The sequence below is a fragment of the Oncorhynchus mykiss genome, chromosome 11 (genome assembly GCF_013265735.2).
Source record: "Oncorhynchus mykiss isolate Arlee chromosome 11, USDA_OmykA_1.1, whole genome shotgun sequence".
Lineage (NCBI taxonomy): Eukaryota > Metazoa > Chordata > Actinopteri > Salmoniformes > Salmonidae > Oncorhynchus > Oncorhynchus mykiss.
Genome location: NC_048575.1, coordinates 57,276,823 through 57,348,911, shown reverse-complemented (window position 1 = coordinate 57,348,911; position 72,089 = coordinate 57,276,823). Strand labels below are relative to the sequence as shown.

General features: G+C 42.7%; 2 long non-coding RNA genes across 3 annotated transcripts; both read right to left on the bottom strand.

The window, feature by feature from the left end:
- Nucleotides 1-52,365: 52,365 nt before the first annotated feature.
- LOC110536635 lies at nt 52,366-54,591 on the bottom strand. Of its 2 annotated transcripts, XR_005034685.1 has the most exons (8): nt 54,509-54,591; nt 54,233-54,335; nt 54,021-54,125; nt 53,785-53,872; nt 53,506-53,582; nt 53,236-53,413; nt 52,880-53,091; nt 52,366-52,734 (listed from the first exon to the last, which is right to left on the bottom strand). It is a non-coding gene; the product is annotated as an uncharacterized LOC110536635 (long non-coding RNA). The 2 variants fall into 2 exon arrangements; XR_005034684.1 differs by having other exon boundaries at nt 52,880-53,413.
- Nucleotides 54,592-54,713: 122 nt separating this feature from the next.
- Nucleotides 54,714-61,188, bottom strand: LOC110536634. Its single transcript, XR_002475497.2, has 3 exons — nt 60,382-61,188; nt 56,895-56,969; nt 54,714-55,427 (listed from the first exon to the last, which is right to left on the bottom strand). It is a non-coding gene; the product is annotated as an uncharacterized LOC110536634 (long non-coding RNA).
- Nucleotides 61,189-72,089: the final 10,901 nt, after the last annotated feature.

The window sequence follows — 72,089 nt, the reverse complement described above, 5'->3', positions numbered from 1 at the left end:
GAGTAAATAATTTTTCATGGCACTGTAGTTCTTGATATAAAAGGTACACACTCATTAGAGTCTATTCTTTGTAAACAGATATAATGGCAGATACATTTGCATTGTGTTCAAGTGTCTTTTCATAGTGTGTGTGTGTGTGTGTGTGCGTGCGTGCGTGCGTGCGCGTGCGGTAAGTGTGTGTGTGTGTGTGTGTGTGTGTGTGTGTGTGTGTGTGTGTGTGTGTGTGTGTGTGTGTGTGTGTGTGAGTGAGTGCGTGTGTGCGTACGTGCGTGCGCGGTAAGTGTTTGTGTGTGTGACTAGTCGGTGGAGAAGGAGGAAGAGTGGGGGTTATAAAATATGCAGGATAATTACCAGGAAGAGGTTGGGACTCAGATGAAAGACCTCGTATTGATTCTTGAAAGGACCTGACAGCTCGCTTCAATGTTTTTTTTCTCCTCTCCATTGTTTGTTTTGCATATAAAGGATTCCATTTTCCTGTGAATTTTGATTGCGGCAGAGACGGCAAAACCTTTCTCCTCCAAGGAGGGGGAGAGGACAAGGGTACCTGGCAGAGGACAGACTGATGACTAGTGTACTGAACTGGGGAGGGAACCTGCTTCTTCCGCCAGGCTTTTACTTAACCCTTACCCACTGTAAAAAAAATACATAAAAACACACACGCACCGGATCCACACACACACGCACCGGATCCACACACACACGCACCGGATCCACACACACACACACCGGATCCAGATCTGGCGAGCCCACCGTGAGCGCTGGAATGCATCGGTGTGTGGCTTTCCAGACCAATGTAAATACACAGCACACGTGTGTTCATGTCTCCCTCCTCACAAGCTGCTTTCCATTACTTCTCATTGAGCTCTTTGTTCAACCAGCGTCCACTGATGCACCCTGACCACAGGATTCCATAAACAAACACAGCATCCGGATCCCTAGCCCTTGTTCCTCTCTGCTCCTAGTCCAGTTTTCTAGCACTGTTGATGGTACTGATGGGCAGCACAGACAGAGAGCCTTACCTCATTTAGAAAATCACATTAACCAAACCAGGAGCACACCAACCAATCAGGTTGTAGTCAGGCAAATTGCTAAGCAAAGTAACATGGGTGAAGGCATTGAATGTGTGTGTGTGTGTGTGTGTGTGTGCCTCAACGACTGAGACAATGTTTGGGGTACTCTGGACTGATAGTGTGTGTGTGTGTGTGTGTGTGTGTGTGTGTGTGTGTGTGTGTGTGTGTGTGTGTGTGTGTGTGTGTGTGTGTGTGTGTGTGTGTGTGTGTGTGTGTGTGTGTGTGTGTGTGCGTGCTTGCGTGCGTGTGTGTGTCTGTGTCTGTGTCTTCGTATACACTGAGTTAAGAACATTAAGAACACCTGTTCTTTCCATGACATATATTGACAATGTGAATAAAGGCAAAAGCTATGATCCCTTATTAATGTCACTTGTTAAATCCACTTCAATCAGTGTAGATGAAGAAGAGGAAACAGGTTAAAGAAGGATTTTTAAGCCTTGAGACAATTGAGACATGGATTGTGTATGTGTGCCATTCAGAGGGTGAATGAGCAAGACAAAATATGTACAGTGCCTTGCGAAAGTATTCGGCCCCCTTGAACTTTGCGACCTTTTGCCACATTTCAGGCTTCAAACATAAAGATATAAAACTGTATTTTTTTGTGAAGAATCAACAACAAGTGGGACACAATCATGAAGTGGAACGACATTAATTGGATATTTCAAACTTTTTTAACAAATCAAAAACTGAAAAATTGGGCGTGCAAAATTATTCAGCCCCCTTAAGTTAATACTTTGTAGCGCCACCTTTTGCTGCGATTACAGCTGTAAGTCGCTTGGGGTATGTCTCTATCAGTGTTGCACATCGAGAGACTGACATTTTTTCCCATTCCTCCTTGCAAAACTGCTCGAGCTCAGTGAGGTTGGATGGAGAACATTTGTGAACAGCAGTTTTCAGTTCTTTCCACAGATTCTCGATTGGATTCAGGTCTGGACTTTGACTTGGCCATTCTAACACCTGGATATGTTTATTTTTGAACCATTCCATTGTAGATTTTGCTTTATGTTTTGGATCATTGTCTTGTTGGAAGACAAATCTCCGTCCCAGTCTCAGGTCTTTTGCAGACTCCATCAGGTTTTCTTCCAGAATGATCCTGTATTTGGCTCCATCCATCTTCCCATCAATTTTAACCATCTTCCCTGTCCTTGCTGAAGAAAAGCAGGCCCAAACCATGATGCTGCCACCACCATGTTTGACAGTGGGGATGGTGTGTTCAGGGTGTTGCTTTTACGCCAAACATAACGTTTTGCATTGTTGCCAAAAAGTTCAATTTTGGTTTCATCTGACCAGAGCACCTTCTTCCACATGTTTGGTGTGTCTCCCAGGTGGCTTGTGGCAAACTTTAACCGACACTTTTTATGGATATCTTTAAGAAATGGCTTTCTTCTTGCCACTCTTCCATAAAGGCCAGATTTGTGCAATATACGACTGATTGTTGTCCTATGGACAGAGTCTCCCACCTCAGCTGTAGATCTCTGCAGTTAATCCAGAGTGATCATGGGCCTCTTGGCTGCATCTCTGATCAGTCTTCTCCTTGTATGAGCTGAAAGTTTAGAGGGACGGCCAGGTCTTGGTAGATTTGCAGTGGTCTGATACTCCTTCCATTTCAATAATATCGCTTGCACAGTGCTCCTTGGGATGTTTAAAGCTTGGGAAATCTTTTTGTATCCAAATCCGGCTTTAAACTTCTTCACAACAGTATCTCGGACCTGCCTGGTGTGTTCCTTGTTCTTCATGATGCTCTCTGCGCTTTTAACGGACCTCTGAGACTATCACAGTGCAGGTGCATTTATACGGAGACTTGATTACACACAGGTGGATTGTATTTATCATCATTAGTCATTTAGGTCAACATTGGATCATTCAGAGATCCTCACTGAACTTCTGGAGAGAGTTTGCTGCACTGAAAGTAAAGGGGCTGAATAATTTTGCACGCCCAATTTTTCAGTTTTTGAATTGTTAAAAAAGTTTGAAATATCCAATAAATGTCGTTCCACTTCATGATTGTGTCTCACTTGTTGTTGATTCTTCACAAAAAAATACAGTTTTATATCTTTATGTTTGAAGCCTGAAATGTGGCAAAAGGTTGCAAAGTTCAAGGGGGCCGAATACTTTCGCAAGGCACTGTAAGTGCCTTTGGAACGGGGTATGGTAGTAGGTGCCAGGCACACCAGTTTGTGTCAAAAACTGCAACACTGCTGGGTGTGTGCGTGTGCATGCATGCGTGCCAGCGTGTGTGCGTGTGTTTGAAGATTATTATTATCATTATTTGAGAGGACAACAGGTTACAGTATGAATCATTTGATCAGTCCACTCTAATGTTAGTCCTTTTGAAAAGGGCTGTGAAGTTCTTTGACTATCACTGACAGTGGGGAGAGAGACCAGGGTAATGAGGAGAGAGACCAGGGTTTTGTGGAGAGAGACCAGGGTAGTGAGGAGAGAGACCATGCTAGTGAGGAGAGAGACCAGGGTAATGAGGAGAGAGACCAGGGTTGTGTGGAGAGAGACCAGGGTAGTGAGGAGAGAGACCATGCTAGTAAGGAGAGAGACCAGGGTAATGAGGAGAGAGACCAGGGTGATGAGGAGAGAGACCAGGGTAATGAGGAGCGAGACCAGGGTAGTGGGGAGAGAGACCATGCTAGTGAGGAGAGAGACCAGGGTAGTGAGAAGAGAGACCAAGGTAGTAAGGAGAGAGACCAGGGTAGTAAGGAGAGAGACCAGGGTAGTGAGGAGAGAGACCAGGGTAATGAGGAGAGAGACCAGGGTAGTGGGGAGAGAGACCAGGGTAGTAAGGAGAGAGACCAGGGTAGTGAGGAGAGTGACCATGCTAGTAAGGAGGAGAGACCAGGGTAGTGAGGAGAGAGACCATGCTAGTGAGGAGAGAGACCAGGATAGTGAGGAGAGAGACCATGCTAGTGAGGCGAGAGACCAGGGTAGTAAGGAGAGAGACCAGGGTAATGAGGAGAGAGACCAGGGTAGTGGGGAGAGAGACCAGGGTAGTAAGGAGAGAGACCAGGGTAGTGAGGAGAGAGACCAGGGTAATGAGGAGAGAGACCAGGGTAGTGGGGAGAGAGACCAGGGTAGTAAGGAGAGAGACCAGGGTAGTGAGGAGAGAGACCAGTCCAAACTAAACGTTTATCTCCTGCCACACACACACATCCAAAGACACACTTTCTTTTACAGCATAGTCACTATTCTAAAATATCAGCTATGTAGCTTACATTCTACTTTCACCCCCATCTCAAACCTCTACCCCATTAATGTCATTTTGCTTCTGGGCTGAAAAGAAATTGAAACAAATTTCTTGCTGAGAATTATTGTCCTTAATTGCGATGAGGGGCACGTTTTCCCATCATTCCTTGGTGTTTTTTTCTCTCTGTGTGGAAATGTAGGCATTGCCACCGAGCGTGGGCTCTCTGTGAAAGAGCTCTTAATTATATCCTTCAGTATGCTCGCCGCTGGCAAGGATTTTACGCCTCATAATTATTAAATGGCAGATTGCGTGTGCTTGTGTTTGTTCTTGTGTTTGTGTTTGCGTGCGTCCGTGCGCATGTGAGTGCATGTGTGAATACTGTACATGTTTTTGTGTGTTTATGTGCAGGCTATGTATCTTTGAAGAGAGAAAGGGGAGGAGGGTAAAGACCCAGCAGGTGTAGGACAGGCTAGGATAAACTCTGTTCAAGAGCAACGCTCCTATTTGCAATTTGCGCTTTTAGTAGGGCCGGGACGATACCAGTATCGTGATACTAGTGATACTCCTTAGTACAGTGCCTTGCGAAAGTATTCGGCCCCCTTGAACTTTGCGACCTTTTGCCACATTTCAGGCTTCAAACATAAATATATAAAACTGTATTTTTTTGTGAAGAATCAACAACAAGTGGGACACAATCATGAAGTGGAACGACATTTATTGGATATTTCAAACTTTTTTAACAAATCAAAAACTGAAAAATTGGGCGTGCAAAATTATTCAGCCCCCTTAAGTTAATACTTTGTAGCGCCACCTTTTGCTGTGATTACAGCTGTAAGTCGCTTGGGGTATGTCTCTATCAGTTTTGCACATCGAGAGACTGACATTTTTTCCCATTCCTCCTTGCAAAACAGCTCGAGCTCAGTGAGGTTGGATGGAGAGCATTTGTGAACAGCAGTTTTCAGTTCTTTCCACAGATTCTCAATTGGATTCAGGTCTGGACTTTGACTTGGCCATTCTAACACCTGGATACGTTTATTTTTGAACCATTCCATTGTAGATTTTGCTTTATGTTTTGGATCATTGTCTTGTTGGAAGACAAATCTCCGTCCCAGTCTCAGGTCTTTTGCAGACTCAATCAGGTTTTCTTCCAGAATGGTCCTGTATTTGGCTCCATCCATCTTCCCATCAATTTTAACCATCTTCCCTGTCCTTGCTGAAGAAAAGCAGGCCCAAACCATGATGCTGCCACCACCATGTTTGACTGTGGGGATGGTGTGTTCAGCTGTGTTGCTTTTACGCCAAACATAACGTTTTGCATTGTTGCCAAAAAGTTCAATTTTGGTTTCATCTGACCAGAGCACCTTCTTCCACATGTTTGGTGTGTCTCCCAGGTGGCTTGTGGCAAACTTTAAACAACACTTTTTATGGATATCTTTAAGAAATGGCTTTCTTCTTGCCACTCTTCCATAAAGGCCAGATTTGTGCAATATATGACTGATTGTTGTCCTATGGACAGAGTCTCCCACCTCAGCTGTAGATCTCTGCAGTTCATCCAGAGTGATCATGGGCCTCTTGGCTGCATCTCTGATCAGTCTTCTCCTTGTATAAGCTGAAGGTTTAGAGGGACGGCCAGGTCTTGGTAGATTTGCAGTGGTCTGATACTCCTTCCATTTCAATATTATCGCTAGCACAGTACTCCTTGGGATGTTTAAAGCTTGGGAAATCTTTTTGTATCCAAATCCGGCTTTAAACTTCTTCACAATAGTATCTCGGTCCTGCCTGGTGTGTTCCTTGTTCTTCATGATGCTCTCTGCGCTTTTAACGGACCTCTGAGACTATCACAGTGCAGGTGCATTGATACGGAGACTTGATTACACACAGGTGGATTGTATTTATCATCATCAGTCATTTAGGTCAACATTGGATCATTCAGATATCCTCTCTGAACTTCTGGAGAGAGTTTGCTGCACTGAAAGTAAAGGGGCTGAATAATTTTGCACGCCCAATTTTTCAGTTTTTGATTTGTTAAAGAAGTTTGAAATATCCAATAAATGTCGTTCCACTTCATGATTGTGTCCCACTTGTTGTTGATTCTTCACAAAAAAAATACAGTTTTATATCTTTATGTTTCAAGCCTGAAATGTGGCAAAAGGTCGCAAAGTTCAAGGGGGCCGAATACTTTCGCAAGGCACTGTATCGTGGCAATGAAACAAAACACGAATCGGATTGAACTTCTTTAGGAAAACAGACCTAATGTTGGAAACAAACATTATGTTGTCATCCAGTGTCACATTTTTTTATTTCCAAGCTATAGCACACAATATTTTAAATACATAATTTACATATTATAATTATATCATCTCATTTACCGATGAACGCGCCCCTCGCTATCACTCTGCTTTTCTTTTATCTATCTACCCACTCTCCCCCCAGTGTCTTCGGCTGCTTTTACACGCTGCGTCTCAGGTTCAGGAGTCATTTGGAGTTGTATTATGTGTCAGACTCAATCATGTTAGCCCTCCCTTCTCTCCCCCTGTCCTTTGATGAAGGGGAGGCTGTAGACGGTAATTGATAGGCACTCATCACAGACCCCGCTCAGGCCTGCTCCCATCCCCTCCTTGCTCTGCTCTCCATCCACTCACTCATTATGCAAAGAGACCAGGGAACGTCCGTGAAATATTTCACACCAGATCCATATTAACAGAAAGCTAAACATTTATACCACAGTGTAACACAACCGTAATATGAAGCAAAAATGGGAATTATTTGTTAATAAATGTACGTGTGATGATACATTAACCAACAGTATGCAAGTGAAGAGTCCCTTGACCTGGTTGGAATCAGACTAGCAGACGAGCAGTGGTATTTGTAGATGTTTGGAAGAGCTGCTTGGTTCTCCCGAGACAGCTTTGTCTTCCTGATGGGGGATAATGAATGTAGGTTCTCAGTCTCTCTACACACAATACTGCTCTACTCTGCCTCCCTCAGCAGCCTCTCCTACTGCCCAGGAGCATCCACACGCAAGCACACACACGCACACACAACATTATGTAGTCCCTTTGCGGCATTTCTATGCCTGCAAGCAGGAGAACAATTTCAATCTCAAAAGAGTCGAATGAGAATAGTAAATGCAACTTTTAAACAGGTACGTCTCTGGGGATGAGCAAACATCTCCCCCGCAAACATCTCTTCTGTCTAAAACGCCCTGTTTAGTCATGTTGCATTCCATCACAAACATGTATTTTCCAGTGAAAAAAAAGGGGGAATCAAGTGTTTTTAGTTGTCTGGCTGCAAACAGACACCTGAGTTGGAAAGTGGGAGAGAAGTTGAGTTGTAAGATCTCAGTAGCATGCGCTCCCCAGAGGAAAGACACAGCTCAGGGTACTCATCCTCTACCGCTCCCCAGGTTTCTTAAAATACTGTTGTCACACAGAGATCACAGACTTGCACTGATGGTACACAAATAGTCCCCATGCAAGCCTCTTAAAAGCCCATTAGACGTTACCACGCACACCGTCGTCATGGCGCTACAGAAGCTGCTGCTAACTGTTACTGACGCCAGTTGAAAAACAAGAGGACAGAACCATTGCAGAAGATTTCTGTTTTTTCTGGGGTTTTTTCATCTGAAAATGTTTGTTGATTTTTTCGGCTCAGTTTATGAGGTAAATATCTAAGGCAGTGGCGGCTCAGTGGCGGCTCAGTGGCGGCAGGTAGCCTAGTGGTTAGAGCGTTGGACTAGTAACTGGAAGGTTGCAAGATTGAATCCCCGAGCTGACAAGGTAAAAAAATATGTATATAAAAAAAATTGGTTGTTCTACCCCTGAACAAGGCAGTTAACCCACAGTTCCTAGGCTGCCATTGAAAATAAAAATGTGTTCTTAACTGACTTGCCTAGTTAAATAAAGGTAAAATAAAATTGTGAGATAATGGTTCCTCATGGCAGTACAGAGTTGACATTCTGTGAAAGACTACTGCTTTTCCCTACAGAGTGTAAAAGGTACCTGTGTAAATCAAGGGCAATAAGTGGCTGTAGAAGTTGAGGGTGTGGGGGTGAGGGCACAGGCCATGCTCTCTAGGCAGTCTTAATGCAGTGTGTAGCAGCTAAATAGTGCCATCTGGTGACTTCTGAGAAGGAAGTAAGAGTGATATAAAGATAGTTATCTACTGTACTGTACACTCAATAGAGTAGTCTTTCATTGAGACATCTTGATATTTATGATGAACTGTCCAATAGCATGCATAAAAGAGGGTATTATCATACTTGGACTCTGGGATGAAGGTTAAATTAGCAGTTTATTTTGAAAACTGTTTGATGGATCTTAGATTATTCAGTGTGTTTTGTTCATGGAAATAGAAGGATTGTGAGATAGCTAGATCAACGGAGAGGGATAGGGCAGTGGTGAAACAGCAGGAGGGAAACTAAGAAAAGAGGAGCGTGAGTAAACAGCCTGAAAAAGAGAGAGAGAGAGAGAGAGAGAGAGAGAGAGAGAGAGAGAGAGAGAGAGAGAGAGAGAGAGTGTGTGTGAATGTGAATGTTTTGGGAGCCCTGCGATCACTCCTCCAAACAGTTGCTGTGAGGATTGTGGCTCCTGGCCATGAAAATACGAACAGATTCTAAAGAGGCGTGAGCCCACAGTGAGAGCAGAATTTACAGGAGAGAGAGAGGATGGGCCCAGCCACTAATTGCTCTTCATTATCTCCTATGCATTGAATGAACTGCTCTGCCTTACCAGGCTAGGCATTATGGGTAGGCTTCACCAGAGAGGATAAGAGATGCACCAACTATACACAGCTCTCTACACACACACACACTGCACCTCTCTGCACACCTCTCACACACACACATACACACACTACACATATCTACACAACTCTCTCTCACACACACACACATAAACACACACACACACACACACACACACACACACACACACACACACACACACACTACACATCTCTACACAACTCTCTCTCTCTCACACACACACACACACACACACACACACACACACACACACACACACTGAACCTCTCTACACACCTCTCATACAAACACACTAAACAGGTGTCATTAATTTATTTTATTTTATTTAACCTTTATTTAACTAGGCAAGTCAATTAAGAACAAATTCTTATATACACTGACGGCCTATTTACAATGCTCATTGAGCACACAGACAATATTTTCTGTTCCCTTACTGTATATTAGCAAGTATCAGCCATACTCAAATACAGTATATGCAAGCCAGTATGTGTTGTTAACACAATCTAATCGGTAGTGTGGTTGGAAGGGGTAGCATTATTTTGTTAATGTTATGTAGTCATTTTAGCCTCATTGAGCCATAGAAAACCAAAGTCATTGCCAGACTGTGCTAAAGAAAACAGAAAATGCAAAGTAACGTGGTTTGGTTTCATAAGGGAAAATTGATAACAGAATCAGCCAATACAAACTCATGAAATGTATACAAGATGGTGTGCATGAGATGGACAGTACAGAAAGATCATTTACCACAGACAGAGGGTGGAGAAAGTCAAATAATTGTGTCAATGGAGCCATTTGTGGCTCTCTCCCCCAGCTCTCTGGCCATCCTGCTAACTGAAGTGTCTTCCTCTGTCTAAAACGGGCCGTGATACCCCAAAGAGAACACATGTTCTTAACTTTGCTATGAACAAATTGGTGTCTGATTCTGGTTGCTTTGTAGTCATCATTGAACAACATTTACATACCACGTTGGATATATATATAAAAACAATAAAAACACAAAACCCTTTCTTTATATATCCATTTCAAATTCACCAGTTAGAGCCAACGTGTTAAATTGGTTGGCTGAGTGGGGTAAGAATCTTATCATGTAAGGTGTTTCTGAGGTGTGCTTGGATTGAACAGTGAACACACTTTCACAGTGTGGTGGTGAGACAGAAATAGAGAGGGTTGGTAGGAAATGAGAATGTTGGAGAGGAGAAAGTGAGGGGTTTTGAAGTAAACAATCATCCTGCACACGATTTATAGCATGGACATATTCTGTGTGGTTCACATAGATGTTTAAACTGGTGAGGGATTGGGTGACACAGCATGCTAAACATGTTGAGAGGGGGGTTGGTGTGATGCGATATCCCAGAATGCTCTCTGAGTGGAGGAGAGAGCTGACAGCTGATAGGTTTCGATGCTGGTCTGCTGCAGGGTCATAGATGTTTGGTCTCAATGATCCACGCCGCTTTACACAGAGAATCATCATACGGATCATTAGGATTTTATACACTATCTTCCAACCAACTCCTAACTCCCATATCTCTCTCTCTCGCTCTCTCACTCGCCACATTAAAAATACTACAGTTTACTATAGAATTCTGTAGTAAACTATAGTTTACTGTAGAATACTGCACTACACACTAGTATCACTCGATCATGTGTAGTACTTAGTATGGAATTGTGTAGCATACTATAAAATACCACATACACTGTATAATACTACAGTATTATCCCTCCCAAAAAGCTGTAGTAAATTACTTAAATGTCTACAATAACACCACAGACCACAAGTAAATACTACAGTACTTAACTTGCATATACCCTGCCCGTTACCCTCCCTCATATCCTACTCTTTTTTTACTACAGTATTTATACTATAGTAAATTGTAAACACAACAGTATTCACTGTAGTGTTTTTATGGACTACTATGTACACTACAGTATTTTTCATGTGGGTCTGTAGCAATCTGTGCCATATAACTGGCAACAAATGGGGGAAAATATTATAATCAGAAAGAGATGTCCTAAAAAAAAAGAAGAAAAGTATATATTACACATCTAAAAGTTAGAAATTTCATTTATACATTTTAATGCCTGTTAAATATGTAGTTTCCGTATCAAAAGGAACCTCCTGCAGAAAGGGAATCTTTTGAAAGACTCCAAACTTATTTCAAATCCAATGATTTTTTTTCTGGGAAGATTGGCGCAGGCTTTTGAGCATCCCTCTTTGCATGCCTTTGACACAACCCTCTGAAGACTTCAAATAGAAATGGGAGGGGAAAATGAATAGTTTAAATCAGTAATAAGGTTTAAAAGGGGTGAGATTCATTTCACCTCTTTTAAATTTATCGGATAGTGGATGAGACATCCGCTCATTTGACAGTCCTGTGTTTGGCTGTGAGAGACCAGTCATCCTCCCTGCAATATCTGTGTTGAGCCATTTCCTATTGGTTAAGAGCCTCAGTAACATACACTGAGTTATCAAAACATTAGGAAAACCTTCCTAATATGGAGTTGCATCCCCTTTTTCCCTCAGAACAGCCTCAATTTGTCAGAGCATGGACTCTACAAGATGTTGAAAGCATTCTACAATTGTGTCAAGTTGGCTGGTAGTGGATCTCTACTCCAGATAGCTTGTTCCCTCTCATCCCGTAGATGGTCAATTGGATTGAGATCTGGTGACTGAGCAGGCCACTGTAGTAATCTGAATTCATTGTAATTTTCATGGAACCATTCTTGGACAATATTAGCCTTGTGGCATGGGGCATTATCCTGCTGAAAAAATTAATTCACAGATGGATACACTGTTGCTATGAGGGGATACACCTAGGGCCTGAAATTAACTTGTTGGTCCAAAAAAACCTGCACAAACACTATATAAGGTCCCACAGTTGACAGTGGATGTCAGAGAAAAAACCAAGCCATGAGGTCGAAGGAATTGTCCGTAGAGCTCCGAGACAGGATTGTGTTGAGGCACAGATCTGGGGAATGGTACGAAAAACATTTCTGCTGCATTGAAGGTCCCCAAGAACACAGTGGCCTTCATCATTCTTACAGTTGAAGTCGCAAGTTTACATACATCTTAGCCAAATACATTTAAACTCAGTTTTTCACAATTCCTGACATGTAATCCTAGGAAACATTCCCTGTCCTATGTCAGTTAGGATCACCACTTTATTTTAAGAATGTGAAATGTCAGAATAATAGTGGAGAGAATTATTTATTTCAGCTTTTATTTCTTTCATTACATTCCCAGTGGGTCAGAAGTTTATATACACTCAATTAGTATTTTGTAGCATTGCCTTTAAATTGTTTAACTTGGGTCAAACGTTTCGGGTAGCCTTCCACAAGCTTCCCACAATAAGTTGGGTGAATTTTGGCCCATTCCTCCTGACAGAGCTGGTGTAAATGAGTCAGGTTTGTAGGCCTCCTTGCTCGCACACGCTTTTTCAGTTCTGCCCACACATTTTCTATAGGATTGAGGTCAAGGCTTTGTGATGGCCACTCCAATACCTTGACTTTGTTGTCCATAAGCTGTTTTGCCACAACTTTGGAAGTACGCTTGGGGACATTGTCCATTTGGAAGACCCATTTGCAATTAAGCTTTAATTTCCTGACTGATGTCTTGAGATATCCACATAATTTTCCTTGCTCATGAAGCCATCTATTTTGTGAAGTGCACCAGTCCCTCCTGCAGCAAAGCACCCCCACAACATGATGTTGCCACCCCCGTGCTTCACGGTTGGGATGGTGTTCTTTGGCATGCAAGCCTCCCCAAGTTTCCTCCAAACATAACAGTTCTATTTATGTTTCATCAGACCAGATGATATTTCTCCAAAAAGTATGATCTTTGTCCCTTTGTGCAGTTGCAAACCGTAGTGTGGCTTTTTTATGGCGCTTTCGGAGCAGTGGCTTCTTCCTTGCTGAGCGACCTTTCAGGTTATGTCGATATAGGACTCGTTTTACTGTGGATATAGATACTTTTGTACCTGTTTCCTCTAGCATCTTCACAAGGTCCTTTGCTGATGTTTGGAACCACCAAGACTCTTCCTAGAGCTGGCCACCTGGCCAAACTGAGCAAACAGGGGAAGAGGGCCTTGGTCAGGGAGGTGATTAAGAACCCGATGGTCACTCTGACAGAGCTCTGGAGATAAGAGACTATTCCAGAAGAACAACCATCTCTGCAGCACTCCACCAATCAGGCCTTTATGGCAGAGTGGCCAGACATAAGCCACTCCTCAGTAAAAGGCCCATGACAGCCCACTTGGAGTTTGCCAACTCTTTGGCCTGAATGCCAAGTGTCACGTCTGGAGGAAACCTGGCACCATCACTATGGTGAAGCATGGTGGTGGCAACATCATGCTGTGGGGTGCGGCAGGGACTGAGAAACTATTAATGATTGAGGGAAAGATGAACAGAGCGGTACAGATGATGAAAACAAAACAGTCAAAGGGTCTGAATACTTTCCGAAGGCATTGTAAATGGTCAAGAAACACGGACAAAGGCTCCCTTTAGTTGACTTTATGCATGTGTACAGTGATTCAAAAAATGTATCTTCACTTCAATCACAGTGCGCACAGCTCCCCAGCCGTGCAAGGTGGGATATACAGTGCATTCGGAAAGTATTCAGACCCCTTGACTTTTTCCACATTTGGTTACATTACAGCCTTATTCTAAAATTGATGAAATTGTTTTTTTAAATAAAATTATTCCTTTATCATCTTGCTAGATAGATAGCTTGGTAAAGCATTTAGTGTAGTGTACATTGTGCTACACGTACCATCCCATTAGTTTTATATGATGCTTGGCTCAGTTAGCAAGCTAATGTTAGCTAGCTAGCTAGCTAGCTAACTAATGAGTTGTGCCCATAATCAAACTGAACCTAACAGAAAATGCTTCTTCAAGCACAAAACTCCTTAGCTAGATGTAAAAGATGTAAAGACTTGCTCTAGAAAAAAATGTATTATGCAGCTGTGTTTTAGTTCGAACAGTTCTGATGAAAGGGGAGTGGATTACACTGGGGAAAGTGTCCTTCTTCAATTTTTCATGTCACTTCTGTCGGCTTCCCCACATGGAAGTTTGTGTTCTCTGATTGGCTCCAAGTCAGGTTCTCGGCCAATGACGAACTTTGCGAATCTACAAGTAGAAACGGCAGGTTCATCGGTATCAGGTCGGTACACAGCAGGGACATATTTTGTTCTAGCAAGAGAATGAACGGCCTCCTATTGACTGTGGTAAGTACCTATCGGCAGTCAGATTTCTCGGTCTGTATGTTCCATTTGGTACTTCTGTATGGAAAACTAAAGCAGCAATCTGTAAGCACTTATGCTGGGCATACACAATTTCACCATGAATTCACCACGTTTTTGCCATTCCAAACACATTTTCAGGATAGTGGTGAGATCCTATAAACCAGAGGTCGGACCAAGTCATTGTTTTACAAGTCACAAGTAAGTCTCAAGTCTTAGCACTCAAGTTCCAAGTCAAGTCCCAAGTCAAGACAGGCAAGTCCGAGTCAAAACTCAAGTCAAGACCGTCAAGTATCAAGTCAAGTCTCAAGTCCTAAACTTTGAGTTTCGAGTCCTAAACAAGTCCTAATGTGCTCTTCACCAAATATAATAGCATTTCATATTTTTAACCAAAGTAATAGTATATTACATTTACACAAATCATGAATGCTTTTAAAAATGTCTATATATTTATTACTTTCCAAATAAACGTTGTATTTTCATGGAAATAAATGGGTAGCAATGAGAAAGACACCCCCCCAATAGTGATCGACTATCGAGGATCGCTATGGGGCGCAATCGGGCGATGTAGGCTTGTACACAATCGCCCAACCTTAACACACACACACTCTCTCTCTGTGTGGTTACAGTAGGTTAATGTATGTCAATGGTTTCAGGAACAGCAGTAACATCAGGCAGGATTTAGGCTACCAACTGCCTAGCCAGTTGTAGCTCAATCTTGGGTGCAATGATCACGTTCCCGCACTGACTGACAGTGTGGAGGCTCATTGATTTAACGTTACGTTTGCCTACATGATACACCATTAAAGTAATAAAAGATATAGCTGTTGGCTACAGTGCCTTGCGAAGTTCATCCAGAGTGATCATGGGCCTCTTGGCTGCATCTCTGATCAGTCTTCTCCTTGTATGAGCTGAAAGTTTAGAGGGACGGCCAGGTCTTGGTAGATTTGCAGTGGTCTGATACTCCTTCCATTTCAATATTATCGCTTGCACAGTGCTCCTTGGGATGTTTAAAGCTTGGGAAATCTTTTTGTATCCAAATCCGGCTTTAAACTTCTTCACAACAGTATCTCGAACCTGCCTGGTGTGTTCCTTGTTCTTCATGATGCTCTCTGCGCTTTTAACGGACCTCTGAGACTATCACAGTGCAGGTGCATTTATACGGAGACTTGATTACACACAGGTGGATTGTATTTATCATCATTAGTCATTTAGGTCAACATTGAATCATTCAGAGATCCTCACTGAACTTCTGGAGAGAGTTTGCTGCACTGAAAGTAAAGGGGCTGAATAATTTTGCACGCCCAATTTTTCAGTTTTTGATTTGTTAAAAAAGTTTGAAATATCCAATAAATGTCGTTCCACTTCATGATTGTGTCCCACTTGTTGTTGATTCTTCACAAAAAAATACAGTTTTATATCTTTATGTTTGAAGCCTGAAATGTGGCAAAAGGTCACAAAGTTCAAGGGGGCCGAATACTTTCGCAAGGCACTGTATATTAGCCACGACTTCTTTGTGCAGCTTCAAATGTCGAACACAGTTGGAAATTGTTGTGCCTCTGTCTGTCATTTTCTTCCCGCATGTTTTGCAAGTTGCAATCCGTTTTTTGTTGATACAGTGTCATCTTTATATCCGAAAATAATCCTTTTGGATATCGTCTTTCCAAGAGCTCCATCTGAATTCACCCGCCGACATTCCTCTGCACTGCCACGCACAACTTTTTCTCAGCTGGCACAATTTGATTGGCTGCTGTCCGATTCAACCTATAATCCATTAAATGAAGAGTTGATGCGCTGCACACTTTTTTAAAAAGCATCATTTTTAATATTTGGGCTTGGGGAGGGTATCAAGTCAAGTCGAGTCATAAGGCTCAAGTCCAAGTCAAGTCACGAGTCATTGGTGTTAAAGTCAAAGTCGAGTTGCAAATCATCATATTTGTGACTTGAGTCTGACTTGAGTCCTCGTAATGTGACTCGAATCCACACCTCTGCTATGAACTATACAGTACGCCGGGACTCACGTAGTTTGAGCGGCTCAATGGTGCACCGATTATGTTTTTTCCGTTCTCCAGACCCCTGTCAGATGTCCCAATAATCTTATGACATGTCAGCAATATTGGATGTGATCTTGCAGTATGAGCAGTGCTACGACGGGATTGGGCAAAGACTACTCCCATTAGCCATTTAGCACTAAGCATGTGAGATCAAAACAATGATGGAAAAGAGGACAGCAACAACAACAGGCACAGTGTGGACCGAGGTGATGGAGGACAGATTGGTGGAGATGAAGGCTGGAATGAAATAACCTCTGCCCTTCAGCAGCCTGACAAGCAAAGTGGAAATTAGCATAGACACCATAAATCTGGCTAGTACTCAGGATTCATTAATTAATGAAAAGGTTTATATTACCTCCAATTCCCTCTGTAGAATAGAAAGTCCATATTGTCCACATCTACCGAACCATTTGCGGGTACATATTCTGCAACTCTGTCGCCTTTTCTCATCTTTCTGCACAGAATAATGTGCACACTAATAAAACAGCCCGATGTTTGCACGTCGTCACTTTTTTTCTTACGAAAACAAAGAAACGCAGGGCAGGATCAACTAGGGAATCATTGTGTTATGTGAGGAAATCGGGTAAATGTGAGCACGTCTAAGTTGTTAAGATTTTAGTGGTTGTGTAGTGTATGCGCAGCATTGGAACGAGAGTCAGTCCTGTTATCTAGTGCCAGACACCTGCAGACAACATATCTCAGCTACTTTCAACTGTTTAACAGCCCACATAAAGAGCTCACTAAAAAAAGTACATTTCCCTCCTCCTTTCTCCCCATGTGTTGGGTCTTTTATACAGAGCTTGAGTAAAGCCAGCATGATTACTTGAGAAGGGTGTTCTTGTTTCTCCTGCTCCTACTGTGTTGGCAGACTGAAGCCCAGATTGATGGACTTGGCAGACAGACACCCAGAAAGGCTGCTAACGTTAGAGGCCCTGTGCCAACCACATAAAGGTGGTACACGCAGACCTAAAATTCTTTGTTTTCTGTTTTACTCTTCTTCATTTTCTCTCTCTATCACTCGCTCTCTCTGATTGCTGAACACGACCTGATATGTGGGTTTCCAAATGGGCCTGTGTTCGCCTTAGCTGGGAGTTAACCATTTCAGTATATGTTCAAAGGATAAATCATCATCGGCTAATTTACAATTATTAACTGCACCACTGTGAAAGAAGACAAATTATAATAAATGGCTGTCTAATTAAAGTGTGATTGCTGGCTCAACAGTTATAAATCATAAATGTTTAACGTCCTTATCACACGCCAATACCAATTCAACAAAAGGACCATTAGGCAGAAATGAATTCAGTGGTTGCTTTCAATACCCCCCCACCACTGCCTACCCCCCTCCCAGTGCAGTCATTACCAGTAATTACTCTACTTAACACATTGACTTTATCCATAGATATTAAGGAACAATTAAACTCACTGTAATTGCATTAATTGAAGTCATGCATGGCGTCTGCAGCAGGCTCAGTCTATGGTTCCATTAGAACATGGAGATCATGGATGTGTTCAGGAACCGTGACCTCTTGAGTCAGATGGTGTCATTGACACATGCACATTCTCAACACACCACGACACACCATCTTAGCTAAATACACTTAAGCTAGTAGCTCAACCCCACTCCAATACATGAGGACTGTAATAGATAATTAGTGTAATAATCTCTTGATCAGACATGGTCCACATTGTGAGGTGGTAGCCATTGTGTTGTTCAATGGAGGAAATAGGCAAGATCCTCACTGTATTTATAATCTGAGGTACTATATGTTCTGATGTGCATCTGTCAAACCAGTTACAGTCTCCTCCACCCCACAATCCCCATCTCTCACGTACAAACATGACACATGTATGTTGTGTGGTTGTGTCTGGTTCCTGTTGCTGTGTTTTCTGTATCTCTTTGCTTTCCCTTCAATCCTTCCTCCTCGCTCTAACAAGCTGACTCTTGGGGCATAGGGGTGAGTAGGGGTGAGATCGGGGGGTGAGGTGAGTGTGTGTGTGGGGGGGGGGGGGGGGGGGGTTGACAGGGGTATTGTTTAGAGTTGTGTCTGTCTGACAGCCAGGTAAGCGGGAAACGTGCACTCTCATCCATATTCCAGCACCTTCGCGGAGGCGTTTGTTGCCTTTCCAGGAACCAGGATATTAAATATTAAAGAGATAAAGTAGAGGCTGGATTATCCTGGGGCCCTGGACAGTTTACCAGCACTGATTTGAGTGAATGTGTGTTTACTGGCTGTATCCCCAACTGGTCCCCCTCCCCACGTGACCCACCTCTCTGGGCTTCACACACTAACATGGTAGAGAGACTGGCAGACCAGAGTTTTTTTTAAGGAGCATTCTCTCACGTCCATTATGTGTGTTTGGTTTGAGCCTCCATATGTTTGAGAGCACAGTTCCTCACTGTTAATGATCTTCCCTTTGAATGTATGTGTGCATTTTTGCGATTCACTTTGATAGGTGTTATTGACTAATCCCAGTTAGTAAGCATCCCATAGACATCCCAGTGAGTCTAAGTGATAAACAGGGCCATGGCAGTTAGATAGGGGTTAGGGTTCTGGACTAGGCTGAATCACTTCAAACATGAGAGAAAGAGAGGAGTGAGCGAGTGAGAGAGTGGGAGAGCGAGAGAGAGAGAGAGAGAGAGAGAGAGAGAGAGAGAGAGAGAGAGAGAAAGAGAGGAGTGAGAGAGTGAGAGAGTGGGAGAGTGAGAGAGAGAGAGAGAGAGAGAGAGCAAAGCAAAGCAAAGCAAAAGTTAGAGGGACAGGGAGCTAAACAGTACATTTTTTTGTAATGTTGGCACCGTATAGCATGTCCTGCTGTGTGGTTGGCCGGAGTGTGCCAAGAGCAGGCTCAGAGATATATCAGATTTCAATTTGCTGCAGTTCATGAGGGCCATCCTCACTGGTGACATGGCCCCCACACCTTCCCTCAGCCCCCTCCCTCCGCCTCCCACTCGGTCGCAGCCCCGGGGAGCAGATAATGAGATGGCTTTCTATCTGGCCCCTCCATCTCCTCTCTCCTTCAGGGGGGCAGCCTGGTGCTGAGTGCCAATGGGGGGGTTGTTGACACCCGGGGCAGGCACTTGGCCCATTTGGCTGTGGCCTACGGCCTCCTACCATGTTTGGCTTGGACTGGGCACTCAGTGTGCCCCTCCGAACCGCTCTAGGGATGGAGATAATGAAGTGTGTGTGCGGAGCACCGTGGCCTGTGTGTGTGTCTGCCTTGGTAGAAATTTGATGGGGACAACATAGGCATATGTTTCTTAGTACATGTTGGTATTACCGGGTGTTTTTGGATCTCCTTCACTCAGAGGGTACCATCAGCCAGGGACACAGGGCTAGATTCATTCCACAGGTCTGAGCTAATGTTGGTCCTAGCGCAGGATATGGAGAGGTCCTCAAACTTTGAGTACACGGCTGCATCCTATTGGGCTTAATTTCTCCTCAGACACACTCAAAAGGAGTGAAAAACAAATAACAGGGTGAAGAAAATACCAGGCTGAGAAACCAACAAGAGAAAACATTGAGGATCCAGATGGAATTCTCTGGCTCTCCAGCTGAAATTCCATGGAGTGTGCTGTATTGGATAAGTGTAACCTGCTGTTGGCGTTAGTAAACTCGCTGGCTGCTTGGGACCTGAGATGGAATCATCTGAGCGAGGGAAACAGCATCCCTCTGTCTCAGTATGTATAGCCCATGTCTCTGATGCTGTCTGGACCAAAAGAGTATGACATGTTGAGGCCATAGCATTTGATTGATAGATGCCAGCAAGTATTTGGCCTCTCTTGATGAGAAAAATTATAAAAGAATTAGCCAATCAGCATCAGCCGTTTAACTGTGGGTTGTCCTGGTGCAGCAAAATGCCCCCCAACAGAGGCCAGTTTGGATTTGGCTTCAAGGCAATCAAATCACATCCTAAGAAAAATGTGATTTTCAGAAAAAAGTGTATGTTTTGCTTGGTTTGCTTGTGTTGATGTCCTGCATTAGCTAGCTTGCTAAATCGTCCCTTTCCCGAGCAATGGATGGAGATGGGGATTTTGACTTCATTTTCTGTACAGGCCATTTTTTATGATGGTGATTCTGACCTAACCATAAATGAATATGTTGTGCCACTGGCCTGAGACGATTGAAGTTCAATATGTAGCCAAGATGTATTTTAGTAGACTCACATTATCTAACTAGCTAACTTAGCTGCTTCTTTGTTGCCCATGCGAGGAAGTTAGGCTAGCAAGCGTTTTAGCTAGGTAGCCTATGACAACATAAACTAAAAGTGTACTGTATGACAGAGCCATAGACCGTTTAACCAACATGAAAGAGAGGAGAATGGCATTGGTGTTCAACTAGTCTACAAGTAGGGTGATTCAAATGTTTTATTTGAATTGTACGCACACACACACACACACACACACACACACACACACACACACACACACACACACACACACACACACACACACACACACACACACACACACACACACACACACACACACAGACAGAAATCAGTACCATGGACTGCCACATAGTATTTACAGTAGCAACATTGATTTGACTAAATAGTTTTTGGTATCTTTAAATGTGTTTTCATTGTATTAAACTAAGCATATATAGCTTTGTTGATTTGATGATGTTTAAATGTTTCAGTGTAAATGGTGCTGGAATAGCGGAGGTAGTGCTCCTGTGCTGACTTGTGGTAACTCTACGGTTCTAAAACACTAGTTCTTTAGTAAACTGTCGAAAACATTAACTTGCTTGACCATGCGGCAGGTTTTTTTTACTGGCTTGGCTCAGTGATTTTACCCAACCGCGCCGCTACTCGTGAGGGAATGAGGCACTGTCTCCTGTCCGGTGGGGTTTAGACCCAGGCCCTATTAGACACAACACTCCTCAGGGAAGGGGAGGGTGGTGGTAATGTGCAGAGAAGCAGCAGTGCCAAGCTTCCACTCCTTGGTGTTTGAGAATGACTCATTTTAAATTCATGTAAAAGCAAATCATGACTAAACTTTGTCTCGATGCTCTACATCACATATGTCAGAGTCAAGGCCCGCGGGCCACATCCGGCCCGCAAGAAGGTTTTTTACGGCCCCTGGGATGATCTTGATTTATTATTAGAACCGGCCCGCAGCAAGCCGGCAGCCCGCAGATCTTTTACACGCACCAATACTACATTTCCCACAATGCAAAGGTGACGCACCGAGCAGTAGGCTGCTTCATTTCAATATTTATTGGCACAGCAGTCGTCAGCATCACAGTAAAATTAACTTTCAGATACCCATCAAAAATGGCAAAACGGAAGGTGGATACTGAGAACCGGGGGTTTCAAACAAGGTGGGAGTCGGAGTATATGTTCACGAAGGTAGCTGGAAAACCTGTGTGTCTTCTGTGTGGAGAAAGTGTGGCGGTACTGAAAGAGTATAATCTGAGACGACATTATGAAACGAAACACGAACACTGTTCGTCGGGAGCTTCATTAAATGGGTTTCCATGGCCGAGCAGCCGCACTCAAGCCTAAGATCACCATGTTCCATTCCAAGCGTCGGCTTGAGTGGTGTAAAGCTCGCCGCCATTGGAATCTGGTGCAGTGGAAACGCGTTCTCTGGAGTAATGAATCATGCTTCACCATCTGGAAGTCTGACGGACGAATATGGGTTTAGCGGATTCCAGGATAGCGCTTCCTGCCCCAATGCGTAGTGCCAACTGTAAAGTTTGGTGGAGGAGGAATAATGGTCTTGGGCTGTTTTTCATATTTTGTGGCAACAGTTTGTGGCAGACCCTTTGCTGTTTCAGCATCACAATGCCCCTGTGCACAAAGCGAGGTCCATACAGAAATGGTTTGTTAAGATTGGTGTGGCAGAACTTGACTGGCCTGCACAGAGCCCTCACTTCAACCCCATCGAACACATTTGGGATGAATTGGAGCGCCGACTGCGAGCCAGGACTATTCGCTCAACATCAGTGCCCGACTTCACTAATGCTCTTGTGACTGAAGGGACGCAAGTCCCCTAAGCAATGTTCCAAAATCTAGTAGAAAGCCTTCCCAGAAGAGTGGAGACTGTTATAGCAGCAAAGGTGGGAGTAACTCCATATTAAAATAATGCCCATGATTTCGGAATGAAACGTTCGACAAGCAGGTGTCCACATACTTTTGGTCATGTAGTGTATGTATGGGAGGGTGTGAACACAGCGCCCGTTTCAGAAAATCTAATGGCTGAACAGTCAGTAATGAGTCAGACAACAGACTCAGCCAGACCCAAAGGATTTAAAGGGCAGAGAGAGAGAGAGAGAGAGAGAGAGAGAGAGAGAGAGAGAGAGAGAGAAAGAGAGAGAGAGCGAGAGAGAGACTAAAGTAAAGAACAGTAGAGGGGAGAAAAGAGAATGGTATATGAATGTGAGGAAAAGGGGAGAGAGAAAAAGTTAGGCAAAGACAAGTGTAAGAGAAGGAATAGGATGGAGGTAAGACAGAGGGCCTAGAGAAATAAAGGGGGAAGTGGGGGGATGTATTTGCATTATTTGTCAGTGTGTGTGTGTGTCGGCAGGTAGAGGTTGAGAGGGGTTAAAAGCATTGGACCAGTAACTGAAAGGTTGCTGGTTGAAATCCCCAAGCAGACTAGCTGAAAAATCTGTCTGTGCCTTTGAGCAAGGCACTGAACACTGATTGCTCCTGTAAATTGCTCGGGATAAGAGCATCTGGATGAATGGCTAAAATGTACATTACCTGTTTGAGAGGAAGAGGGAAGAGAGGAGAGGAGAGGGGAGAAGGAAGAGGAGAGGAGAGGAGACAGCAGCAGCAGTAGCAGATAGATGGATTTATATCTCATTAGCATGCTGTTGATCGTCTTTGTGCTGGATCGCACGGCCTGTCACCTTAGTGACTCATTCAACTCCCCTTAGTCCCTGCTCTGCCTGTACATACACACACACACACACACATGCGCATATACACACAGAAACAATATGAAGATGATTAATGTAATTACATTGAAACAAATCCAAAAGGCAAGTCCATTCCATGTATAGTGGGCTTTCACCAGTTTACCTAATCACAGAAAATAAATTCTCTATATAGTGGGCTTTCACCAGCTTACCTAATCACAGAAAATCAATTCCATATATAGTCGGCTTTCACCAGCTTACCTAATCACAGAAAAACACATGGAAATCATCAGACACACAAACATCAAGCTATTCAAATGAATTAAAGTATTTTGAGAATTACATGCATTTCACTCCCACAGCAGAATTCACCTTAATGTCAATGTCTTAACAAGTGTAAACTGTAATCTCAAATATGGACTCTTAAACTCTTAAACATAAACTAATTCCCTCAGTAAAATAAAATATACATTGACATCAGTGAACAAATGGATGGTGATGATATTTTTGTACATCCAGGATCAAATTTGGGATAATGCCTTATAACCTGGGAGCGAGGTACTCTGGTATTCCTGGAATGTGGGATGCGGGAGGATTGATGCGAGGTGGGATTGTGGATCCCTCTGATTTGCATTGTTGGAAAGCGCCCATAAGTAAGCATTTCAATGTTAGTCTACACCTGTTGTTTTCGAAGCATGTGACAAATAACATTAGATTTTGATTGAGTTGATCTGCGGTCACACAGCACATTCCCAGGGAGCCTGTCACACGGGGCAGCGGAGAGGGCTCTCAAACGCTCCGCTCGTTACTCTAAATGATGCCTAATTAATCATGTATCAGAGCGGACTCGCAGAGACGCGCCAGGACTCCTTCTCCTTGTCGCACACACACACGCACGCACACACACACACACCCACACACACACAAACACACACACACACACACACTGATCCAGCTCCCCACCAGCCACTGACACAAAGCTGCTCTCCATACTCACACAAGTAAACACACACACACGCTGTACACAAATACTTGCATGTAGTCCCCAACCGACAAGCCCCCCCCCTCCCCCCATGAATACATCCACTCACACCGTCACAAGCATGAAAACAACAGAACTCTAGTCAATAGGTGCTTTGTGTCTGTTCCATACATGCATTTTCATGAGTGAAATACTTTGGTAAACTCCAGGGGGGTAGCGTGAGGGGAGATGAGTGTAGTAACTGTACAGTAGACTTCACGCTCAGACACTCTCCACCTGGTCGCAGGGCTTAGGGCTGTCTCTGGGGGGGGGGGACAACAGGTAACTCAAAGGGGGGCGGCTGGTGCTGAGGTTCTAGTTGGTTCGCTCCATCTGTCCTGTTGTTGCTTACAGTTGGCTACAGGACTCTGGGTTAGTGCTGTTACTCAGTACACAAAATATGACTTCAGAGCCAGTCGGAGATAGATATGTGATGAATAAGGCCATTTGTTGTGACTGGTTCCTGCCAATGCTATAAAGTGTAATGACGCACACCTACTCACACACACACACACACACACACTCTCTCTCAGTTTCTCGCTCTACTTCTTTTCATGTTTATTTGTTGCTTTGTTTGTGTTTATTATTTGTCATATGGAGACATGTAAATTTAGCCAACCCATGGGAGCGCATACACAGTGGTGACAGAGAAACAAAACAAAAAAGGCAGAATAACACAAAAGGCAAAAAGTGAAAGGGGTGGGATAAAAAGTGAGAGAGAACGAGAGAGCAAGAGAGGGAGGTTTTGAGATGCATAGGACTCTGGAAACAGTGTACTCTGAGAAAGGAAAATTAACGCTGCATAAATTGTGCGTAAACATGTCCTATTTTCTCTCCTCTGTTCTCTCTGCTCTCTCTTTAAAAAGGGCTCAGAATGCAGAGTTGTCAGATGAACGCCAGACAGGCATTTCCTGCCTGCTTTTGATCTTCCCTCTTCTTTAACCCCCCCCCCCCCAAAAAAAAACAAAAAAAAAACAGAGGGGAGGCAAGAAGCAGGTCGCTGTATGGCTGGGGCTGAGGCGATGTCGGTGGGAAGACGGTGGTGAGAGTGAGAGTGAAGGAGAAGAGCAGGCACGGGAGACATGCAGACAGGCGACATGTAGATTCTTCACAGGCGGCAGGCGAGGGGAGTCAGTTATCACACTGTCATTGACACTCCATTTGCAGTCGCTACAACCAGCACATCTCACTGGGAGAGCAGAGAGCTGCTGCTGTTCTCCGTAATATCTGTGTCGGCACGTCACTACATGGGACAGACAGATGTGTACCACAGTGTCATAGACATAGATTACAGGTCTGTTTGTGCTTTACACACTCCGCTGTTGAGATAAACAGTACCATGTCTGTCAGATACATGTGGGCTTTGCCTAAGGGCGAAGGCATCAGCGTATATGCACTTTCACCCTTGTACTGTATTGTGTCTCTGGGGAATCTAAAATGAACGGCCTCCAGTGGAATAAATGGCATTATATTGTATAACGCTACAGATGTAGGATCTTCATTTGAACCAGTTTGCTACAGCAGGAAATTAATCCTGCAGCAACAAAAGAGTGATCAAATCAGGATCCTACCTCTGTACAGTAATTTATGGTCTTGGCGGTATATGATAATAAGACATGAGGGAACTGCAGCAAGTGTTCTGGGGGAAGGAGAGGAGGAATCTAAGTGGTTCTACTGTAATAGTGGCTGTATAAATATTCCCAGTCTGTCCTCTAACATCAAACCTAGTGTATGACTACACTCCTCATTCTCAACATCAGCAGCTCTTTAACTTTGTCTCCCTCCTCCTGCCTCCTTCACCTTCGCCCTCCATGTCAAATAGAATCTGCATCTGTTGCTGTTTTCCCAGCTAATGAATCACAAACAGCAGGGAAAAAACAGGGCATCTCTCTCTGTCTCCCACAACAACACTATTTCCATTTATAATTTCAGTTATTCATTTGCATAAGAAAATTAGACATGCATGATGTTATTTTTTCTTTCCTTTTGCTTAATTTTTCTACTAATCATAAGCAGCGATGGCACATTATTTACATAAATAATTGTTGTTCCTTCTGTTCACTCCTCTTTTCCTCCTCTCTTTCTTTGTCAGAGTTGTTTTGGCATTTGTCGTCCGTAGGGGCAATTCTCCTCTGAGAGCGTTTTCTCCTGTCCCCTAACAGAAACATCTTGGATCTTGGCATGTAGAGCCTCTTCCCGTGATGTGTGTGCTGTTGTGTTGTCCTTTGTTCAAAATAGATTTATGTTGTGTTATTTACTTCCTTTCACAAGTGTTCAGCTGTCCTCTCAAAAATAAATGTCAGGTGCAAACATTATTTTTACTTCAAGAAAGAGTATTGCGAAGCCATTCTATAAATGGCTTACTGAATACAGTACAAGATAATAAAAATAATAAAAACATAGACCTTGGATGTAAAAGGGGGTTGACATATTTCTGCTTGTTGTTTTTTTTTTCTTTCTTCTTCTTCTTGTTCTTCTTGTAGATTTTTGTTGCTGTTGTTGTGGTTTAGTATAGGAAGTGAGGGTGCGTTGTGGTTAGGGAGTGGTGTCTGGCAGTGTGTTTCATAGGTGTCGCTGTGAATTGGTCTCCTGCTGTGAAGGGAGTTTTCACAGCTCATGAAGAACACCACTGCCAGTAATTCATGTTATACCCACCACATGTACCATGTTATGCACTTTGCATAAAGCCTGGTAATTGATATGGATGTCAAACTGGCTCACAATTCAATGAATTCAACTGAAATGTGTTAGATCGGGTTGCAGTCACTCAAAGTAACAGGAGGATAGCTGGCTATCCTGATCAAAACTGAACTGTGAATTATGAGTTCAGACTAGCTTGATGGCAAAATAAATGGCAGAAAACTGTGCTTTAGCATTTGCCATCAAGCTAGTCTGAGCATGGGCCCTTTGAAAAGAGAGTGATCAGCACACCAACATCATCTTGTTCCACACATTACGTACCTCAATGACATTAGCATTGCTGCTTCCCCCAGACTATTTGACAGGAGCCCTGCATGGAGCTGTGGTGTAAGGGCCCAGTTTGTTCCCAGTAACAAGGGGGAGGAGAAGTCTTTGGGAGCGAGGAGAGAGGGAGCAGCATGTGAGAGTGTGGATACTTTTAGTTTTAATTGAGGGGGAGTGAATATAGTGGATAGGGAGGTGTTGTAAGGGGTGGAAGAGGGCGATCTTCAGAGGCCAATTAATTTGGAATACAAAGCAGCAGTGCAATCTGCTCGGGTATCTGTCGGGGTGCATGGCTCGCTCTCACTGGACCTGTCTCCGAGGCATCCCAGATCAAATTCATTTAACTCTCCTCCTCACATCCCCCCACTCTCTCTTTCCATCACTCTACCTCTTTCAGCCTGAGTGTGTGTGCATTCAGATGTGTGTGGGCCTGTGTTTTTATTTTTTATTTTATTTCACCTTTATTTAACCAGGTAGGCCAGTTGAGAACAAGTTCTCATTTACAACTGCGACCTGGCCAAGAAAAAGCAAAAACAACAACACAGAGTTACACAAATGTACAGTCAATAGCACAACAGAAAATTATATATACAGTGTCTGCAAATGTAGTAAGATTAGGGAGGCAAGGCAATAAACAGGCCATAGTGGCGAAATAATTACAATTTAGCATTAAAACTGGAGTGATAGATATGTAGATGATGATGTGCAAGTAGAGATACTGTGGTGCAAAAGAGCAAAAATAAAAAACAATATGGGGATGAGATAGTTGGGTGGGCTATTTACAGATGGGCTATGTACAGGTGCAGTGATTGGTAAGCTGCTCTGACAGCTGATGCTTAAAGTTAGTGAGGGAGATATGTCTCCAGCTTCAGTGATTGCAGCAATTCATTCCAGTCATTGGCAGCCGAGAACTGGAAGGAAAGGCAGTCAAAGGAGGAGTTGGCTTTGGCGATGACCAGTGAAATATACCTGCTGGAGCGCGTGCTATGGGTGGGTGTTGCTATGGTCACCAGTGAGCTGAGACAAGACGGGGCTTTACCTAGCAAAGACTTATAGGTGACCTGGAGCCAGTGGGTTTGGCAACGAATATGAAGCGAAGGCCAGCCAACAAGAGCATATAGGTCGCAGTGGTGGGTAGTGTATGGGGCTTTGGTGACAAAACTGATGGCACTGTGATAGACTACATCTAATTTGCTGAGTAGTGTTGGAGGCTACTTTGTAAATGACATCGCCGAAGTCAAGGATCGGTAGGATAGTCAGTTTTACGAGGGTATGTTTAGCAGCATGAGTGAAGGAGGCTTTCCTCCGATTCTAGATTTAATTTTGGTTTGGAGATGTTTAATGTGAGTCTGGAATGAGAGTTTACAGTCTAACCAGACACCTAGGTATTTGTAGTGGTCCACATATTCTAAGTCAGAACCATCCAGAGTAGTGATGCTATTCGGGCGAACGGGTGCGGGCAACGATCGGTTGAAGATCATGCATTTAGTTTTAATAGCATTTAAGAGCAGTTGGATGCCACGGAAGGAGTGTTTTATGGCATTGAAGCTCGTCTAAAGGTTAGTTAATACAGTGTCCAAAGAAGGGCCAGAAGTATACAGAATGGTGTCGTCTGCGTAGAGTTGGATCAGAGAATCACCAGCAGCAAGAGTGACATCATTGATGTATACAGAGAAGAGAGTCGGCCCGAGAATTGAACCCTGTGGAACCCCCATAAACTGACAGAGGTCCGGACAACAGGCCCTCCGATTTGACACACTGAACTCTATCTGAGAAGTAGTTGGTGAACCAGGTGAGGCAGTCATTTGAGAAACCAAGGCTGTAGAGTCTGCTGATAAGAATGCGGTGATTGACAGAGTTGAAAGCCTTGGCTAGGTCGATGAAGACGGCTGCACAGTAATGTCTTTTAGCGATGAAGGTTATGATATTGTTTAGGACCTTGAGTGTGGCTGAGGTGCACCCATGACCAACTCGGAAACCAGATTGCATAGTGGAGAAGGTACGGTGGGGTTCAAAATGGTTGGTGATCTGTTTGTTAACTTGGCTTTCGAAAACTTTAGGTAGGGCATGGCAGGATGGATATAGGTCTATTACAGTTTGGGTCTAGAGTGTCTCCCCTTCGAAGAGGGGGATGACCGCGGCTGCTTTACAATCTTTAGGGATCTCAGACGATACGAAAGAGAGGTTGAACAGGCTAGTAATAGGGGTTGCAACAATTGTGCCGGATAATTTTAGAAAGAGAGGGTCCAGATTGTCTAGCCCAGCTGATTTGTAGGGGTCCAGATTTTGCAGCTCTTTCAGAACATCAGCTATCTGGATTTGGGTGAAGGAGAAGCAGGGGGGGCTTTAGCAAGTTGTTGCTGGGGGTGCAGAGCTGTTGACTGGGGTAGGGGTAGCCAGGTGGAAAGCATGGCCAGCCGTAGAAAAATGCTTTTTGAAATTCTCGATTATCGTGGATTTATCGGTGGTGACAGTGTTTCCTAGCCTCAGTGCAGTGGGCAGCTGGGAGGAGGTGCTCTTACTCTCCATGGACTTTACAGTGTCTCAAAACTTTTTGGAATTTGTGCTACAGGATGCAAATTTCTGTTTGAAAAAGATAGCCTTTGTTTTCCTAACTGCCTGTGTATATTGCTTCCTGACATCCGTGAAAAGTTGCATATCGCGGGGGCTATTCGATGCTAATGCAGTACACCACAGGATGTTTTTGTGCTGGTCAAGGGCAGTCAAGTGTGGAGTGAATCAAGGGCTATATCTGTGTTAAAATGGAGCAGACTAAACTGTCTGGTTGCAGTTCTGCACACGCACACAACAAGCACAGTAATTCACTCATTCAAACATAGACTGCTGTTAGAGCTAGTTCACCAATGGGCTTGTCTCCACTTCTCTTGATATCTGCCAAGTATAACAGCACCTTTAAACCACTACTGTCTGTCTTCCTGTCTGTTCACGCCAGAGAGTCTTGTCCAGCACCAACCCCTAGGAGACTGACACTGAGATGGCCAAGGCCCAGACAGAAACGGCAGAAGAGGGTCTGAGCCCAGTGTTACTGTCTGTCTGTCTGTCTGTACGGGACCCTACAGGATTCCGGCCTCCACCCACAGCCACACACAGCCACAAACAGCCTGTTGAAAGAGACAGGTCTCTGGGACACGCTGGGAAAGCCTGGACTCACATAACAATAAAGGAGAGAAAAATGTTAAGTCGTCCAATGCTGATGATCCCTTTGGGCAATTTACCACAAACACAAAGCACCAATCCCCAACATGTTTTACAATGGAATCCATCCTCCTATAGTTATGCAGTGTTTATGACTATTTACTATGCTGGGAACCTGGGTGACTATTACAACTGGACTTTTCCCCTAAAAAATAGTGTCCGAAAACCACAGCAACAGGCAGGATGGAGAGAGTTTGTACTCATATGGAAAGAGAAGAGTGTTTGGTGGTGACAGAAACAAAAGAGGTTCTACTCATTCCTGATATTCTCAGACCAGAAAACATGGAAGAGAGGAGAAGAAAGGAAAGGAAGAAGCGTTGAGGAGAGTGGTGGAGTTGGAAAGTAGAGAGTGGGCGCTCCTCTGTGGGATGTTTAATTCATAGTGAGGCTGGCTAGTATAACGTGACTGACCAGGTATTGGGGAGGGGCGACAGAGAGAATGTGAGGCTTCAATGAATCCCTCCAATGAGTTTCTCAGATCAACCTTGGACGCAGATCTCAATATGGATTCCATTGCGCTCTTTCTCTCTCCAGAGAAATCTCAAATCAACGTTTATTTGGCCTATTCACAGGATACATGTGGTGTTCACAGTACAATGCACTGTCTACTGGCAGGCTCACCTCTCGGCAGTGCAACAACAACAATATGATTGTAGAAGGTGTTGTTGCAGGTATGAGTGAACTGCCTTTCTGAAGATTACTGCATCTCCTTAAGGTCTATGTCTCATCTCTCTCTCTCTATCTCTTTCTTTCTTTTTTTCTCTCTCTCTCTCTCAATCTCTCTCTCTCTCTCTCTCTCTCTCTCTCTCTCGCTCCCTCTCTGTCTCGCTCTCTCTTTCTCTCTGTCAATTCAATTCAGTGTGCTTTATTGGCATGACGTAACAATGTCCACATTGCCAAAGCTTACTGTGGATATTTACAATATAAGGATAATAAGAATCAAAATTGTCAACGGGACAACAGTAACAACAATTACCAAGCGTCAAAATAACCATACATTTAACAATAACAATAAGCATACAGTAGAGGACATGTGCAGGTTGATTGGTGTCAGACACTGTCCCTCATATTATGGCAGGCAGCAATGTAGTGCGCTGCCAACCCATAGCTCTCTTCATCCTCCCCCAACAGGACGGGTAGCCTACTCTCATCAGAGAGGTCTTTGAAACCTTGAATAAGCGTTTCAATTTTGGGGAAATGACCGTCTCTAATTGTTTTATTTTCTTGACATTTTGTCAGGAAATGCAGCTCTGTCTCAGGTTCTGATGTGATAAGGTGGTTGCACAGCCTTTTCCCTACAGGGAGCCAGGTTTTCCTGTGTCTACCCTTCTCAATGGCAAGGCTGTGCTCACTGAGCCTGTACTTTGTCAAGGTTTTTCTAATGTTTTGATCAGTAACCATGGTCAAATAGTTAGCCACGGTGTACTGTCGATTTAGGGCCAGATAGCACTGCATTTTGCTTTGTGCTTGTGCTTGTGTTTCCCAATAAGCAATGTAGTTTTGTTTTGACTGTGTTGTAATTTGTTTTATTCTGATTGATTGGATGTTCTGGTCCTGAGGCTTCAGTGTGCTAGTAGAACAGGTTTGTGAAGTCAGCCCCAGGACCAGCTGGATGAGAGGACTCTTTTCTTTGCTCAGCTCTTAGCATTGCAGGGCTTGGTAATGATATGAGAGGGAGTCACTGTATTTTAGATGTTCCCAAAACTGAATTGCTCTTTTTAGAGTTTTTATTATTAGTGGATATTGGCCTAATTCTGCCCTGCATGCATTGTTTGTAGTTTTCCTCTGGACACGTAGGAGAATCTTACAGAACTCTGCATGCAGGGTTTCAATGGGGTGTTTGTCCTATTTGGTGAAATCTTGTTTTGCAAGTGGAGCCCACACCTTGCTGGCATAAAGTGCAATATGTTCAATGACACATTCAATACGTTTTACCCAAATGTTAATAGGCATTTCAATTTCAATTTGTTTTTTAATGGCGCTGAATGCCTACGTGCTTTCTCTCTCTCTCTCTCTATCTCTCTCTCTTTCTCTCTTTCTCTCTTTCTTTCTATCGCTCTCTCTCTCTCTCTTTGTCTCTCTCTCTCTCTCTGTTTTCCTTGCAGACTCTTCCCCCATGCAGTGATAATACATCTTAATCAAGGGAGTGGCCGTGGGATGAGAGCACCTTCCTGTCTCCACTATGATGACTAAGGGCTCAGACACACAGCAGCTCTGACCAAAACCTCTGTATGATGATGATGATATCTGTTGTTCTTGTTGCTGCTGCTGCTGCTGCTGCTGCTGCTGTTGTTGTTTTATTCAGACAAAATAGTACTATTTTTATTTGGAGCTTTTGACAACAATCCTTTCTGTCTCACGCTCTCCTCCCTCTTTGCTCCTTGATGTGTCATCTTCTCTCCCCCCTCATCTCTCTCTCGATCTCCCTCTTCTCTCCCTCTCCTCCCCCTCTCTATCTTTCCCTCATTGTGGATGCAGAGGGTGTCGCTGAAGCCATAGACCTCTGCGCTGGAAACACCCAGCAGACAAGAAAAATGACGGCCGGTGCAATCTCATTTTCTGAGGGGCTGCAAGTCAGGCAGAAAATGGCTATTATTCCATCGACACTGTCGGTATTAAGTTATTTCCTTCTCTAAATACGAGAATGTTCATGAATATCTATTGAGTTCCAGGTGCGGGCGCTGGAGGTTTTGTCGTCACACACTCGGATGATTGCGGCCCTATATTCCGCCTTGTGCACCCTCACTTCTGAGATTGAAGTGAAAGACAATGGTATTGGAAATTGGCTAATAAATCCAGCGGATGGAAAGGCTTGCTTGAGAGCTACCACCAGCTCATTCTGTTTTTTAACGGGATAAAACCCCTAACACATTTTTTTCTAACTCGTGCTTTTCTAAAAAGGGAACTGATGGCGTGTCTCGCTCAAACAGCTCCACCGGGCCCGGGCCCAGGCCCAGGCAAGGCCCTGTCGTCTGAACACTAAGAGTGGTGTTAACGTCCATAAGAGGTTAGTGCTGCAGCTTGGCCACACGGAGGATACGCCACATCGTCACATTGCATCAATGATCCAGACAAATAAGATCATAAATACATGTCACTGAGAAAGACTGAAAGAAAGAGATAGTAGGAGACAGAACTCTGTGTGCGATTGTTTTGCTCCTACCGTCCCTCTACAGGAATGTTAATGACTGTTTATTATGAATCCAAGCTAGCTCACACATTGAAACAGATCAGGGCTGGGTGGAGGTTAGAGAAGGCAAGGGGACAGAACAGCGTGAGATGACGATTACTGCATCCAATCTAGGATTTGAATGGGCAGTTACCTCTCAGTGCACAGTAACACAAGAGCCAGCAGGAAAAACAGGACTGGAGCTCTGCTAACGTGTCCAGTCTGAGGCAGTCCATTGTATCGGGGAAGGGAATTGATTGAAGATGTTGGACCATAAATAAAGTTATGGATTTTGGGGTCAGAGACGAGAGATGAGGTCTTGAAATAAATTGAAATAAACATATCAATATATCAAATATATTCCACACACTCTGCACATATCTAGACTCTAACACATATATTATAAACCCTATTAAGCCTAATACATAGCTGATGGATGAATGCGTATTGGTTTTATATACGATAACTCTTTATTGAAAAACGGGAAGAAAATGATTCCCAATCAAAACCTGACATTTACAGTGAGTGTACAAAACATTAGGAACACCTAGTCTTTGCATGACATAAACTGACCATATGAATCCAGGTGAAAGTTGTGATCCCTTATTGATGTCACCTGTTAAATCCACTTCAATCAGTGTCCTGTAGATCAAGTTGAGGAGACAGGTTAAAAAATATATTTTTAAGCCTTGAGACAATTGAGACATGAATTGTGTATGTGTGCCATCCAGAGGGTGAAAGGGCAAGACAAAAGACTGTGATTGCCTTTGAAAGTGGAATGGTAGTAAGTCCCAGGCGTACCGGTTTGAGTGTGTCAAGAACTGCAACGCTGCTGGGTTTTCACTCTCAACAGTTTTCCGCCTGTATCAAAAATGGTCCATCACCCAAAGGACATCCATAACTGTGGGAAGCATTGGAGTCAACATGGCCAGCATCCCTGTGGAACACTTTCAACACCTTATAGAGTCCATGCCCCAACAAATTGAGGCTGTTCTGAGGTTCAAAGGGGATGCAACTCCATATTATGAAGGTTTTTCTAATGTTTTGTACACTGACTAGCTATTTAGGGTAAATAAATGATTAGTGATGATAATCAGGAGTTAATACTTATATTTACCTCTCTGACTACAAGGAATAGTGTTTTTGTTTGCATTTGCTTAAAGAAGACATGTTGTACCAATTGTGCCTGTTTCAAATTAAGCAACTCCTTCAAGGTATACATAGTACATTTCTCTTGATTCTAAGTATGAAAAGTAACCAACTTTGTGACGTGAAGTTTCACATTAAAAATGCTCTTTTGCCATGCCTTTTCAGACAGATGAATCCAGCCAGTGTGCATGATAAAATAATAAGGAGTGCACTTTAAAGTGAGCACTCAAGAAAGGTTAAAGCGCTTCCAATTGATGGGTTAAAGGAAGGAGCCATTCACATGGCTGGGTGGCCAACAGAATCCCAATGGAAGACATGGCAGCCAATTAAAACAAAGGTCAAGCCATAAAACTGGAAGTAACTATACAGGGGAATCACACCACTGAGACGAGACACCGCTGCAATGGCAGATCCTTCATTTTACTATCTCACCTCCTATATACTCCTCAGTCACAAAAATGTATTACTGTCTTTATATGATGACAATTTGATTTTACGAACCAGATTATAGATTGTAGTTCATTCAAATTGGTTTTGCCAAGCTGCAGGCACAATGGGATATTGTTCTTGCACAATGCAAAGTGAATTTAAAGTAACAAATTAATCCTATAGAATAATAAGAAGAAGAATACTGTATAGAAACTATGCCAAACCAATAACAACTGCAAAAAATGGTATCAAAAAAATCAAATCAAATGTTATTTGTCACATGCGCTGAATACAACCTTACCGTGAAATGCTTACTTACAAGACCTTAACTAACAGTGCAGTTCAAGAAATAGAGTTAAGAAAATATTTACTAAATAAAATAAAGTGAAAATAAATAAATTAAATCAAAATGTAACACAAGAAAATTACATAACAATAACGTGGCTGGGGGTACCCTGGGGGTACAGGGGGTACCAGAACCGAGTCAATGTGCGGGGGTACAGGTTAGTCGAAGTAACTTGTACATTTGTAAAGTGACTATGCATGGATAATAAACAGTGAGTAGCAGCAGTGTAAAAACAAAGGGGGGAGGGGGTCAATGTAAATAGTCCGGGTGGATTAATTGTTCAGCAGTCTTATGGCTTGGGGGTAGAAGCTGTTAATTAAGGAGCCTTTTGGTCCTAGACTTGGCTCTCCGGTATTGCTTGCAGAGAGAACAGTCTATGACTTGGGTGACTGGAATCTTTGACAATTTTTGGGGCCTTCCTCTGACTCCGCCAAGTCTATACAGTTGAAGTCAGAAGTTTACATACACTTAGGTTGGAGTCATTAAAACTCATTTTTCAACCACTCCACACTCCACTCTTGTTAACAAACTATAGTTTTGGCAAGTCGGTTAGGACATCTACTTTGTGCATGACACAAGTCATTTTCCATCAATTGTTTACAGACAGATTATTTCACTTATAATTCACTGTATCACAATTCCAGTGGGTCAGAAGTGTACATACACTAAGTTGACTGGGGGCAGTATTGAGTAGCTTGGATGAATAAGGTGCCCAGAGAAAACTGCCTGCTACTCAGCCATAAAAGCTAGAATATGCATACAATTATATAGTATATATAGTATATTTGGCTAGAGAACACTCTGAAGTTTCTAAAACTGTTTGAATTATGTCTGTGAGTATAACAGAACTCATATGGCAGGCGAAAACCTGAGAAAAATCCAACCAGGAAGTAGGAAATCTGTGGTTTGTAGGTTTTCAACTCATAGCCTATCAAAAAATACAGTGGGATATTGGTCATGTTGCCATTCCTAAGGCTTTCACTAGATGTCAACAGTCTTTAGAACTTTGTTTGATGCTTCTACTGGGAAGTGGGGCCGAATAAGAGGAGATTGAGCCAGGTGTCTGGCAGTTAGCTTGCGTTCCATTGCTTTTCTACAGACAAAGGAATTCTCCGGTTGGAACAATATTGAAGATTTATGATTTAAAAACAACCTAAAGATTGATTCTATACTTCGTTTGACATGTTTCTACGACCTGTAATATAATTTTCTGACTTTTCGTCCGACATTTCGTCTGGACTTGCATAAATGATGAACTTCATCGAACAAATCAAACATTTATTGTGGAACTGTGATTCCTGGGAGTGCATTCTGATGAAGATAATCAAAGGTAAATTAATATTTATAATGTTATTCCTGACTTCTGTTGACTGCACAATATGGCGGATATCTTTTTGGCATGGTATGCTTTTTCCGTAAAGTTTTTTTGAAATCTGACAGAGCGGTTGCATTAAGGAGAAGTTTATCTAAAGTTCCATGTATAATAGTTGTATCTTTTATCAATGTTTATTATGAGTATTTCTGTAAATTGATGTGGCTCTCTGCAAAGTCACCGCATGTTTTGGAACTACTGAACATAACACGCCAATGTAAAATGACTTTTTTGGATATAAATATGCACTTTATCGAACAAAACGTACATGTAGTGAGTAACATGAAGTCCTATGAGTGTCATCTGACGAAGATCATCAAAGGTTAGTGAGTAGGAAACCCAGCCATGAGCTGCCCAGTGCTTGTAGTCCATAATGTTTTTAAGCCATGCCACATCCGTCGAGCGTCAGAGCCGGTGTAGTAAGATTCAATCTTAGTCCAGTATTGACACTTTGTTTGTTTGATGGTTCGTCTCAGGGCATGATGGGAATTCTGATAAGCTTCAAGATCAGTCCTTGAAAGTGGAAGCTCTAGCCTTTAGCTCGCTGCAGATTAGCATTTTCTTGTTTGCTTATGGCCTTATACAGTTCGTTTAGTGCGGCTTAGTGCCAGCATCGGTTTTTGGTGGTAAATAGATGGCTACGAATAATATAGATGAGAACTCTCTTGGTAGATAGTGTGGTCTACAGCTTATCATGAGGTATTCCACCTCAGGCGTGCAAAGAAACATAACTTATCACTGTTTTAGGGTATGTGGGACGCTCTAGGGCAGGGGTGTCAAAGTCAAATGGACGGAGGGCCAAATAAAAAAATCAGCTACAAGACGAGGGCCGGACTGTTCGAATGTTCATTGAAAATTTTTTAAATGACGCATATAGTCTAGTGAACCTAATTGAACCTACTGAAAACCTAACAAATATATTACAATATGATCAGATAAATAAAGCAATATTTTCTTATGGCTCTGTCAGTAATCTTTAATTTTCAACAGACACAAAAGACAAATTTCCTTTATATAAATATCCCCATAACATGAACATTAAATGAAAGAAACCGGTATTCAAGGCACCATCAGTAGACTATATTTTCTATTTTAGCAAAAGTGGGCTAAATTTACTTCAAAGAAAAAACAATAATAGCAATTTTCTATCATCCACTCAACTGAAATATTTTTAAAATATAATTGGATTGAAATACAAAAAAATAAAGTGCAAAAATCTATTAATCAAAAACAACACTTTGTTTAAGGAGAAGTAACATGCAGTGAAAACAAATATTAAATTTTAACTTTTAAACTTGAACTGAGTAAAAACTCTAAATATGTGATTGCACAGTAATGTTCACTTGTTTGAGGTTGAGGGTGATACTTGGTGGTGTCCCATCTTTTCCACAAGTTCATCAATGTTCGGGGTAAGGCTCTGAGCTGAAGAAATCCTCAGAATTGAGTGGAGGTGTTCAGCAGTAAGTCGACTTCTGTGTGATGTTTTGTTCAGGTTCATCAAAGAAAACAGTTGTTCACACAGGTATGTGCTGCCAAACATAGACAACGTTTGAGCAGCCTGGATGCGCAGCTGGGGCATTGTGCCGGGGAGGAAACGGGCGAACTCCGCAGCACCCACTGCCGCATATTTTGCCCTCAGTGCATCATTGCATTGGAGGTCAATCAACTCCATTTGGAGGTTTGGTGGTGAGCTTTCCACGTCAACAGCAAATGGGTTACCGAGCAGTTCCAACCTGCTTTTTTGTGCTTCAAAGTCAGCAAATCGGCGTCGAAAGTCAGCGGCAAGCATACCTATTTTATCAGCCAACTGTGTGCTCGGGAACGCACTGGTAGAGAGCTTCTCTTTCATGGTCTGGCAGCTGGGAAAGTGGCTCAAATTTTCTTTCCGCATCTGCGTCTCCCACAGAGTCAGTTTGGTTTTAAATGCCTTCACTGTACTGTACATATCAGAGATGACACGATCCCGACCCTGCAGCTGCAAGTTTATTGCATTCAGATGACTCGTAATGTCACACAGAAAAGCCATTTCACACAGAAACATTTCGTCTCGGAGTTGTGTTGTGTCTTTCCCTTTGCTGTCCAAGAACAGACAAATCTCCTCACGAAGCTCGAAACATCTTTGAAGCACCTTTCCCTGGCTTAGCCATCGCACCTCTGTGTGATAAGGCAAATCACCATGCTCCGTTTCTAACTCCGTCAGAAATGCCTTGAACTGGCGGTGATTCAAACCTTTGGCTCTGATAAAGTTAACTGTGCGCGTGATGATGCTCATTACATGCTCCATTTTCAAGGCTTTACCGCACAACGCTTCCTGGTGTATGATACAATGATAAGCTGTCAGCTCACCTGTCGCGTTTTCCTCTTGCATCTTTTCCCGTATCTTCGCCACCAGTCCGCTCCTGTGTCCACACATCGCAGGTGCTCCGTCGGTTGTCAAACCCACGAGTTTTTCCCAAGGCAGCTCCATCTCATTTACACATCTTGACACCTCTTCATACAAATCATGCCCCGTAGTTGTGCCATGCATAGGACGTAAAGCCAAAAACTCCTCTGTCACGCTTAGGTTGGAGTCCACTCCGCGGATGAAAATTGACAACTGGGCAATGTCAGAAATGTCGGTGCTCTCATCCACAGCCAAGGAATATGCAATAAAATCTTTTCCCTTTTTCACAAGCTGCTCTTTTAGATTGATGGACAACTGGTCTACTCTCTCGGCAATGGTGTTTCTGCTCAGACTCACATTTAAAAAGAGTTGCCTTTTTTCTGGGCAAACTTCGTCACAAACTTTAATCATGCAGTTTTTGATGAAATCCCCCTCCGTAAATGGCCGGGCTGATTTAGCGATCTCTTCTGCCAAAATAAAACTGGCCTTGACAGCAGCCTGGCCTTGTGATTTGGCTTTTTTGAACAGAGCCTGTCGAGATTTGAGGCCTCGTTTTAATTCCTCTGCCTTTTGTAGCCTTTGTTCCATGTCCATATTCTTGTTTTTGTCCGCGTGTTTCGTTTCATAATGTCGTCTCAGATTATACTCTTTCAGTACCGCCACACTTTCTCCACACAGAAGACACACAGGTTTTCCAGCTACCTTCGTGAACATATACTCCGACTCCCACCTTGTTTGAAACCCCCGGTTCTCAGTATCCACCTTCCGTTTTGCCATTTTTGATGGGTATCTGAAAGTTAATTTTACTGTGATGCTGACGACTGCTGTGCCAATAAATATTGAAATGAAGCAGCCTACTGCTCGGTGCGTCACCTTTGCATTGTGGGAAATGTAGTATTGGTGCGTGTAAAAGATCTGCGGGCTGCCGGCTTGCTGCGGGCCGGTTCTAATAATAAATCAAGATCATCCCAGGGGCCGTAAAAAACCTTCTTGCGGGCCGGATGTGGCCCGCGGGCCTTGACTCTGACATATGTGCTCTAGGGTATGTGGGACGCTAGCGTCCCATCTGGCCAACTTCCAGTGAGGTTGCAGAGCGCCAAATTCAATTACAGAAATGCTGATTATAAAATTTCAGAAAACAAAACATATTTTACATGGGTTTAAAGATGAAATTCTTGTTAAACCAACCACAGTGTCATAATTCTAAAATGCTTTTCGGCAAAAGCATACCTAGCCACAACATACCTAGCCCAGAACATAGCCCAGTTGACAAATTATTACAAACAGTAACCAGCCAAGCAGAAGCGTTACAAAACTCAGAAATAGAGATAAAATTAATCCCTTACTTTTGATGATCTTCATATGGTGTTAATCAGATTACATTCATTTACTCAATAAATGTTCCTTTTGTTCGATGAAGTCTCTTTATATCCAAAAAGTTAAGTTTTGTTAGCGCGTTTTCTTCAGTAATCCACAGGCTCAAACTCAGTCAAAACAATCAGACAAAAAATCCTAATTGTATCCGTAAAGTTCATAGAAACATTTCAAACGATGTTTATATTCAATCATCAGGTTGTTTTTTAGCCTAAATTATCTATAATGTTTCAACCGGACAATAATAGGAACTGCAAATGGAGTCCTATGTCAATGGATACTGTAATGGCATTGAATAGAAAACTACAAAACCAACAAAAAAAAACGACTTCCTGAATGGATTTTTCTCAGGTTTTCACCTGCTATCAGATCTGTTATACTCACAGACACTATTTTAACAGTTTTGGAAACTTTAGAGTGTTTTATATCCAAATCTACCAGTTGCATATCATATCTTCTGGGCCCAAGTAGCAGGCCGTTTAATTTGGGCATGCTTTTCATCCAAAATTCTGAATGTTGCCCCCTACCCTGGAGAGGTTAAAATAACATTTGAACAAATTCAGCACATGAAAAAGGCCCTGACTTTTGAAAAAGTTATTGTTTGGCCTATCGGGTGGCGCAGTGGTTAAGGGCGCTGTACTGCAGCGCCAGCTGTGCCATCAGAGACTCTGGGTTTGCTCCCAGGCTCTGTCGTAACCGGCCGTGACCGGGAGGTCCGTGGTGCGACGAACAATTGGCCTAGCGTCGTCTGGGTTAGGGAGGGCTTGGCCGGTAGGGATGTCCTTGTCTCATCGCGCACCAGCGACTCCGGTGGCGGGCCGGGCGCAGTGCGCGCTAACCAAGGTTGCCAGGTGCACAGTCTTTCCTCCGACACATTGGTGCGGCTGGCTTCCGGGTTAGATGCGCGCTGTGTCAAGAAGCAGTGCGGCTTGGTTGGGTTGTGTATCGGAGGACGCATGACTTTCAACTTTTGTCTCTCCCGAGCCCGTACGGGAGTTGTAGCGATGAGACAAGATAGTTCCTACTAAAAACAATTGGATACCACGAAATTGGGGAGAAAAAGGGTCAAATAAAAAAATGAAGTTATTGTTTTCCTACCTTGTCGAGACATTTGGGTGAATTGTTAGGACATTGGGGTACTGATAAGGTAGAAAAACAAGCACACACACATTTGTTTTACTATCCAAACAATTGATTACAATTCAAAATCCTATTTTCCCTAAACCTAAACCTTAATCTAACCCTAAGCTTTTAACACCTAACCCTAAACCTAACCTTAACTGCTACTAACCCTAACACCTAACACCTAACCCTTAACCTTAACCTTAACCTTAACTCTAACCCTAAACCTAACCTTAACTGCTACTAACCCTAACACCTAACACCTAACCCTTAACCTTAACCTTAACCTTAACCCTAACCCTAACCCTAAACCTAACCTTAACTGCTACTAACCCTAACACCTAGCACCTAACCCCTAACCCGTATTCTAACCCTAACCCGTATTCTAACCCTAAACCTAACCGCTAAACCAAAAATAGCCTTATTCCTTGTGGGGACCTATAAGGGCACAAGGTGAGATCCAGATGCAGATACAGGAGGCAAATGGTTAGAGTCTATGTAGTGTTTTCATAATCCACAAGGCGTAGGCAAGAGAATGGTCGTGGACAGGCAAAAGGTCAAAACCAGATTCTGAGTCCAAGAGGTAAAGAGTGGCAGACAGGATCGATGTCAGGGCAGGCAGAAGGGTCAGGCAGGCGGGTACGGAGTCCAGAAAACCAGGAAGACTTGACAAAAATAATATATAACAGGAGCCGGGAAAACACGCTGGTTGACTTGAAAACATACAAGACGAACTGGCACAGAGAGACAGGAAACACAGGGAGAAATACACTGGGGAAAACAGGAGATACCTGGAGGGGGTGGAGACAATCACAAGAACAGGTGAAACAGATCAGGGCGTGACAGGACCGGCGAAATGTCCCCACTTGTCCAAATGTTCCTTATTTTACTATCCTTGTGAGGACTTCTGGTCCCCACAAGGATAGTAAAACCAAACACACGCACACACCAATCCATGGATGATTTAGCATGTTGAGCTTGTTGGGGTTAAATATCACATGGTCATTTTTGCTTCTCCTACTGTATTTTCTCTCTCTTCTCTCTGTCACATTCGTTCAATCCCCTCTTTTCATCTTTCAATGGATGTATATTGCATTACGCTTTGTGTTTCAGTGTGAGTGAAGTGTGTTTGTGTGTTGGGAGGAGGGGGTCCAGCTGATTGATTATAATGTAATGCCATAGAAATACCAATGGCTAATTGCAAATGGAAATGAACCAGAACTGAATATGATATTTTTCTCTTGATGTTCACGCAATGCTCTGATGGTGGAACTTCCAATGTAGACCAAAAACATATTGTTCCTCCCTGGCCCCACCTCTATGTAAACCTACAGCAAGACATGAGGTAACGTCTCAGAGCCACCCTAACAGGAAGTGAGGTCATGGCGGCTGTGAAAGGCTCTCATTCTCCCAGACCTCTAGCCCCTCCCTCGCTCACCCATGGACAACGTCTCAGTTTCAACTACACGACCAGTCAACCATGGTCGCCGCTCCCTGGCCGATTTACTGAATATAGTTTTAGCTTTGTACAGTTGGCGGTGTGGGTGTTGTCAAGCACAGCTACAGTACTTTGTGAATGGAAAAATCTAGAAATACATACAGCCACAGCGAGGGGAGGAGGAGAGAGCCAGAAGAGTGGAATCTGTGTGGGCTGAGGATTACATTTACCAAAGAAATGAGACAGAACCAAAGCTGTCCCTTATCAAGCTGTTCAAATGTATTCTTAATTTACTCAGCTTCAGTTTCAGAGATATTGCTTCCGTTGAGAGACTGAACGCTAGAGGCATGCTGTGCCTATAAACTACCATTAACAGATTATTATTGAAAATATTAAGTTGGTTAAATCTTATCTTTCCTTAAAGGTCTCACCGGTTTTGTCCTAACACTGGTCGTCAGTCAACTCACAGTATAGCACCTTCACATACAGAAAAACAATAGAGGAGCATTCCTATGTATGCCTCCCATTACAGATAGACATAGTGATCATATCATTCTGAGATTCTTTAGGGACTGTGGACGGCAACACCTTGCCCTGTCATCACCTGCCCCCACCTAACCCCACCTGGGGAGCAGCTGGCTGGGCACTAGCACATGTGCAAGGGAGCGTGGAGTGAGGGATGACATGGGTAATGGGAAGTGGCATGACAATTAGGCTGGTTATGTGGCACTGGCGGTGGGCTGACTGAGCTCGAGAGGGCAGCCAAGGCCCAGGATGAAGGGCCAGGGCCATGAGGGGCTGAACCTGCCAGGCCACACCCAAATGAGAGAGCGTCAGAGAAGAGCTGGCTGCCAAGAGGAGTCATGGGATACATTACAGACAACAATGATGGTGGAACAGATCACTCACTGCTAAAGAGAATCATGGGACCATCATTTAGGATTAACTATGTGTGTGTGTGTGTGTGTGTGTGTGTGTGTGTGTGTGTGTGTGTGTGTGTGTGTGTGTGTGTGTGTGTGTGTGTGTGTGTGTGTGTGTGTGTGTGTGTGTGTGTGTGTGTGTGTGTGTGTGTGTGTGTGTGTGTGTGAGAGAGAGAGAGATAGAGAGAGAGAGACAGAGAGACAGAGAGACAGAGAGATGGGAGGTCAGAGACAGAGGGGGGAGGTCAGAGAGAGCAATAGAAAAGGAACGAGGTGGATGTCTTTATTCTTCCTCTGAAAGAACAACAGATCGTAGTGACACTTTGACCTGAGACATAGCACAGCTTTTCCCATTCCGCCCCTGTGTAACCGACGATCCACGGAGCTGACAGCATAGTGACATCTCATCACCTCTCTGCTCCCTCTCCAGAGGACTCAGACACACTATCTCTCCCATCTCACAGCACCAGGGGCTGGGGAGAGGATGCGGCTGAAACTATCCTGTCTGGATCTCTATTATATTCCCTTATACTGTATTTGTCCCTTCACCAATGGGCTACAATAGATGTCCTTCACATATTTAGACTTGAGAGGTAATCGTCCGGGTATGCATGTCAGTGCTGTATGTATATGAGTGAGTGCATGTACAGTCCAGTAAGTCAGTGTTTCTAGCTAAGTGACTGAGTGTGGTCCTGTCACTGTACAGAGTAGGTCTGTGTGGTTGTGCTGTGTCATATGGCTGTGTGTGTATAGGCCATGTTGTTCTGCAGCGGGAGGCTGGACGCTGAGCTGCATTGCCTGCCCTGGTGCAGAGAACTCACTCTGGGGGCCCCTGGTTTTGGCAGCAAAATGTGTTTACATTGTAATTAGGACTTAATTGGTCTGATTAAACTCCCCAAACCCTGATTACCCCGAGCCCTGCAGCCCACCGAGCCAAACAACCAAACTCCTGGCTCACAACCCAGCATATAGAGGACGTTCCAAGAACATTGGGTAATTTTCCTTATACATTAGGTACTATTCCTGTAAGATTGGGTAATAAACCTGCAACATTGGGTACTATTCCTGTAATACTGAGTACTATTCATCTAACGTGTACTAGTCCTGTAACATTGGAAACTATTCCTGTAACATTGGGTATTATTCCTGTAACATTGGGTACTATTCCTGTAACATTAGGTACTATTCCTGTAACATTTGGTACTATTCCTGTAACATTAGGTACAATTCCTGTCACATTGGGAACTATTCCTGTAACATTAGGTACTAGTGCAGTATTCCTGTAATATTAGGAACTAGTCCTGTAACATTGGGTATTATTCCTGTAACATTGAGTACTATTCCTATAACATTAGGTACTAATCCAGTATTCCTGTAACATTGGGAACTAGTCCTGTAACATTGGGTACTATTCCTGTCACATTGGGTACTATTCCTGCAACATTAGGTACTATTCCAGTATTCCTGTAACATTGGGTACTATTCCTGTAACATTAGGTACTATTCATGTCACATTGGGCACTATTCCTGTACCATTGGGTACTAGTCCTGTAACATTGGGCACTATTCCTGTAACAGTAGGTACTATTCCTGTAACATTAGGTACTAGTCCAGTATTCCTGTAACATTGGGTACTATTCCTGTAACATTGGGTATTATTCCTGTAACATGAGGTACTAGTCCAGTATTCCTGTAACATTGGGTACTATTCCTGTAACATTGGGTACTCTTCCTGTAACATTAGGTACTAGTCCAGTATTCCTGTAACATTGGGTACTATTCCTGTAACATTGGGTATTATTCCTGTAACATTAGGTACTAGTCCAGCATTCCTGTAACATTGGGTAATATTCCTGTAACATTGAGTACTATTCCTGTAACATTGGGTACTATTCCTGTAACATTAGGTACTAGTCCAGTATTCCTGTAACATTGGGTACTACTCCTGTAACATTAGGTACTAGTTCAGTATTCTGGTAACATTGGGTACTATTCCTGTAACATTAGGTACTAGTCCAGTATTCCTGTAACATTAGGTACTATTCTTGTCACATTGGATACTATTCCTGTAACATTGGGTACTATTCCTGTAACATTAGGTACTAGTCCAGTATTCCTGTAACATTGGGTACTATTCCTGTAACATTAGGTACTAGTCCAGTATTCCTGTAACATTGGGTACTATTCCTGTAACATTAGGTACTAGTCCAGTATTGCTGTAACATTGGGTACTATTCCTGTAACATTAGGTCCTAGTCCAGTATTCCTGTAACATTGGGTATTATTCCTGTAACATTAGGTACTAGTCCAGTATTCCTGTAACATTAGGAACTAGTCCTGTAACATTAGGTATTATTCCTGTAACATTGAGTACTATTCCTATAACATTAGGTACTAATCCAGTATTCCTGTAACATTGGGAACTAGTCATGTAACATTGGGTACTATTCCTGTCACATTGGGTACTATTCCTATAACATTGGGTACTAATCCAGTATTCCTGTAACATTGGGTACTATTCCTGTAACATTGGGTACTATTCCTGTAACATTAGGTACTATTCCTGTCACATTGGATACTATTCCTGTAACATTAGATACTAGTCCAGTATTCCTGTAACATTGGGTACTATTCCTGTAATATTGGGTACTATTCCTATCACATTGGGTACTATTCCTGTAACATTGGGTACTATTCCTATAACATTGGGGACTAATCCAGTATTCCTGTAACATTGGGAACTAGTCCTGTAACATTGGGTACTATTCCTGTCACATTGGGTACTATTCCTGTAACATTAGGTACTATTCCAGTATTCCAGTAACATTGGGTACTATTCCTGTAACATTAGGTACTATTCCTGTAACATTGGGCACTAATTCCTGTAACATCTGGTACTAGTCCTGTAACATTGGGCACTGTTCCTGTAACATTAGGTACTATTCATGTAACATTGGGTACTATTCCTATTCCTGTAACATTGGGTATTAATCCTGTAACATTAGGTACTAGTCCAGTATTCCTGTAACATTGGGTACTCTTCCTGTAACATTAGGTACTAGTCCAGTATTCCTGTAACATTGGGTACTATTCCTGTAACATTGGGTATTATTCCTGTAACATTAGGTACTAGTCCAGTATTCCTGTAACATTAGGAACTAGTCCTGTAACATTAGGTATTATTCCTGTAACATTGAGTACTATTCCTATAACATTAGGTACTAATCCAGTATTCCTGTAACATTGGGAACTAGTCATGTAACATTGGGTACTATTCCTGTCACATTGGGTACTATTCCTATAACATTGGGTACTAATCCTGTATTCCTGTAACATTGGGAACTAGTCATGTAACATTAGGTACTATTCTTGTAACATTGGGTACTATTCCTGTAACATTGGGTAATAATGTTCTCAAAGAGTTTTGACTATGAGTGTCCTTTTAATTACTCTTACTGCTCTGGGAGCATGTAGAAAAACAGATTTTCAGGATGTGTTTTTTTTGCCACTTGCTTTAGTCAGTGATCTGGTAGTGTGCTGAGTCTTATTGAAGTGTAGTGTTATTGAAGTGTAGTCTTGTGTGCAGTGTGCCACTCCCACACTTGTTCCCCAGTTCTTACCTGCACTCTACTCATTCCGCATCGCGGAAGTTCAGCTTTACAACGTGATTGAAATTTAAAGGCAATGTTTCCGCTTTAGCAGAGACTGCATTCATTATAAACACTGCATATGTCGGCTCAATCGGAAATTACCTTTAAAAATGCTTCAGCTTTACAGATTGAATAGAGCCCTTGTCTGTGTGTGTAACGAAGCCATGGCATTGTCTGAAATATGTCTACTAACTACTTATTCGTACTACATGCTATTTTGAACGTATTAATAAAATACAGTTTAGTAAAATGCAGTAAACAACAAATATCAACATACTGGGCTCACCCATCCTGAGATTGCATCATCTAATGTGCAATTGCGTTGATTCCCGCCATTTGTTAATTTGGGTACAGCGCATCCTCTTATCTCATAATCAGCTGATTATCAGCTCTTGTCCGAAACACTTGCGTGTGGAAAGACGATTCTCTTCGTCAAAAGTGTGTAGCAAATTCTACTAGATGCCTAAAAGCCGAAATTAGTACAATATACTGGTATTTAAAGCTTACTAGATTTTCAACATTTCACATACTATATAACTTTATATTTTTGCATACCTAAAATGCCTACTATTTACAACGCAAGTATGGGTATTCGGACACAGCCAACATCTTTGCATTTCAATACCTAACAATACTTCTATCTCTTTCTCCTTCCCTCTTCTTCTCTCTTTGTCTCTCTCTGCCTCCTCCCAAAACCCATGCAATGGGAAACTTGCCTGGCCCCTGGAGGGGCAACAGGCGGAACGTAAACACACCTGTCTCTGCCTGCCCTGGCCTCGTGGGGCTGCTGGGCAGAAGGACCCATCAGCAGTCCATCTGAGCCCCGTGGCCGGCACTGCCAAACCTAGCTCCCGGTAGGCCCAGTTGGGCTGACACTCCAGACAGAGCCTGGGGATACTGAGAAAGCTGGGCAGGCTGGCTGCTGTGCTGCTGGGAGCATGGAGAGTGGAGCGTGTCAAACAAAGCCAGCCTGTGTCCAGGCTCTCCCGGGGCTCTGCCTGGCTGGACTGGCCTGCCTCTCTCAGGCACAGCGACTGGATCGATCCTCAGCCCATGCAGCCATAGTAGACCACAATGCATCAGTGATACAGTGTGGTAGGACTGTTTTAAGTGGAGTGCAGTCGGGTGGTTGGACCGTTGTAGTGTGTTTTGTCTGTAGTTCGAACATACTATACACATCAATACATTCCTCTTTTTTTCCCTGGAGCTTTCTTTTTTTCCTCTTTTCCCCTTCCCCTGGCCTGAACTGTCTCATTGTCATTCTGTTTTCCCATATGGAAAAAATACAATTCAAATATATTCTTAGATACATTTTTTAGGGTACATGTGAAATATAACAAATTGGCCAAAAACAATATTTTTTTTAAAGTATTTACATTTTTGCATTGTTATGTCGCTAATAGTGAAATGATGGTGTTTCACAATATTACTTACCCGCCAGTGTTATGATTGGCTGTGAAATTCACTTATTGATTTCTCTTACCGGAGCAGCATCTGTTGTCAAACTGAGAAAGTTGTTCTACTTTGTGGCTGTGTTTTCTAGTGAAAATCGCTCTGTCATTTTCTTGTTGCAAAAACTCTACACTGTTCGCTCAATTTCAGGTTATGTGAGAGAACAAGCACTGATTTTCAACCTTCCCAAGTCTCTGCACACTCCACTGGCTTCCAGTTGAAGCATGCATCCACTACAAGACAATGGTGCTTACCTACGGAACAGCAAGAGGAACTGCCCCCCCCCCCCCCCCCCCCCTACCTTCAGGCTATGCTCAAACCCTGGTTGTCCCACCTAGCTATCTACAGATGAATGTACTAACTGTAGTCGCTCTGGATAAGAGCATGACTAAAATGTCAATTTAAATGTAATGTAATATTGTAGAGTCATTGTACCATCTAAATCGCTGTGAAATATTTTTTCAATAACAAAACTGTTTGTTTTTTCAACTGTTTGAAGTTGGTGGACCAAATCAAAAGTTACTTTATATATATTTTTTATGAGCATGGCCGTATTTTTGTGAGGAATGAATACACCCCTGATCGCACACAAACACAGTTCACTTTCATAGCAACCATATAAAAACAGCAAGATAATTTAGCTTGTTGTATAATTATTTTTCTCATAATTACTGTGTAAGTCTATGGAAGGGCGTGAGAACCATGAGCCTCCTAGGTTTTGTATTGAAGTTAATGTACCCAGAGGAGGACGGAAGCTAGCTGTACAACCTGGTCTTAGAGCATTTCATATTATTCTGTATGATATGATATGTTATGTTTCGTATGGTATGTATTCATTTGTGGATTTCCATCACCCATTTCATATGATATGTTACAAATTACAATTCATAATAAATGTTACGTATTTGCGAAAAGGGCAAATGTCACGAATTTGAAAAACGTATAATGTTATGAATTCTAGCTAGGTGGCAAACGTTAGCTAGCTGGTAAACGTTAGCTAGGCTAGGGGTTATGGGTTAGGGTTAGGGGTCAGAGTTAAGGTTAGGGTTAGGCGTCAGGGTTAAGGTTGCATTTAAAAGTTAGGTTAAAGGGTTAGGGGAAGGGCTAGCTAACATGCTTAGTTGAAAAATAGCTAAAAAGGAATAAGTAGTTGAAAAGTTGCCCTTGAGGAGATTTGAACTCAGAACCTTTGGGTTGCTAGACGTTTGAATTATACTCCCACCCATCTACCCCGAACAACCACCATACTTTAGGTTTTGCCTTAAGTAACCATCTGTCTTATGTAACCATACCAAACATAAAATATCATACTAATTTGGTTTCCCGGATTTACATTTACTATGTTACATCTAGTCTATGAGACCAGGCTGAGCTGTCCTCTGGCTACACCATGACTACCTTACAGAATGCTGTTGAGGCTACTGCAAAACAATGTATTTTATTCAATTATTTGGTGATGTGAAAATATTTAGTATAGTTTTATCTAATGTTTCACTGTTTTTATTTTTATGAAATTCACTGAGGAGGATGGTCCTCCCCTTCCTCCTCTGAGGAGCCCCCACTGATGTACATCCATCTCTGGAATACATTTTAAGGCTTTACATCATTTTATGAAAAACAATTCCCGTGTGGGTTCTGCATGACTCACAAGAGCAGCTTGTTATCAATAGTCTCTGCCCTCTCTCTGTGTGTGTGTGTGTGTGTGTGTGTGTGTGTGTGTGTGTGTGTGTGTGTGTGTGTGTGTGTGTGTGTGTGTGTGTGTGTGTGTGTGTGTGTGTGTGTGTGTGTGTGTGTGTGTGTGTGTGTGTGTGTGTGTGTGTGTATAACCCCAATGGAAGAGATTGTACTGAGGTTATTCCACCCTGCTCAGGTGGGGGAGGAACAGAAGGAGAAAATGGCTTCACTGACCAGCACTGACATTTATCCATCAGGAATAGTACCCAATGCAGAGAGCCTCACACTGAGCTGTCCTTTTGTCTTTTACTACATGGAGAATGAGATGCTCTCTGGTTTTACAGGAAACAGTAAAAACAATCAAAAGGCTATGTTGATGGTGGATAATTCCTGATGTGGAATTAAGAGACCTGACCTGGACCAAAATTCCTCACTCACATCAATTAATGAACCAAGCCCTCTCACTAATGAGGCTAGCACTGGGCTCACACATCAAATCTTGGCTCAGCACACACACACACACATACATGCAGACATGTATACATACACACATGCACAAACACATATACAGTACACATACTGAAATGCACAAACACCCACCACCACACACACACACACACACACACACACACACACTCACACACACACACACAAATGTTCTCCGTCCTTATTCAAACCGGGGCAGTAAAACTCAAGAGGGGGAGAGTTAATTAGTTGGGACAGGAGGGAGTCTCTCCATTAGACTTAAGTTCATGGACCTTCACTCTGCCAGTAGATCAATTACCTGTTTCATATCAAACCACGGTGGACAATCACACTGTAACCTTCTCTGATCTACTCGGGAGACATCATTAGCTGATCTCAGGCTACATCATCTGTTTGTTTTGGATTCCAGAGGTCTCCTTACATTTCAAATGTTGATGTAGCATTTGAACTCAATGAACCTTTACTCTTGATAGTGTGTAAAAGATGTAGGCTATACCATATCTAACAAGCATTGAGCTTATTATTTCATCATCGCTATGCAAACTAGGCTGATTTCCGCAACAAGTTTTGTTTAGGTAATAAAATGAAAACATTAATTTTAACTACTTTTGGGTACCTTGTTAACATTACAACATGAAATCCATGTCTTAAGCATTGCTACGTTTTGGAAATGGCAAAGATCTGCTTGACACATTAAATTTACTTACCTTACAGATCACGAAGTCAGCTAATTTCCAACTCATTCATATGCAAATAAGTTTGATTCATACACTGGCTCGTCTGGCTGTCCTGTTTTAATTTTAACCTGCCTTTCCCTTATCTACACTGAAATAATATCATTTCAGTAGTCCTGTTATGATTTTTTGTTTTATCTCATTAGTACACCCTTGTGGTTGAATATATATATGTATCTATTGTAGGTCCCAGGATACAACAATGAATAATGTGGAGCAAATAAATACCATCAAAGGATACCGTACAATAATGAACACCTTGTGAAACAGCTGTGAAAACCAACCTGGCAATATTTAAGATTTTAATACATAAACTTTGATCATTTTTGGTACAGTTTGTCATTAATTTATTTTCACAGTTTTTTTGTGCACTCACATGGCAATCATAGATTGAAGAGGGAGACTTGAAGAGGGAGACTGCAAAGTTCAGGCACTGCTGCTCTCTTTGTTCTGAGTGTTTGCAGTGCTAGTGTTTTTGGTTAATCTGTGTATCTCCCAGTATAATAGAGCAAAAAACTTTATTAGCAGATGATGACAACATGACAACAACAGGAGCTGTAGATGATGTTATGAAAAGTTGGAGGGTGGTTAGTAATGGAGGACATCAGGTGGATCCATGTCTGGGTGTTGGGCAGAACCCCTAGGTCCTGGAGAACAGGAGCAGAGTTAAAGGGAGCAGGTTGGGAGAAAGAGATGGTCACAGCCAAACACACAGATTACATTTTACTGTGAGAAAATTTGATGGATTAGTGCAGTGTTATAAATGGGAGATATGTATTTTCAACACTTTACCTCAAGGGATACCTCTTGGGCTTGGACAGTCGATGGTCCTAAAGTCATTTGGAGAGGTAAATTGAAGAGGTACATTTTTAAAAGTTCAGCATAACTACCATTTCTTGCTTTCTCAAATGTCAACAACCAAAGCTCAACATTCTTTGTCTATTGGGCTCCACTGAAGTGAGGGACGTCAATGCTTTTTGTGGTCCACCATCCAACTGCTCCAACTGTAGAAAATTGTTGGCTTCCACCGATGTAACCCGAGGAAGACAAAGAGTAAACTATCAGAGTTAGGGAAACTAAAAATAGCTTCAGGTTATTTTGTGTCAAATACAAATAGTTATTATCTGAGATTTTTTATGTTCACTAACAGATGGTGACCCCAGCTGGGAGCGGAAGAGCAGCAAGGTTTCCCAGGTCTCGCCTTCCTTTTGTCCTTCTTCCAAACTGAGTCATTTGCCAGGATCTCGTAGCACTTGGTCCCCTTCTTGATTCTGCTCTGGTAGCTCTCCTTCAGTTTTCCTGGGCCTTGTCGATGTTCAGTCTCATCTGGATTGACAAAAGGAACAAATGCAATTATATTTCAAATTTCAAATATCTATTGGAGGGTCAGAAAAGAAATTAACAGCGGACATTTTTACCTGGTGAAAAACCTCCACATCCTTCTCAGTCCGTGCCTGAAGGTGGTCCTCAAAGGAATTCTGATCTGGTTTGACGACTTCCACCACATCAAGTGGGGTTTCAGTGATCAGTGATTATACAAAAATAGCAATAGACAAACAACAACACTAAGTCAATCACACATTTGAAAGACGACTATATGTATATACAATTGCATTGTTTATCTCAGTCAACAACTGTGGTTCCCGTCCGTACTATGTGGAGGCCTGGATGCTGCTGTTGGGTGCAAAGAAAATTACCTTCAGGTTGTTCTCCCTCCCTTCCTGGTACCAATTAAGGGACTTGCCCATGGCAGTCTTGAGGGTCTGGTTGGTACATTCACCAAACCTGGAGGAGGGGGTAGGAGAGCAGTATCTATTGATAATGTAAGATATTGAAATATGTCTGATTATGTCCCATGGGAAAACAATAGCAAATTGTAAAAAATGATTAAAACAAACCATTGGTGACAGAATATAACCCATAACATCCGTACCTTGTTCCAGCATTCATGACCTCGGTCACTCAAGATGATCTCAGGAGAACCGTGGGTGTTGAAGATATCTACCATCACCTTGAAGGTGGCCTCACAAGTCTCGTCCTTGATGGATATTATACAAAACGAAAATCTATGTTTGGTTCCAAGCTCCCTTTTTATGGGTTACAGAAGGGACTTTAGATTTAAGCACACACTCTTCCTTTACTGACCTTAAGGGGTATAGCTCCACCCACTTGGTAAAGTGATTGGTCGCCGTCAGACACCAGCTGTTGCCGTTCCTGGATTTCATGAAGGGTCTGATGAAGTCCACCCCTAACATTTAAAGTTTTAGAGAGAAGATTACTTTATTCTTACCCGTATCTGTGTCATACAGTATGCATATTTTCATACACACTAAACACTATAATAATGAACTCTGCTGTGGTCAAATAAAGCAACCATTACAAAACAACTTATCAGGGCAAAAATGTTATTGGGACATTTACCGATCATGTGCCATGGTGAAAGAACTTTGATGGGCTTCAACTCCAGCGCCAGTCTTCACCCTCTCAAACTTCTGGCAGGCTAGACAAGCAAAAAGTGACAACTTGAAACATTGTGTGCTCTCTGATATGACATTTATTGAGATCATAATAATTTCAGATAAAATAGAATGTGATTGATAAAGAAAAGGTTCTTGACTTGCCCAGCTGTTCACCTCTTTGACAATTCCCCGTCAGAAGAAGCGTAGGTTGGGCCTCCTGAGTGGCGCGGTGGTCTAAGGCACCGCATCTCAGTACTAGCTGTGCCACTCTGGGTTCGAGTCCAGGTTCTGTCGCAGCCGGCAGTGACCGGGAGACCCATGGGGCAGTGCACAATTGGCCCAGCGTTGTCCAGGTTAGGAGAGGGTTTGGCCGGTAGGGATGTTCTTGTCCCACCGTGCACTAGTGAGTCCTGTGGTGGGCCTGGCGCAGTGCACGCTGACATGGTTGCCAGTAGTATGGTGCTTCCTCTGACGCAATAGTGTGTCTGGCTTCCAGGTTAAGTGGACATTGTGTCAAAAAGCAGTGCGGCTTGGTTGGGTTGTGTTTCCCGAGTCCATATGGGAGTTGCAGTGTTGAGACAAGACTGTAACTACCAATTGGATACCATGAATTTGGGGAGAAAAAGGGGTTAAAAAAAAGCAAGAAGCAAAGGTTGCTTTTTGCAATCATGCGCTTCACTCAGAAATGGCCTCCTTCTCCTCCTTAGTAAAAAAATCACCCTCCTGTGTGGCTGGGTTGGGTTGTGTGAGGGACATGCATAACAATTTGGGAGAAAAGAGTTGTTGAAATAAGTCTAAGTACATTTACACTAATGTTTTTCTCCATCTCCATCTCTCTCTCTGTCTGTCTTCCACTCTCTTCCCACCTCATATTGCTTCGCCTGGATGGAAAGATAAAAGAAAATCTCCTCGAGGGATGCCATTGAAGTGCAAGCTACATACAAACAGAAAGCTACAATAACAGTTACAGTAGCTAGCTAGCTTGCTAACGTTAGCTAAATAAAACTGTAGCTGGCAAGCTGACTAGGCAGGCTGAGGTAAATAAGTACTGTAGCAATGTCAATCTAAAATCAGCTTAAATGATTTCTTCATATATAACAACATTTAATTATATAAAAACAACTATATGGTAAAGAGTGTTCTCTTTCCAGTCTTTTCGGTCCTCTGAAGCAGCAGGTAGTCAGAAGGTTGGAATTGTCAAAAACACTGTCCTTGGAGAGCAATTCTGAGGCAGACTGAGCGAGAGTTTATTCGGTGAAATAGAACTAGAACTATCCACATCCTCCTTCCATCGCAACCGCTACAAGGTAAAATAGAGCCAAGCAACCAGCATAGCAACGGATGCTTTTGGTTCATTTCGTAATCTGGTCAGAATTTTGTAAATTCTAGCAACAGCCCTACTAACAGAAGCTAGAACACATTAAATCCCATTGTGACGTGGGGGGGGGGGGGGGGGGGGGGGGACTTTTTGGCAGGGGACACTATTTGGCATGACAGGCCCACTCCTCAACCGATAGTCTCATCTCTAGCACTCCTCTCCTTCCTTTGTTCCCGGCCAGCACACCACAGCACACTGCAACACACCGTCATGTCCAGGTCTGCCCTCTAGGGAACATAGCCTGGCAGGAGCCTTGTTTTCATAGCGCATATTTTTTTTAGTTTCTTCTTCTACTTGGGTTTTTGTCTGTACTGGTGCTGGCTAATTACCGGTGCATTCTCCTCCTGCCAACCACGTGCGGCTGTCGAGCACCCACCACCACCCCCTTTCTCCTCTCCCTCTTCCTGACTCCTCACTGCTAGCTCAGGGAGTATGGCATACAGTGGTGGACAGAGCTGGGGTACAGATGTGTATTAATGAAGTGGTGAAGGGCAGGGGGTGACTCACAGAGAGAGAAAGAGAGGGAGGAAGAAGGAGAGAAAGTAACATCAGGGAAGGTGAAAAGAAAGCAGGATGCTATTTGCATGCAGAGAGAAACCACCAATGCCTGTTTCTCTCTCTCTCTCTCTCTCTCTCTCTCTCTCTCTCTCTCTCTCTCTCTCTCTCTCTCTCTCTCTCTCTCTCTCTCTTTCTGCTTGCACTTTCTGACTTTCCTTTGCTTGCTTGCTCTTCCCTCCCTCTCCCTTCCCTCTCTCCCTCCTCTTTCTCCTTGCCTCTATCCTTCGCTCTCCGGCTTTCTGCCACTGCTGATTTGAATAATTCAGCACAAGCCGGTATTCTCCAGGGGCCCATTGTCTGTGCACGGGAGGAGAATGAGAGAGAGAAAGGGACAGAGAGAATAAAGGAGAAAGGCAGGGCGGTGTGAGTGGTGGTGGTGGTGGGGGGGGGGGGTTCCTGCCTACCTACTCACCTTGCTGCGGTGTAAATCAGTCCTAATGAGGCAGTGGAGGAATACCCAAGCTCAGCGACGGACTGCGGACCCCATCTGCACACACACACACAAACACATCACTTCCATAACCTCCGGGAGTGTGTGCTCCAGCTAACGACCTTTGTTCAATGCCTCTAAGTTCAATGCCATCCGACTGGAGCAGACGTATCGGCATGGAGAGCAGTGGTCTGTAATGACAGAGCACACATACCCACAAACAATCTATGACACACATAATCTATAATGTAATATAATCAACTGTAATCAAACCAACCCATGATACAATCAATAGCCCATCATTTTCCAACCAAAATGTTTTGTCCACTGAGTGCAATTTCTGCCAGAGTGGTAACCGTTAGGGCCTACGGGCTGTGGATTGCGAGCTGTGGGCTTTGGTTCTATAGTGTGGGGGTCTAACCTCCTATATGTCTGGAAAGGCAACGTGGTCTGAGGGCAATTCATATTATTCTGTATTTAAATCTGTGACTCCATTTAGCATGATATGTTACATTATGAATGGAGGACGTATAGTAATTGTACGCCTATACTAGAGACCAGTTGGCTTGTTGCACCGTAACAACAAATCAGAATTATGGGAAGAATTTACGTTGGTGTTTAGGAGAACCAACGACAAAGGTTAAGTGAATTTAAGTAGCAGGTTTGCTAAAACACTACAGTTGTCCCTGACAAGACTACAACATGCAACCTCTGGATTGCTAGACTGTCGCAGATTACCCTCACCCATCCTGTCGGGCCAACCTCCCTACTTTTGTTTCTCTAGAACATTCGAGACCTTGGGACTATAAGGTTAATTGAGTTATTGACATAGCCCTGTTCTGTTCAATGTTCTATCTGCATTTTTGTCAAAATGTAGTTATTGACATGGCCTTGTTCTGATCAATGTTCTCTACCTATATAGTACTTTAAATACCCCAATTAATGTTGTTAAATTTGAAATAATAAAATGTAAAAATTGCTGACACCATTCAAACCAACAAGGGTCTGAGACTTTAAAGCCAATTACCTCAGAGTTATCTTTTTGCAAATACAACCTTATAGTCCCAAGCTCTTGCATTATTAGGTATAATACATCTTGGAAGTGCTCAGGAATATGTGAAGTCTGTAGCGGTGCGTGAGTAAAATCACCGGGGAAGCCATAACAAGAGCCATATAACAACCTACTGTATGTGTTGTGATAATTGAGTTTATTTTTGCTCTATCAACAGTTAGATCATGTGCCTTGCCACCGTAATATATAGGCCTAAGGTCGAGACAATGAGAAGACACACTGGCAGAATAAATTACTCCACAACTTTGTTTCATCACAAAACCGGAGAGCAACATCAGTCCACAAAGCATGTTGCATGTAATGTTTCCATCATTTTCGGACTACTAAACAGCTATTGATTTAGAGTCAGAGAGTTACCACAAGTCACAAAGAAAACAGGAGGAGCTGCCTCCACAATTCCAGCACCATTTCAACTTCAACATTTTAACATAATCAAATCACCTCTGCTTAGTCTAATAGAGTGACAAGTAAAAGATACCACAAACAATTTAGTTTATGATTTGGCTGTGTATGTGTGTGTGTGTGTGTGTGTGTGTGTGTGTGTGTGTGTGTGCGCGTCCGTGCATGCGTGCGTGCGTGTGTGTGTGTGTGTTTGTGTGTGTGTGTGTGTGTGCGCGTCCGTGCGTGCGTGCGTGCGTGTGTGTGTGTTTGTGTGTGTGTGTGTGCGCGTGCTTGCGTGCATTTGCAATGCCATCCTCCTCCCTTTCATGTTAACAAAACAGTCTATGACTCTGTCATGCAGTACACACTTTTGGTTTTTGTTGTCCTAAGCTACCTGGCTAAAATGCTTGTTCACTAGCCTAACTTCCTTTCAGCCAGCTAGTTAACATTACACTACTACATCTAGCTACATATTGAACTTCCATCCTCTCAGACCAGGGTACAATGTTTGCATTTATGGTTGGATCAGAATCTCCATCACAATCATTGGCCAGTATGGAGAATTAAGTGAAAACGACAAGTCCAAATCCCTATCTCCATCCATGGCTAATTTCGGAAAGAGACCATTTTAGCTAGATAGATTGGCTATAATTTTATACGCTTTTTATCAAGGGAGGCCAAGTGCTCGCTGGCTTCCCTTGCATTCAACGCTATGGGCGGCAACAATGTTATTCTCTTTTTGACCAGATAGCATCAGATAGAGGGGCACTGTTTTGCTCGCTTGAATGCTTTCTCTGGTGAGATACATTCAGTTTCTTGAGAATTGAAGGAAAATGATCAAACACTGAGAGACAAAAGATATTGTATGTTTTTTTCTTTGTAAATGTTTTGGTGAAAACTGGTTTCCCTTGGCATCCATGAATACACGCCACTGCGTTTAGTATATTTCGTATTGCTCTGACGCCAGGCTGGGAGAGGAGACTACACTGTGAAGGCACAGGCCATACATTGACGAATTATTCAACTGTTCCAGAAATACTTCATCAGTTCCAGACATCACAACACTATCTATCGCCGGAAAGACTGAGAACCAAGACTGCTGAGTGCATAATAAAAAGACAATCTCTCTCATTCTCTCTTTCTTTTTTTATCTTCTCTCTCTCTCTGCTTTACATTTTTCTGTTGTTCTCCAAGTTTAAGTGTGTTTATGTTTTCACTTCTGACATGCATCCCCAACCACCAATTCCCCAGTTATAACCCGGAAGAGGGAAACTGTACAGCTTCTATATCTTTAGGATTATTTTGTGGGGACAGAAAAAATGCCCCTCTTCACAAGCCCCCCCCCCCCCCCCCTGATCCATTCCCTACTGGTGATTTATTCCTATTTATATCTACACCTTCATGAATATGGACCAATGAAGACGCTTTGTACTGTCTAGTGACTTCAGTCAAGTACTGCTCTCTTAGGAGATGACATACTAGACCGTCAGAAGTAAGGTTTTTTATGCATAGAAGGATTAGAAGGAAAAAAGACAAGCACATAATGTCTAGACATCAAAGGAATGATGCAAATGTTGTGAAAGGGCTTTCTGTGGGATGTTTTATGATTGAACAAGATAACTGTCAGGCATTTGGGTATAAAATATACATGTAAACGCTTGGGGGACGTGTCTTGGAGATTTTTCGACAATAAACCAAGCATTGATAATTACGTCTATTAATAAATACAGTTGTATTTATAGCTTCTTGTTTTGGGTGAGAATCCCACACGTCTCTCCAGTAAAAAAAAGAATCAATGATCCTGGTGGATTTGATATGATTACTTGTCTTTACAGAGTATGGTTCATTTTTGCACCCCTGCGACAAAACATTTAATATTGCAATAATAAAATATTGTAAAACCTTTGCTGGATTGTTCATGGGAGAAAACAGGGAGGCATTTGGTGCAGTGTACTGTAGGGAAATTAGCATAATAAACCAGGTTTATAAAATGAATGTAGGAAAGACTTGTAGAACCTGTGCTTTAGGGGCATCAAAGCTGCTCTTCTCCTTCCTCAAGATGTCTTCTTTCCCTCACTGTAGCGCTAGCTTTTCCAGAGACCTTTCCCCTCCTCCCTCCTGTTAACAAGTCAACATCAGAAGGTGTGTTTCAGTTTGGTCACATACTATATCTCACATTTGCAAGACATACATGATGAATGAACCCACATGAGGATAATGGTAAAATAATCAGCTTTAGGTATTTGGCCAATGAATCTTACTGTATCCTGGGACTGGGGGGATAGCAGAAGGGAGTGAGGGAGAGAGAGAGAGAGATGGCAGCATTCCCTCCCCCATATGCTCTCCTAAACACAACAAATGCAACATTACCAACCTAACGGGTCACAGCTCCTGCAGCTCTGTCGCACGTTCGGTATGTACATAGTCAATGGTAGGCTTCGAGGGGACTCCTACGGTAGATACATCTATAGCTCATCTCCTGGCAGTAGTACTATAGACTACTTTATCCATGACCTCATCCCAGAGTCTCTCAGAGAGTTCACAGTCAGCCCACTGACACCCCAATCAGATCACAGATAAATCACAGTCTACTTGAACAGAGCAATACTCAATCATGAGGCATCAAAGCCAAAGGAAATGAATAATATTAAGAAATACTATAAATGGAAGGAAAGTAGTGTGGAAACCTACCAAAAAACAATTAGGCAATAACAAATTCAATCCATTTAGACACATTCCTGGACATAATGTTTCACTGTAATAGTGAAGGTGTAAACTTGGCAGTAGGAAACCTAAAAAGCATATTTGACATCTCAGCTTCCCTATCAAAAAAAAAATTGTGAATCAGACAACCTAAGAAAACCTACAGACACAGAAAACCTGAGCCTACACCAATCACTAAAACAATACAGAAATACTAAAAAGGAACAGTACATCAGAAATCAGCTCAATGTAATTGAAGAATCCATAGAATCTAACCACTTCTGGGAAAATTGGAAAACACTAAACAAACAACAACACAAAGAGTTATCTTTCCAAAATTGAGAGGTGTTGATAAACCACTTATCCAATATTTTTGGCTCTATAACAAAGAACAAACAGCAAAAACATATACATGATCAAATACAAATCTTAGAATCAACTATTAAAGACTTCCAGAATGCACTGGATTCCCCAATTACATTGAATGATCTACAGGACAAAATACAAATCCTCCAATCCAAAAAGGCCTATGGTGTTGATGGTATCCTAAATGAAATGATAAAATATACAGACCACAAATTCAAATTGGCTATACTTAAGTTCTTTAACATCATTCTCAGCTCTGGCATCTTCCCCAATATTTGGAACCAAGGACAGATCACCCCAATCCACAAAGTGGAGACAAATTTGATCCAAATAACTACCATGGGATTATCATTAACAGTAAACTCTTACATTTGCTCAGTAAAAACAAAGTACTAAGCAAATGTCAAATTGGCTTTATACCAAATTACCATACAACAGACCACGTATTCACCCTGCACATCCTAATTTACAAACAAACAAACCAAAACAAAGGCAAAGTCTTCTCAAGCTTTTGACTCAATTTAACATGAGGGTCTGCCATACAAATTAATGGAAAGCGGTGTTGGGGGAAAAACAAACAACAAGTATGCAGTTAAAATTGGCAAAAAAAACACACAGAATCTTTTGCACAGATTCTGTCAGACCTGGACACTGTCAGTATATCTCAGTAAGACAAAAAAATAATGGTGTTCAAAAAAGGTCCAGTTGCCAGGACCACAAATACAAATTCCATCTAGATACTGTTCCCCTAGAGCACACAAAAAACAATACATACTTCGGCCTAAACAGCGTCACAAGTAACTTCCACAAAGCTGTGAACGATCTGAGAGACAAGGCAATAAGGGCCTTCAACGCCATCAAAAGGAACATCAAATTTGACATACCAATTTGGATCTGACAAAAAATACTTGAATCAGTTATAGAACCCATTGCCATTTATGGTTGAGAGGTCTGGGGTCCGCTCACTAACCAAGAATTCACAAAATGGGACAAACACCAAATTGAGACTCTACATGCAGAATTCTGCAAAAATATCCTCAGTGTACAACGTAGAACACCAACCAATAAATGCGGAGCAGAATTAGGACGATACCTGCTAAAAGAGACGTTCAATTCTACAACCAACTAAAAGGAAGTGATTCCCAAACCTTCCATAACAAAGCCATCACCTACAGAGAGATTAACCTAGAGAAGAGACCCTGGTCCTGGAAGCTGGTCTAAGCAAGCCGGTGCTGGAAGCAGGTCTAAGCAAGCTGGTCCTGGAGCTCTATTCACAAACACAAAAAGACCCTGAAGAGTCCCAGGACAGCAATAGAATTAGACCCAACCAAATCATAAGAAAACAAAAAGAGAATTATTTCCAATTTGTAAAGTAATTAACAAAAAAACAGAGCAAACTATAATGTTATTTGGCCTTAAACATAGAGTACACTGTGACAGAAGGAAAACTTTGACTATGTACAGACTCAGTGAGCATAGCCTTGCTATTGAGAGAGGCTGCTGTATGCAGACTTGGCTCTCAAGGAAAGACAGGCTATCTGCACACTGCTCACAAAATGAGGTGGATACTGAGATGCACTTCCTAACTTCCTACCAAATGTATGAGCAAATTAGAGACACATATTTCCCTCAGATTACACAGACTCACACATTTTGATAAACTCCTATATCTATTGGATGAAATACCACAGTGTGCAATCACAGCAGCAGGATGTGTGACCTGTTTCCACAAGTAAAGGGCAACCAGTGAAGCACAAACACCACTGTAAATACAACCCATATTTTTGTTTATATATTTTCCCTTTCTATTTTAACTATTTGCACATCGTTACAACAGTGTAAATATCCATAATATGACATTTGAAATGTCTCTATTCCTTTGGAACTTTTGTGAGTGTAATGTCTACTGTTATTTTTTATTGTTAATTTTATCTATTTCCCATGCCAATAAAGCCCTTTCAATTGAATTGAATAGAAAGAGAGAGAGAGAGAGAGAGAGAGAGAGGGAGGGAGGGAGGGAGGGAGGGATCAGGAGGAATGTATGAGGGTGGGCGGCCCTTTGCCAGTAACTCTGTCCAGGAGAGGATTGTTCTATGTTTACACTCTATGAAGACAAAGCCATAAACTAAGATTAATTGGCTCCACATGTTGATAAACTCTTGACCCCCTCCTTTTTGTCTGGGGGGTCACCTTTTGCAAACCGGCTCTGCCAAGAACATATACTGGGGTAACACAGACTATGCATGACAAATTGGACCATTTCATTATTTTGTGAAATAATGTCAAATAATGAGAAATGTTGGGAGAAGTGAGATTTGGTGAGTTAATTTGTTGGCTTGTGTCCTACAGATTGATTATATATGTTATGATTTTCCTTATGGCAATTATAGAGATCAGTTTTCTGCTGCTGCCCACCATTACTGATGCAATCTGTGTGGTCAGCACTATGAGGTCTTGGACTGAACACAGTCCAAAAGAAAGAAAGAAAGAAAGAAAGAAAGAAAGAAAGAAAGAAAGAAAGAAAGAAAGAAAGAAAGAAAGAAAGAAAGAGAAAAAGAAAGAAAGAAAGAGAAAAAGAAAGAAAGAAAGAAAGAAAGAATGAAAATGTCTCAACATCTGCCTTGCAGCTGGGAGGATTTTGGAGAGAGAAAGAGACACCAGGAGAACAAGGAATTAAACATAAAGGGAAGGGGGACCTCAGGGACAGAGGAGCCAAAATGGCAGGGCTGGAACAAAATGGCAGGGGTGAGGGAACACCAGCGCATTTACCTGCTGAAGTCAGACAGGTTGAATACGCCATGCCATTGGCGCACCCATAGCTACAGAGAGGTCAATAGTGGTAGCCAGGCTGGGTGTTTTAGCTTGCTGCCTTGGCACTCACAGCACGGAAGTACCCCTTCCTTTCCTTTGACTTGGATAGTTGGCTGTGTGACTGGCTGTGTGGCTGGCTCTGTGGGGGGCCCAGCCGTCACTCCTACAGGGCCTGACAGTAATCAGGAGGAGAAGTGAGTGCTGAGGAAGGGTCAACAGTAACAAACCCTGCTCTTCATTTAGGCCAGATTAAGCAGATTGCTTATTGCCAATGACATAATTTAGATGAACGGTGGTTGTAATCCATCAAACGGTTGTGTGTGTGTGTGTGTGTGTGTGTGTGTGTGTGTGTGTGTGTGTGTGTGTGTGTGTGTGTGTGTGTGTGTGTGTGTGTGTGTGTGTGTGGAGGGAGGGAGGGAGGGTGGTAGGTAGGTTGGAGTGGAGTGGAGAAAGAGGGGGCCCAGGGAGTAAAACCCTCTCAGTGCCTGGCTGCCAGTAGAGATCCCATTACCCTATACCTGTTAACAACCCCAATCCTGCAGTGTGAACAGTAAATTGATCGCTTTATCGGAGAGAGGAAACGGGGTGGAAGAGAGAGGAAGGGAAAAATAGTCAAATAGAGAAAGGGTTATTCTGATTTGAGTGTTGGAGGGACAAGCCCCTCTGGACATGATGGATGAGCTAGGGCTCTGGGGAGACAGGTCACCACGACACAGATCACCACCACAACAGTCACTGCCTAACACTGGGGCAACAGGGACATCTAGTGGTGGAGCCAGGAGCATGCAAGACCTACTACATGTGAGTAGCGAATGACAGGGGTAAGACAGGAACAAACTAATGCCTCTGTGTCAACTTCAACCTGGTCCTGGATAAATCACATCTTGAGGAGCCAATGTCTACAGTTACTGTGACTGCTTTGGAGAATAATAGCTCTTGACCCCATGTGTCACAGGTTCTTAAGCATTTCATTAATGAACACCTAAAGCATTTTATCTATTCAAACCAATGCCAACAACCTTTATGTATGTGCAGTGCCACTTTACAGTCAATGACAGGCAGTACTTCAGTTCTCCACAACAGCCTAAAGTATATTGTAGTAGTACATATAAAATAATAATTTGCTCCAGACATGTGACAGAGATCAGTGTAAATATGCTGCTGGAAGATATTGTAGAATGTTCTGAGTTTATTTCTCTCCCCTTGCTGAAACAGGCCCCGTGACTGAATACCAAGAGCAATGTGTTAGCACTTACAATTAAGAGGAGCCAAATATGCACTGTGTGATTACTTTAATGTGAGCTTCATCTGCACACACAGAGCTGTTGGAATTAGTCATGGTTTTATGGATGCTAGTGGGACTTTTTCATCAAAAGTACCGAGTCTCAGTTGAAGCATATGATTATGTGAACCTGTACATTCTAGTGTGGAACTAGTGTGAAACTGCAGATAAAACACTGACAGCCAGATAAGGTGTTTCTGCCTTCGATATTCGTTTCATATTAACTTAGAAATAACTATACCACCACACTTTATTTTTCCATGTGGAAAATGCATATCTTTCTCCAGTTCTATTTTTTTGAACCCGTCTCCAAGGAAACCGTTTCCCTCCACACAGCCATATGGGAGTATGAAGGTACGGAGGCACATATCATTGGACAATCCTTTCATTGGACTCTCCTCTCCCTATCATCTCACCTGGCAACAAACAACCTTTCTTCTTGTCATGTGGTTAGTCCTCAACTCCCAAGATGCGACGCAATACATACTTCTACACCTCATCGGCATCATAGAATCATTTTTCTAGAGTCCTCCCTCCTTCCCTTTCCACTCAGAACACTGTGTCTCTAATGAGTCACGTCCATCTAGCAATTATTATGAAATTAAAGCTATTTTCCATTGCCAGTGTTTGCCCCAGTAATAACCGCGGTGAGATAGGCTACATTCATTTAGCATTTTAGTTCAGCTCAATTCCGGTCGCATTAGGCAGAGGGGCAAAATCAGAGTGTCACTCAGATATTCCGCTTAATGGTTTGGTGAAGGCCTGGGATTTCTTTCCCTTCCTTTCGCGATCCTCCTAAACCTATCTTCCTGCCAATTACGCCTTTTAATCTATATGTAGATAATGGTGTCCAGGACCTCCCTGTTGAAATGTCAGGTGTGAAGAGGTTATTAGCTAACTTTTAATTACTGTCCATCATTCAGCGCCGTGCCTGATAGATAGGGCCTCTCTGCCTGTCCGCTTATCTAGTCTCTATGTTGGCTGGAGGCGGGGGTTAAGGCGACCATTTAAAAATCACTGTGACTCTGAATTAATATCACAATTTTAATATCACAAAAGGACTGGGGTGTGGAGAAATGAGACAGGGGGAGGAGGGGGACGTTAGACAATGTAAAATAAAACCATTTTACCATTTGACAGATTGTGTCAAATGGTAAAATGAAGAATATGAGGGGAGAGAGAGAGCGAGAGAGACAGAAAGAGAGAGAGAGAGAGAGAGAGAGAGAGAGAGAGAGAGAGCGAGAGAGACAGAAAGAGAGAGAGAGAGAGAGAGAGAGAGAGAGAGAGAGAGAGAGAGAGAGAGAGGGGGAGAGAGAGAGAGAGAGAGGGAGAGAGAGAGAGAGAGAGAGAGAGAGAGAGAGAGAGCGAGAGAGAGAGAGAGAGAGAGAGGGAGAGAGAGAGAGAGAGAGAGAGAGAGAGAGAGAGGGAGAGAGAGAGAGAGAGAGAGAGAGGGAGAGAGAGAGCGAGCGAGAAGGAAAGTAGGAAGGACATGAAAGAAAAATGAGGCGAAATAAAATAATTGTAGGGGTTGGCTCTGGGGCAGCATCTTTAGCCACAAGTGGAGTTTTTTTCATTTGTTTTTTAATGTAATCTTTATTTAACTAGGCAAGTCAGTTAACCCTCCTGTTGTGTTCCGGTCGAATTGGACCGACAAGTTTTCTCTCTGAAAAATGTAGTTCATTTAATCTGATTTTCATAAGGTTCCATGACTTTGTCCACACAGGGCATCTGAACACACAAAATACAAATGGATGATTTTCATTACATTTTGGGTGTTTTATTTAACTTTTGTACACCTGTGGTGTTCCAGGTCAAAAATGACCGGTCATTACAAATGAATGGGTGAGACTACAATTAGTGCATAAAATTGAGTTCAGGCACATGCCCAATCATCAGATAGACACACTTCCTCTCTCAGACCCCCACATGCATGTGTGTTTGAGCACACACACACACACACACACACACACACACACACACACACACACACACACACACACACACACACACACACACACACCTCAATCCCCTTCTTGGCTTCCATGTCAACCCCCACGGGAACCTTTCCCCAACAGAGTCTTTCCCTCACGGGAACCACACCTGTTGGCATTCTCACAAACAATTGCAACATTGTTTCAATAATATATAGAACTTTTCTCGCAGCTCTGATATATAAAGCTTTTTTGAGGCCTTGCTCACAATTCATTCTGTGGCAGCACAATAGCCAAACGATATACTGTATGTGAGGCTCTTGGTCATATCTTAAAAATGACACTGGTGAGGAGGAGAGAGGCCAGGAAACTGACAGTGAAGTAGTCTGTGATAAATAGCACAAAATGTTTCATCTGAGTATTTGCTATAGTCAAAATAATTCATACATTATGCTTTTTCTAAATTCAAAAACGAGTTGTATGAGCTCAGGTCAATGAGGCCTACAGGTCATGAATAGCAAATAGAAGTTCAAAACTTGTTCACAATAGCTTTTAAGTTGATAAAAATATCTAACACAACATTAGGTGATCATATATGTATTATTATGGATTTATAATCAGCTATAATGGGGCGGTCATTTTGGACCGGGAACACAGAATTATTTAACATAAAACGAACACAACAGGAGGGTTAAGAACAAATTCTTATTTACAATGACGGCCTACTCCGGCCAAACCCAGACGACGCTGGGCCAATTATGCACAGCCCTATGGGACTCCCAATCACGGCCGGATGTGATACAGCCTGGAGTTTAATGTTCCAGGAAGTATAGGTAGCTTAGTTCAAAGATCAGTGGTTCAGACATTCACATTTTCTCAATCAAATCTGATGCAGATAAAACACATTTAAAGTCATGCAAAGTGCACTGTCCATCTATTCATATAGACACACACACTGACACATTCACACCTGCCCTTCACTGTCACACACAGGCAGCCTGACTCAGAGAGATCACCCTTTTTTAATCTTTTAAGTCGCAGAGATGTTTTCTCTCTCTCTCTCCCCTCATCACATCTCACATACTGGAACCTCCTTACATAGAACCATATTCCTGTACTCTTGGCCTGGTGTAAAAGCCCTTATTGTATTTCCAAAAAACCTCCAACCCCTGACCCAATTATTCCCCCCCACCCCCATTCAACCTCCCTAATACTTCTTGACTTAATGCCCAAAATAATATGACCACTGCCCACTGAGGCTCAGAGCTCAGTATGTATCCGTTAGCAACGTAATAAACTGCAGATTACTTTGGCTGAATTTCTGACACAGGAAAGAATATGAGATTACCTAGCATTAAGAACATTTATAAAATAATTAAAGAAAAACAGGTCTTTTGTTGTGTTGAGAATTTGTATTCTATGGGTGAGATGTTAAAAGAGTACTCTTGCGGTTAAACATTTAAAAAGACGTTTGCTTCTCAATGTCATGGGATTGGAATTCATGCATAATCACACTTGATATTATGAGAATACTGCAAATGACATGTCTGCAATTACACATAGCTCTCTCTCTCTCTCCCTTTATTCATAATATAACACAGAATATATTGCTCTTGGCTGCACATGCTATTTCTCCTTCGTAAGCGTGTGTGTGTGTGTGTGTGTGTGTGTGTGTGTGTGTGTGTGTGTGTGTGTGTGTGTGTGTGTGTGTGTGTGTGTGTGTGTGTGTGTGCGTGTGAATACCCCTTGGCTGTAGAAATACACAGTGTCAAACATAAAGCATCCAAATGAATTTAGCAGAGGTGATATATCTAGGCTTGTGTGTTACTGCGTCTTGTGAGAAGATGCAGAGAGAGGAAGGAGAGGAGGGGTAATGTCTCAGCCTTCATGAATCTTAAACAAGTCAGCGGCCCTGAAGTCTGTTGGTTATGTGTTGTTACTTTACTGGTTAATCTGTACATGTAGTTCTCAGATTTAAATGGAATTGTATCTTTTTTTTTGTTATCCCACCATTTTCAATCAGGTGCTATCTAGAACCAAAAAGGGTTCTTCGACTGTCCCCATAGAGAACCCGTTGAAGAACTCCTTTTGGTTCCAGGTAAACCATTTTGAGTTCCATGTAGAGCCCCTTCCACAGAGAGTTCTTACATGGAACCCAAAAGAGTTGTACCTAGAACCAAAAATGGTTCTACATGGAACCAAAAAGGGTTCTCCTATGGATACAGCTACAAAACCCTTTTGGAACCCTTTTCTCTAAGAGTGTAGAGAATTGAAATGTGAAGTGTTTCTGTGGTAGGGTATGTGTTTTATTTGAGAGTGTGATAGGTTATGTGTGCACATTTTCCAGTCTCCCAGAGTGACCAATCAAAACCCTGGAACATGGTCATTACTATTAACGTTGTGCCCATGGTATTAAACCCTGTGTATTAAACCATAGACGCTTCATCATAATCTTGTTGAGTTGTAATGCACTCCTGGATTTAAGAAGGGAGTTACAACCTGTGATGTAAAACATGTTTGTTAAACAGCCTTGGCACAGAAACACATACATGCACATGGTGTGTTTATTGACTGTTTTAGAGAACTGAGTAATGCTGCTATTTAGGTTTTGAGAATGCGCCAGTACAGGTTTTGTATAATTTGCCTGTGCTTTGCACTCCTTTCGCCTCTCCCTTTGCACTCACTAAGCCCCCCCCCCCCCCACCCCCCCCCCCTGTTTTTCCTTGCCTACTGCCTGAGGTACAGAAAGACGCACAAATAAAAATACAGATATGTGCTTAATCAGACACACAGTGAACTGTACTTCTGCTTCTCCTCTAGGATGGAAAAGACCGGAAAACACAGTCTGAGTATTGTAGGTTTCCTGGTTATCTGATATGTTCACCAATGTGTTTGATAGTTAAACATACAGCGTATAGAAAAACATAAAGCTAATAGATATTCAAAATCACAAGCATTCCTTAAACATTCCTACAAGCTCCCATGCACAACTGCACACAGCCTCGCACGTGCAGCCTCACAGATACAGGGAGAGTGATCGCTATTCAGCCCTTGAACTGTCTTTGATCATATTTACTATTTTAGACTGTATAGAGCCAGGCACTGCCACAATGATTAGAGCTTTGGGGAAATAAATATTTCCCAAGCTTAGTTTCTCTCTCCTCCCTTGCCATCTTTAACAGCTTACAGACAAATTACGTTTGAGGCGATCTGCTGTCATTCCAGTGGACAGCCTCTCCGTGATGGAGGCTCTGGTTACAGAGCACAGCTCCTGCACTTCAAACACACACACACACACACACACACACACACACACACACACACACACACACACACGCACGTGCACACACACACGCGCGCGCACACACACACACACGCGCGCGCGCACGCGCACGCACACACACACAAACACACACACAAGCATTACGGGAAGAGAAGAGGAGAGAAGAGAAGCAGAAAAGGAGGGAGCTGAGAAATAAAAATAATTGGTCAAATCTGAAACATTCTTGAAGATGAGATCATTTGGACAATGCTAATAATTATTTCTAGCCAACATGCTTTTCCTTCTTTAGTCTTTCTCCTCTCTGTCTCCCTCCATACACCACTCATATGCACAACTGATGTAGGACTCCAATCCATGCAGCATATTTATTTAGTTTATTTATCAAATCTGCATTTTACCAGTCAGGTCAATTAAGAATTCTTCTTTACAATGACGGCCTGGCAAAATGACAGGTATCAGAGTGAATACCTAAAAAGTCAAGTTTACTGTGCAAAACAAAAGACAAGAAACTCTGATGAATATGCATTTGTGTGCTTACATATTAAACTCCAAACAGTATTGCAAATGAAAATTAGATTTGGTAAGCTGAGTTGCCACTATGATATGGTAATGAATAAAGGTGTAGCGTGTAAATTCATTCCTGGTCTGGTCTGTGAAGGGGTCCTGTGTGTTTTGACTCTGTGTGCTGAGCTCTGTGGTGAATTAGAGGTGACCCGTGAAGACCTCGGCACCACCTCTCCTACCTATGGAAACCACGCGTCATCTGGATCACATTGGGCTAAAATGGAGAGCAGAACCCCTTTGTCTGAGACGGCGAGAGGGGATGTGGGAACAGAGTTCTACCAGGATGGACACTGGTGTTTCTACTCAAGCCTGTCTGTATATGTGTCAATGTGCAATACAATACCTTGCCTCTTTCTAATCAAATCAAATCAAAATCACAGTTTATTGGTCACATACACATATTTAGCAGATGTTATTGTGGGTGTCATGAAATTCACACACACACACACGCATGCACACACACACACACACACACACATTTTCCAGTCACATTATCAGAATGGAGAATGAGAGGCAGGTGTGTCCATAAACCCAGTCAATGTTTAAAATGGTGTGCAAGTACCAAAGCTCTATTTACCCCAAGCAAAGAAATTAAGTACAAATAAGTAGTGCAGAAGTTTCTGTGGTTAAATTGATATTGGTTACCACTGTACACATGGTGGCTGGATAGCTTTACCATTAGAGAGAGAGTTTCTCAGTCCCACAGTCTTTTACAGAAAGGTAAAAGACGGTGGTCTCCATGGCAACAATGATGGCAGGAAAAAGTGTTCCAGGAGCTCTGTTT